This window comes from Chrysochloris asiatica, unplaced genomic scaffold (assembly GCF_000296735.1).
Source record: "Chrysochloris asiatica unplaced genomic scaffold, ChrAsi1.0 scaffold00047, whole genome shotgun sequence".
In the NCBI taxonomy this organism is placed as follows: domain Eukaryota; kingdom Metazoa; phylum Chordata; class Mammalia; order Afrosoricida; family Chrysochloridae; genus Chrysochloris; species Chrysochloris asiatica.
In genome coordinates this window covers 15,111,113-15,174,729 of record NW_006408565.1, presented here as the reverse complement: position 1 = coordinate 15,174,729, position 63,617 = coordinate 15,111,113, and the positions used below count along the sequence as shown (strand labels likewise).

Below are 63,617 nucleotides of genomic sequence, written 5' to 3'. Positions count from 1 at the left end.
AAATGTAGACCTTCTATTCTAGAATAAATGTAGACCTTCTATTCTAGAATAAACCTTTAGCTTGTCATTCCAGGTCTATGTGAGAAAATGTCTAAAAAACATTTTCTACATAAGTCTACATAAGTCTCTATACTTCAAAGGAAAGACAAAAATATGAAAGAAAAAATACAAAGTTCTCAGTTCTAGTTACTTGCCTTGTCACAAATCTACACAGCCCTGGCTAAGTCACTTGCCTTTCTGGGCCTATTTTCAAATGGAGGAGATATTACTACTTAAAGGGTTATTGTGAAGATTACAGGTAATAGGATGATGCCAAGTTTCCTGTGTCTGGCACACAATAAGCACTCAATGAATGGGAGCTGTTTCCATGAATGAGGGGGTTGGCCTATGAACTAGGTGTCAAAAGTCACAAGTCAAAATATTAATCAGTCTTTCTTTTGTACTTAATTTCCCCAAGAAGTGAGATCTAGACCATAGGTACATCCAACAGACTTTGTCTAACAAAATTTATCATCATGATGAAAGTAAAGAACTCTTTAAACAAATTAATCGGCAGTATGAATGACTAGAAGGATATAGAAAAACACTACAATAACATCATAGTCCCTTTGTTTTCAGAAAAGATACGAGTATGTGAAAATGTTTCAGTCTATCAATATTTAGAAGGACTAGTAAAATTATGTTTTTCTACAGTTTGGACTGCGAACTTCCATTAAGTGTAGTTTTAACAATGGTGAAGCAAGAGATTGCCCTCTAATAGAGCAGAGAACCTTCTGAATTTCCTTTGAAACACTAGGTTCAGCCTCAAAACCAGTCTGAATATTCTCATATCCAATGGCTAGTTTTGGTATGTCTGCATTTGCTACTTATTAATTTTGTTACCCACAGCATCTAAGTAATAAACTTTGGCCCAAATCTGTTGTCAAATATCTGTTTAAGTGATTCCAAATGTTCCATGAAGTGGCCTACTGGTCGGTGCATAGAAGTTATTTTACACAGCAATTTTGATAGTTCAATCATATATTCCTGTTATTCCATGAATGATATTACATTCCTATCTGTCTCTTAGGAAAATGGAACAACCTATTAAGTAACTGCTAATAAGTTAGATTAAAAGCAAAATGGATAAAAGGTTATCTTTACAAATGCTAACACTAAAGACCTAAATAGAATGACAGATTGGAAAATAAATGACTTGTCAGATTGGAAAATAAAAATTTTTGACTTGTGACTTGACACCTAGTTTATAGGCCAACCCCCTCATTCATGGAAACAGCTCCCATCCATTGAGTGCTTATTGTGTGCCAGACACAGGAAACTTGGCATCATCCTATTACCTGTAATCTTCACAATAACCCTTTAAGTAGTAATATCTCCTCCATTTGAAAATAGGCCCAGAAAGGCCAAGTGACTTAGCCAGGGCTGTGTAGATTTGTGACAAGGCAAGCACTTTAAAAGAGAAGATGAGATGCCAAATAAATATATCAAAGGTCTCAAAGTTCAAGAATTTAGATTTATGTCTTAAGGCAAAGAATTGCTGGGTCTGGGGACTCATGACCATAGTTCACAAAGTCAATGTTTTACATCCTTCTTGGATTAATAGCAACTGGGATCATAAAAGATCATGAACAGCCATCTAAAGTACAACTACTGGTCTCTCCATGTACAGAAAAAGGAAGAGTGATGAAAATTGAAGATGCTTGGAATTACTAGTCCAGTGGACCAAAAGGGCAGGTGAACATCAGTCTATGTGACTCTGAGACTGATGTTCACGCAGTCCATTGGTTCTTGGCTACCATTACCAAATATTAAAAGTGATCACATTAGAAGGTCCTGGATAGAATAAGAGAAAGTATAGAACAAAACTCAAAATTGAAAATCAAAAAAATGGGCCGACTACTCAGAAAGAGACCACTGAAACCCAGGAGTACGGCTGTCGACTGCTCTTCAGGTCTGAAATGGAATTCACCTTTGTGGCCCAATTACCAGCTAAGCAGGAGATAGGTATATAGAGGGGCAAACAACACTAGTAAGGTATGACCAATCACCAAGAAATGTTCAACCATTCAAGATCAAAAGAGCAACATTTACCTAAGTTCAAAATTGAGAAGGAATGGGAAGGTGGGTGGAATGGAAATAGAACCACAGGGGCTAAGTGGAATAACTGCTTTTACATGGAGGGGGTTGCAATCACAGAGATGAAACAAAGTGTATGACTTGTTGAATGCAAAACAGATGATCTTCTCTGTAAACCTTCATTCAATTTACAAAAAGTTTCAAAAGAAAAAAAAAAGAATCTAAATTTGATGCCATAATAGTAGAAATGCTGGTATATGTGGTAACTATAACAATTGTGTAGGACATAGAGGAAGAGATTATGAATAAGAAGGTGGTAATAATCTAAGAAAAAGGTTAAGAAGCACAACCTTAGAACAGTGGATTAATGACCAAAGACATTAAGGAAAAATACTTCAGAAAAATTAGCATGTCTTAGTTAACAGAAAATCAACAGAAGAAAACTATTAAGACTACAACCTGTGGGAACAAGAAATGCTCCCAAATATGTAATCCTTTCATGGCTATGTCCATAAAGTTTTGTTCTCTTTTTCACATGCTCCCTCCAACCTCTTGAATGCCCAATATCAACATACTGCCAGGAACACAGATTCAGATTAAATGTTTGCTAAAGATCTGCAAGATGGCCAAACCTTCATCTCTCATACTTTGGACATATTGTCAGAAGGGAGCAGTCGCTGGAGAATGATACCATGTTTGGTAACGTGGAGGGTCAGAGAAAAAAGAGGAAGACTCCCCAAGGAGATAGACTGGCCAAGTGGTGGCATCGATGGACCCAAGCGTGGCAACAATAGTGAGGTTGACCCAGGATCGTGCAGTTTTGTTCTGCTGTGCATAAGGTCGCTATGAGTTAGTACCTACTTGATGGCACCTAACAATAACAAAGATTTGTTGGTAATGTTGTTGCTCAAAAATGCTAGTAACTGTTTTTCAACAGTATCAACTTTCATATGATCTGTAAATACATATGGGATTAGCAACTAACCATTGGAATTAGAAATGGGATTTGGGAGGATATAAAATCTAGTAGTCCTAACTGGATGAAGTTTCTAAGAAGCCATGGAAAAGAGGTTTCTCAGGGACAAGGGAATATACAGAATTATAGATCAAACAGGAGTCAGCAAAAACTAGATCCAAATGGGGTTATTAAGGTTTACGCAATGTCAAGAGCAACATAAAAATCACTGACAATGATTAGGAGAAAAAGGAAAACAGAACTGGCTTAAAAATTGCTGCCATTAGCACACTGGCTTCAACTGAACAGCTTTTAAAATAAATCTGGAGTTATTGTTCTTTTAGGCAGAACATCTTTTGGTTAGCAGCCAAGCCATTTACACCATCCAGAAGCACTTCAGAAGAAAGGCTCAGAGATCTGCTTACGAAAAATCTGCCATAGAAAAAAAACTCTATGGAGCACAGTTGTACTCACATGAGTTGGAGTCAAGTTGACAGCAATTGGTTGGGTTGGTTAGGCAGAACTCAGCTAGATGAAACCTCAAGTAACCGGAGGGTACCTTTTTTTTTCATATATATTTGGTGTATTGAAGTTGGTCTTGGCAGTAAGCATAGAGTCAGTCTGGCTTTGAGTACTCCATAGGTCACTAAGATCTAGTTCTGGTGTGACACTGTGGGATAAAGCTCTGGACTGCAAGGTCAGTTTGAACAAAAAAGGTCAGAGATTCAAACTCATCAGTCGCTCCTTGGACACACTATACAGGGTCGCTTTGAGTTGGAACAGACTTGTCAGCATTTAACAAGTTCTAATACTATTGGTTGTTCATTCAATAACTATCAGAGAATAAATGTTCCCAAAGTTAAGAGACAGCCACGATGCCATACAACTTTGCCTATGCATACACTATTATAGACTTTCTCCAAGAATTAAGGTGAGTGGACAACTATCAAGATATAAGTTTTGGTTCTGTTTTATCATTATCACATTACCATAAACCAAGAAAACCACACACATTATGAAGTGAAATGGAAACAACATCCCACTTCTAAAATACAAACAGAAAAACTACAGGTAGGGTCAGTCAGGTAGTTTAAAAAAAAAAAGAAGAAACACTACATAAAGCCCTGGTTATATATGCAGCCAGAATACATCAGGCCCTTCCAGTAGCTACATCAAAAGCAAAAGGGCCAGTGACGATACAACCTTGCAGCTCACACCAACCTTGCAGTCCATTACCCACAGCACCACACCAGGACTCCTTTTCTTTTCGAGATGTTGTAATTTACATGGACAGAGATACTGGCTAAAGGAGCATGGGAGGGAGTTTAGAGTATACCCACAAATATGAGTTTGAATATTTGCTGCAAGCACAACTTATGAATGCGGTGGAGCATTCATCAGGCAAAATGATTAAAACTTACTATCAAACATCTTAAGAAAATGATTGGCTGGGCCTGGGGGCTCAGGATCATCGTCCAAGGTGATACCATAGTTAATTGGCATAACATAGTCTACAAAGACAATGTTCTACATCCTACTTTGGTGAGTAGGGTCTGGGATCTTAAAAGCTCCTGAGCAGCCATCTAAAGTGCAGCTATTGGTCTCTCCATGTATGGAAGAAGAGTCATGAAAAGTGAATAAGCTTGGAATCAATTAGTTCAATGGACACATGGAACATGTGACCGACCATGAGTCTACATGACTCTGAGACCAGAATTAAATGGTGCCCAACTACTAAGACGGACTTCTCTAAAAAAAATTACGTTGTTGTTAAGTACCATCAATTTGGTTCTAACCCATAGCAACCCTGTATAGGGTTTCCAAGGAGCGACTGGTAAGCTTGAACTGCCAGTCCTGCAGTTCAAACGGCTTTGTAGTCTGGTGCATTAACCCACAGCGCCACACCAGGACTCCAGCAAAAGAGTCACATTAGAATGTCCCAAATAGAATGAGAAAAAAAGTGGGAAGAAAACTCAAATTTTTCTCTTTATTTTTTAAACAGGCTTAATGGTCAGAAGTAACTGGAAGAACATGAGACTATGGCCCTTGACTACATTTCAGGTCTGGAAAGGGACTTACCCTGGTTGCCCAATTCTTAGCGACGTAGTAGATAGCTATATAGGGGGACAACACCACTAGTAGATATGCTCATCATGGAATGGTCAACCATTCAGGATCCAGAGGGCAACATTTACCTTAGGACAAAGTTGAGAAGGGAAGGGAAGGTGGGTGGAATGGAAACAGGAACGACAGGGAGGAGTGGGATAACTGTTGCTGTACAGAGGACACTGCGATCACTGAAAAGAAACAAACTGTATGATTTGTTGAATGTAAAAATGGTGATCTTGTTTGTAATCTTCACTTAATTCACAATAAAAAGTTTTTAAAAATTTTTGGGGTAACCATTTAGTGAAATCATGTATTATGTGACACAAAATTTTTCATGAAAAGGAGCTATCATCTTCCCCCCCCCTTTTTATTTTGGCAAAGTAATACAATAGTCTCTTTATAAAATATATTAATATCCTTTCATTAATATTTTTTTAATTTAAAAAAGGGTGTATACCAGATACGAATCGGGCTGCTAACCTCAAAGTCGGCAGTTTGAAACTACCAGCTGTTCTGCGGGAGAAAGATGAGGCTTTCTGCTCCTGTAAAGATCTGCAGCCTTGGAAACCCTGTGCAGGGTCGCTATGGGTCGAACCGACTCCACAGTACAACGACAACATAAGCATAATGCAAGAAGAAACAAATTGCCCTTGTAAGGACAATTTGACATCACAGAAAAGGAACACTGCAAATTACAGGAAATGGTGAAAAATTCTTTCTATTACATTCATTCATTTTAATCAGCAACATCTGTATGCCTGTTTATTCTTAGGGTGGGAAGAAATGTTTCCAAGAACTGTTCAGTAACTCAACCTAGAGCAGGTAAAGTTTGTAGTAATGGTAAAACTATTAAAAACATAAGAAAACCCTTCTTTACATGTGTTCTTTCTGATTCACACTATACTCAGTTCCCCAACTTTGTAGTTTTTAAACTTTTTTTCTCTAAATAAAAGTTGAGCTGTATACATCAGAAAATTCTTAAATCAAGCTACCTTGCTACTGTAATACCCAGTGGACACACTAAGCGTAATTAATTAGCTAAAACATTTAGACAAGTGACTCCAATCCTACTTTTCCAAAACACAGAAAAAGGGAACACTTTCTAATTCATTCTTTGAGGCAAGTACTACCAAAGTCAAAGACGTCACAAGAAAAGAAAACTAAAGGCCAATGTCCCTAATGAGTATGTTGTTGTTAAGTGCTGAGTCAGTTTTGACCCATAGTGACCCTATATAGGGTTTCCACGGAGCAGCTGGTAAGCTTGAACCACCAACTTTGCAGAGCAAACCAACTTTGCAATCTAGCACATTAACCTGCAGCAACATGTAACAAAATACTTTGTTTTTGTAAAGAGGTGATGAGTCAGTTCCAAGTCATAGTCATCCTGTATAGGGTTCTGAATGAGTGGCTGTGGCTAACCTTGAGGTTAGCAGTCCAGTGCTTATCAAATTAAATAAACAAAAGGATTATACACCATAATCATGTGGGATTTATCTTAGAAATGCAAGGATGATATAACATTAGAAAACCAATTAACAGAATATACCCCATTAAGAAAACAAAAAGAAATATTCAATCATGTAGAAAAGGCATTTTACAAAATTAATCACCTTTTCATGATAAAAAAACACATGAAAATTCTCAATATAGTAAAGAATATATTTACAGTTAACATTATACTCAAGAAAGACTGAATGCTCAGTCTCCCCAAATTTATGCAACATTAATTTGAAGGTTTTAGCTAGAGCCGTTAGGCTAAAAAAATTTGATCAAAAAAAGGAATCAAATTGTGAAGGAGAAAGTAAAACTATGCTGTGTTTTGCAGAAGTCATGATCCTATACAAAGGAGCTCTGGTAGCGTAGTGGTTACGAATCGGGCTGCGAACCTTAAGGTCAGCAGTTCGAAACTACCAGCTGCCCCGCGGGAGAAAGATGAGGCTTTCTACTCCCGTAAAGATTTACACCCTCGGAAACCCTGTACAGGGTCGCTATGGGTCGGAACCGACTTGATGGCACTTAACAACAACATATATAGAAAATACCAAGATTCCACAAGAAAATTATTATTATAAATGAGTTAAGCAAAGTGGCAGAGTACAGACAGGGTCAACACACAAAAATTAGTCGAGTGTCTATACATCAGCAATGGACAAGCTGAAAAGCAAATTAAATAAGTATTATCATTTACAATAGCATCTAAAAGAATAAAGTAGCTAAGAATAAGTTTAAGAAGAAAGAAGAAATGCTTAGATACAGAAAACTATAAACATTACTAAAAGAAACTAAAGAAAATCCAAATAAATGGAAGGGCATTCCATGTTCATAGAATGGAAGACTTAATATAGTTAAGATGTCAATACAATCCAAAGTAGCATGGAATTGTAAATTCAGTACAGTCACCCATAAAATCCAACAGCCTTCTTTGCAGAAATAGAGAAGCCAACCCTCAAGTTTTTATGGGGGCAAGGGACCCAAAATAGCTAAAATAATCATGTAAGAAGAAAAGAAGAGCTCATGCTTCCTGATCTCAAAATATACTATAAAGCTACAGGAAGGCAGTTTTAAAAAAACTGGTTTTAAAAAAAAATTCTTGCCCTAGATTCAGAATCACAGCAATATAGGACACAGTAGAACTGCCCCTCGGGGTTGGAGTTCTGGTGTGGCACTGTAGGATAAGCTTAGGACCGCTGACAACAAATTTGGCAGTTCAAACCCACAGGCTGCTCCTCAGAAACCCTATACAGGGTCATTATGAGTCAGAATGGGCTCAGCAGCATATAACAAAACTACTAATCTTTATAGTAAAGTAGACTGACACATCTTTCTATGACAGAGCTGCTGAGGAGTTCGACCTTTCAATTAGCAACCACCAGTATAACAGATATAGAGATTAATGGAATAGTCAAGAAATAAATATATGGTTAACTGATTTTGGACAAAGATGATATTTAAATGGGCAAGAAGCACAAGAAATCCATGGTCAACAGCCATTAAGGAGATAAGATATAAAAATCACAGTGAGATATCACCTCATCTCCATTAGAATGGGATTATTTTTTTAAAAAATTAAGGGTTAGCAAGATTACAGAGCAACAGGAACCTTCATTCACTGCTATTGGGAAGGTTAAATGGTAAACCCAGTTTGATGGTTTCTCAAAAAGTTGAACCATATGGCTTAACTTAATCTGATAAATCTAGTTTGTGTATCAATAAATCTAGGTATACACCCAGATGATCTGAGACAGGAATATAAACAGATACCTCTTTATCAGTGCTCACGGCAGCACTTGTTTTAATAGCCAAAAGGTAAAAACAAAAATGCCCGGCAACCAATAAAGGGTATGGGGTATACACATACAAGGGAGAACTACTCATACATACAGAGAAATCCACAAGGCACAAGACAACATGGATAATTCTTAAAAACATAATTCTGGGCAAAGAAAGTCAGCCAAAAAATGGACAAATGCTCTATGATCTTATTTAAATGAAAATAATCAAATAAAACCCTAAAATCCATTGTCATTAGGTTGATTCTGATAATGGACCTGTAGAATAGAGGAGTTACCAAGATTAATTCTTTACAACAGCCAGCCTCATCTTTCTCCCTTCTGGTTGTGGTGGTGGTGGCTGTGTGCAGAGGAGTCCATTTCAACTCACAGCGACCCTGCATAGGGTTTCCAAGGCTGTGAATCATTACAGAAAGCCTTATCTTTCTGCCACAGAACAGCTGGTAGATTCAAACTGCTGACCTTGAGGTTAGCAGCTTGACTGGTAACCACTTCTTGACCTTGTAATTGTTGTTGCTGTTGTAAAGTGCTGATGAGTCGGTTCCGACCCATAGCGACGCTGTATAGCATTTCCGAGGAGCAGCTGATGACCTTGAACCACCAACCTTGCAGTTCAAACAGCTTTGCAGTCTGACGCATTAACCCACAGCGCCACACTAGGACCTTGTGATTAGCAGCCCAATATTCCCATATTTAACCCACTATATCGCCAAGGCTCCTTAAGCAAACATATAGAACACTTTTTCAAATCAAATATAAACTTGTCTGAGTCAAATGGGGCTTTTTTAGAGTTCTAAGGATAAGCACTCTACCACAAGATTGTTTTGAGCTACAATGTTCAAACTCACCAGTCGCTTCTCAAAAACCCTGTATAGGGTCACTATGGGTTAGAACCAACTAAACAGCACTTAACGCAAAATATATTTTGGCTTAAATTTTCATGAAAAACAGAAACAAACCACATGACGAATGATCAAAAAAAATCACAAGGGAGTTGAAAAACCAAACAACTTTAGCAGCTCAACTCAATCTAGAGTAAAAATGTTTTACTCTAAATTCAAATTACATTTGGCTTTTAGACATAGTTTTAAAGTAAAAATAACACTTGCCACTGAATTCTAACATTACATTTTAGGAAATGATTTCAAATACAGTATTTTGAGTGTATAATTGGGATCAAGCAATACAGTTTGTACCCTGATTGTCAGATGACCACTAACCAAGTACTCATCTGTAATCTTGGAGTTACTCATTTACAAAACAGGCACAATACCACTTACCTTGTCCAATTACTGTCCTATATATATATATATATATATATACACACACACACACCGTAGTCACAATACATTCTAGCTCCTTTAAAAAAAAGCCCCTCTTTTAAAGAAAGCCAGACACACTGGCCATTTCTAATTATTTAACAGCATTCCCCATTTGTTGATCCTAGTCCATGTAAGTTTTTTAAAATAAATTGTAAGTTTGTTCCTCAGTTTTTCATTTTCTACCAAAAGATTAACATTTACTCTAATTCATACCAAGTTGCTGTGTGCCGTCAAGTCGATTCCGACTCATAGAGACCCTGTATATGGTTTCCAGAGCAGCTGGTGAGTTTGAGCCACCGACCTTGTAGTTCAAACTGACCTTAAGGTCAAGCGACACACCAGGACTCCTTTTATCAAGTTAAGAGATCTCAAAAAAATATAGCCACACAAGATACTTTTAGTAACCTTGTTAATCTATTACACTCCCTTATTTCCTCAGTGGCCTGATCTTCCATGTTTTCCTCTTTGCTTTTTAAATTTTTGTAGTTTTGAATTTATGCAGTGGTAATCTACGGCCCTCAGGGCACAGTGGCTAAATGCTCAGCTGCTCAACGTGTCAGTGGTTCAAACTCACCAACCATTCCTAGGGAGTAAGATGTGGTAGAGTGCTTTTGTACAGACCGTTGTTAAGTGCCATCAAGTCAATTCTGACCCAGAGCCACCCTGTATAGAGTTTCGTAAGAGTGGACTTTGCGTACTTACACTACAGTACCACACCATGATCCCATGTAGATTGTTACGTGCCATAAGTCAGTTCTGACTCATGGCAACCCTGTATAAAGTTTACGAGGAGCAGTGTGAGTTTGAACTGCCGACCTGGTAGTTTAAATCAATCTTGCAGTCCATACAGTACCTCATCAGGGCTCCTTATAAAGAATTTTGTAGTTAAGTGCCATCAAGTTGGCTCCGACCCATAGCAACCCTGTATAGGGTTTCCAAGGAGCAGCTGGTAAGCTTGAACTGCCAATCTTGCAGTTCAAATGGCTTTGCAGTCTGGCATATTAACCCACAGCACCACACCAGGACTCCTGTGTAAAGATTACAGACTAGGAAATCTTATGACGCAGTTCTATTGTCCTAGAGTCGCTATGAGGTGACTTTACTATGGGTTTGGTTGTTGTTTTCAATCTGGTCAGGAGCCAAAGTGCCCGAAATAGTTTTTAACCTAAAGCTTCCAACCCACCCAGTGGCTCTGCAGGGCTAGCAAACTGCTGTGGTAAAGATTATAGCTAAGCAATCCCTATGGAGAAGTTCTACTCTGTAACAGAGGGTTGCCATAGTCAGGGGCCAATTGAAAGGCAGCTAATTAACAATCTGTGGCCTTAATTCTCATTTGTATACAGGTACATTCCTGTTTCAAAGCTTTTTCCTTCCCACCGTTATTTTCTATTAACGCCCCCCACACACAAACTAAAAAAAAAACTTTTTTCCTAAACTAATTTTATTTTCTTGTACACTATGGACCTAATCTAAGGATCCTGAACACCATTAATATTTGTTGTTGCCTTCCCTGTAATTTTTACTCTCAAACCAGACACTCATTCCAATACTTAAAAGCAAACCATGGCAACATCTGTTGATTCCTTTCCTCTCAGCTCTATTCCCTGAATCCCCCTGTAAATGTAAGACAATTTTGTGACTTTGCTACTCCTGGTGTAGGGACTCTACTGGTGTAGCGGATTATGCGTTGGGCTGCTAACCTCAAGGTCAGCAGTGTGAAACTGCCAGCCATTCTGCAGGAGAAAGATGAGGCTCCTGTCAAGACTTGCAGACTCAGAAGTCCTATTCAAGGCCACTCCCGGTGTGGCACTGAGGATAAGCACTGGATTGTTAATTGTAAGGTTGGCACTTCAAACTCACCAGTTGTTCCTCAGAATCTATGCAGGGTCACTGTAAGTCAGAACCAACTGGACACTTAACAACAGCAACATTCAAGTGTTGTAGAACACTGGCACCATCTAGGTGCTTATTTGAAACGCAGACTCTCGTGCTCCACCCCAGATCTAATGAGTAAGAATCTGCTGTTTTAAAGATCACTGAAGATTCCTACCCACGTTGAAATTTAGGAAGGAATGCTAAACTGTATATTGTGGCCTGAACAGCTTAATTAGCAAAGTAAAATAACCATCTTAAGTTCCTTCAAAATTATTGTGGTAAATGAAACAAATGTGTTTCATATTTAAGAAAGTCAGCAAAAACTTATATTACAATTAAACAAAAGAAGATTCACTGCATGGGGATACTGAGCTTCTTTTAAGCTCCGTGTCCCCATGGAGAAATTCAAGAGTGATTAATGGTGATGGCTGAATAAAATAATTAATGTCACTGAACTATGAAAACTGCAGATACGGTAAATGTCCTGTTATCTATATACTTACCACAATTAAAACAGAGAAATTTATCTATTATTGTTGAAGATTTAAAAAGAAATTTCAACAAAATTATTAAATGTATTTATTTAGATAAAACTGTTTTCCACATATATTTAAATATGATTAAGCTGGTAATGTTCCAGAAACATAGAAAGTTTCAATGACAAGCCAATGTCAAACATGTATCATCTAACAGAAAAATTTAGATATACCATAAGCCAGAAAAATACCAAAATTCTTCAATTCAGGTATTTGAACATCATAAAGTGTGTCAAAGCACAATTACTAGGTTTGAATGAAAAAATGTCTTTATAATATTCCAATAAATGCAAAACATAAAATTTGAAAATAATGATTTAGTTAAATAAAAACAGTAATGGCCTTTCAAAATGAAGTCAAAAGGTACTGCTGTAAAACCATATAAACCTTTCAAAAATATCTAAGTTGTTTCTCAATGTATCTTCCATTTAGGTCTACACACTTCTAAATGTGGTGTGTCCATCTCTTTATCCTGTCCTTGAAGAATTCTGTGCTCTTCACTTACAGGTCAAAAAGGTAGTTTTGGTATCCTCAAGTGGCTCAAATCATGTTCCTTTTGAAATGTTTTGTTTGGGAAATACAAAAACGTATGAAGCCTTATTCTGTCAGCTAGTAAGTGGTCAGACTTACTAGATTTACTATGCTTTCTAGATTCCTCCTTTGGTCTCTTCCTCACCAATGAGCTTTTTCAATTTTCTCAAAATTTCTTCATAATGAGTTCCCATGATCATCCTGTGTCCTGCCAGAAAATCTATAAAGATCATCCCTTTGGCGTTTCCAAACCACGGTCACCTCTCTGCCTTGAATTTAACTGCTCAGCAGATCCCCTCAGAAATCAGTGTTTTGACTGGAACTTTTTCTTAAAGCACCCTAATGAAACTACTGAACTTGTCTACTGTCATCCACTGATCAGAGAAACATGTTTAAGCATGTTTTGTTTGTAATAAACCTATGCATGTATTAACCGGAACCCTAGTTAATTTTAATTTACCTCTGCTTAATCTGCTTTATGGGAGCACAGTGGCTCCATAAAATAAGCTCTGGGCTATGAACCACAAGGCCCACAGTTCGAGTCCACCAACCACTCTGCAGGAGAGGAGGCTTTCTGCTCCTGCAGATTTAAAACCTTGGAAACCCTAGACAGGGTTACACTAAGGGTAAGAACAGACTCAAAGGCACTTAACAACAACAGTAAATCTACTTTATAAACCTAATCTGTGAAGTACCATCAAGTCAATTCTAACTCATAATGACCATATAGAACAAGATAGAATTGCTCCACAGGGTTTCTAAGGCTGCAGTCTTACGGAAGCAGACTGTTACAACTTCCTTCATGGAGCAGCTGGTATGTTCAAACCATCACCTTTGGTTAATAACCACTGCACCATGAGACCTCCTTTTTATAAACCTAAAAAACAAAAATCGCAGATGTGAAGGATTACAGGTTAATGTATAAAATAATATCCCATGAATACTGTACAAAAATGTGTACAAATTCTATTAAAAAGCTTTTTATAGAGTATAGGAGATCTTCAATAACACAGTACCTTCATAATTAAAAATATTTATTTTTCGATTTACATTCTTTTGAAACTTGATAATGGTTTCCCAACGTTACTACACTTGGCAATATTCTCACACCTTCATCTCTGTAGACAAGAATTTTAAAGTGATTAAATCCCACATTATTTAAAAAGACATGACTAAATTATACAATTTGTGACTAATTAAGGAGCCCTGGTGTGATGCAGTAGAATCAGCACTCGATTGCTAACCACAAGGTCAGCTGTTCAAACCCACCTGTAGATCCTCAGAAACCCATTTATACAGGGTCGCCACCATCTAACAGAAACAATGACTAATAAAACTCTCCTGTGTGGCACTGCGAGATAATGCACTAGACTGCATGGTTGGCTTGAACCTCAAGATTGGCAGTTCAAATTCACCACCTGCTCCTCAGAAACCCTATTCAGGTTCGCTATGAATTGGAACCATCTTGATGGAACAACAATGATGGACAGCTAAGCCTAGAAATCACCATTTAGAAGTAAAACATTTAAAAGAAATGTCTACACACACTCATAATGTCAGCTACAAATTTCTAGTCTAAAGAAATGAAAATGTGATCTTGTTTCACAGCTATAGGATATTTCTCCTATGTAAATATACTCCAAAGGAAAATAGCTAAGAAGTTATTTCTAAAAACAAAGTAAATGTGGGGCTTTAAGTAGAGATTCAATGTTGTTGTTTTGTTAAGTACCGTGGAGTCGGTTCCAACTCACAGTGACCCTGGCACAGGGTTTCTGAGGCTGTAAATCTTTACAGGAACAGAAAGCCCCATCTTTCTCCCGCAGAACAGCTGGTAGCTTCGAACTGCTGACTCTGAGGTTAGCAGCCCAATTCATAACCACTATGGTACCAGAACTCCTTAAGTAGAATAGATATTAATAAAAGTATACGCTTAAAATGTCTGTCAAAAGTTGTTGTGTGCCCTCGAGCTGATGCTAGATCATAGCAACTCTACATAACAAAGGACTGTCCCGAATGGTTTCCTTTCTGGCTTTAAACTTGATGGGAACATACTGCCAGGTCTTTTCCCTTACTTAGCAGCTGAGTTTTCACCCATTGTGCCACCAGCACTCCTTTTTCAAAAGTAACTTAGTTACCTTTATTTGAAAAAGAAAAAAAAGTACCATAAATGAGTAGGTGGCCTTTCCCCACAAATTGATAAACTCTCAACACTTACAAATACAGACATCTAGGTATTTTTGTTGGCAAAACAAACATTCCTTCCTATCTCAGTAAGAGATATTTTGATTTGGGGAAAAAAGAGAGGAGAAAAAGTATATCACTTTCTGGAAAACACTGGTTAAGGGGAAGGATTTTCGGCTACTCATTCTTTATTTTAAAACACTAGAGTACCTGCTTTTCTTTCCATTGTAATTGTTGTTAAGTGCTGCCAAGTTGGTTTCAACCCATAGTGGCCCTGTGTAGGGTTTTGGAGAAGCAGTTGGTGAATTTAAACCGCTGAATTTGCACTCCAGCTTATTAAACCATACCAGGATTCCTTTCTTCCCTATAGCTCATTCAACAATCCTCATTCAATCGATCAGGGAGAACAGTTTCTTATACAATTTGTTTGTTCATCTTATTCCTTTTTTTGTTATTAAGGGTGCTATAAGATCAGTACTGAACTGTGAACTACAAGGACAGTAGTTCAAACCCATCAGCTGCTTCCTGAAAACCCTATACAGGGTCTCAGTGAGTCAGAACCAACTCCACAGCACTTACAGAGAGGACTAGAAAAATATGCAATTAGCATGTTACGTACAGTAAAATTCCATTTTGTAAAGACAAAGGTCTAGGAAAGATAGAAGAATTAAAACGAAAAAAGCAGGGAAGAAGTGAGCTGAGTGATGTTACTGTGGGGACTGCAATCAATGACAAGAAATAAAATGCACATGACTTGCTGAATGAAAAACTGATCTGGCTCTCTCAACTGTTACCCAAATCAATATAAAATAGCAAGCAAGTCATGAAAAAAAGCATTATATTATGGTTACCTATAAGAGAAATGTATCAGTATGAAAAGAGAAATATAAACTAAGAAATAAAGGCAAGTTCCTTATCTGGTAGTTCTAATGTACTGGAGACATTTCCCAACAGCGTCTTCCTTGAATTGTCCCTTACCACTTCTTTACTTCTTAGCATGTGAAGTCAAGTGATCAGGGATATTGGATGATAAAAATCCATCTGAAAACACTGTACAAGGGTTTCGTTTTGTACATCTGTGTGGGTTCTCCAGGATTATTTCTAATGTGGTTATGCTACAATTTCCTCAGAATTGGTAATCTATCATGCCCAAACCAATAGTATTTTTAGCAAACCAACTTCCTAACATTTTAATAAAACCCCCAAATTCAGTCCTTTCACTATCTTCCCCTGAACAGTACTTAGTATCTCATATTGAGTTTGAGATAGAAACTGCATTTGACTACAAAAGTCTCACTTGCAGGACTGAGTCTTGTTTTACCCAATTGCACCCACCACACCCCATCCAAAATCACCAACACAACATTTTGAACATGTTAAATTTTATTAAAAATATTTAACATTGTACAAATATTCCAAACATTGTACCAAAAGCATTTTTATTTAACTGATGATTAAATTGGAAAGATCTTGCAATGTTCCTCTTTTAGTATTTCTCAAGTACCATGTGCATATCAGCAATGTAATGCTTTAAAGGAACTGTTATCCAATGATAGAAACAGACTCACAACATAGTTTTAAATATATAGAATTCACTACAGAATTATGCCTATATTACTGAATAGGCTAGAGAAGGCCCTTTTGCCCAACCATGACATGTGAGAAATCAAGATAAGTAATGTTCATGGGATTCTGACAGCTACTACATAAAATGATTTGAGCAGTTTAAATTTTTCCCAGAAAGTTTTTCTTTTCTGGTCCCATAAAATGTATTTTTGTTGTCAGTATATAAATATAATAAATTTGCATGGTATTTTCTTTAAGTTATGTAAATTTCTCAAAAATTACTTTAGTGTTCCTAGCAAGTCTACATCAAACTTAAAGGTTTACAATAACATGCAGCATTAAGCAAGTACATTACTTTATGACAGCTATATCTTTGGGAGTTTTAAGAGTGCCCTAGGAATAAAGTTACAATGCTCACTCTGCCACAATTCTGTTATTCCCTCACCTTGGAAAACATTAAAATGCAAATTAAAACATTTGTAGTGAATGAATTTTTAAAAAATAATAAAAACTTAAGGTTTACATTCACAACACTGATCAACACTTGTTTAACCACTAAAAGATTCTTTCTACACTGACAGATACCCTCAACCAACAGAGTAGAAGAAGGTATACATATATAAAAATACCAAAAAGGTTCTTCAGCCATGAAAATCCATAATTACTTTTAATCAATGTATATGTAATTTTGCAATTTTTTTTCACATACCTAGCTATTAATTCCTCAATTTATACTATACCACTATAGTGGTGGTGGTGATATGCAAGAGTCGATTCTGACTCACAATGACCCTGTATAAGGTTTCCGAGGCTGTTAATCTTTACAAGAACAGAAAGCCTCATCTTTCTTCCTTGGAACACCCCATGGAGGTTATCAGTCCAATGTGTAACCCACTAAGCTACCAGGCACCTTTACCACTATGGAATTCCCTTATTAGTATAAGAGATTTTCATGTTTAGTAGCAATCTAAATATTTACTCTTAATTCTACCAGTATCTACTACTATCAACTGTCTGCACTTCAGACAAACCAAGTTGATAGGTTTGTGATTCTGCCATGTTCTAGTAATTGGCCCTCTAGTGAGTCCTGGTGTGACACTGTGTGTTAATGCATTGGACTGCAAGGTCAGTTTGAACCTCAAGGTCAGTGTGGTTCAAGCTCACCAGGTGCTCCTCAGAAAGCCTATACAGGGTCGATATGAGTAGGAACTGACTTCACGGCACTTAGCAAAAACAACAAATGCTTGTCAAATCGTTCATAAATTTTCTTTCACAATGTTACGATTTCTTTTGGAGGATTTTTTAATATGTAATTTGCTCTAGTGTTTAAAACTCCATTCTATAACACCTTTCAGCTTCAATAAAATTAGTGTCCAATGAAAAACTTTTCCAAACCTAAACCCAATGCTGCCGAGTCAATTCTGACTCATAGCAATCCTACAAGACAGAGTGGAACCACCCCATAAGGTTTCCAAGGCTGTAATCCTTACAAAAGCTAACTGCCACATCTTTTCCTGTAGATGGGCTGATGGGTTCGAACTGATGCAGTCCAGTGCTTAACCACTGTGCCACAAAGGCTCCTTAAACATTTCTTAAGATGCACTATATGCTAATTTATCCATAAAAAAATTGTTGTTGTTGTTACGTACCATGGAGTCGGTTCCGACTCACAGTGACCCTACAAAGGGTTTCTGAGGCTGTAAATCTTTACAGGAGCAGACCGCCTCATCTTTTTCCCGTGGATATAATAAAATTAGAGGAACTGAAATTACAGTAAAATAAAACAAATTTTACTATCTCTGAAAATTAGCTCTTTTTAAATTGTTTGGTATATCTCTTTGTTACTTAAAATACACCCTGAATATTTCAGTATTTCATACTTGAAGGTCTTTCCTGATCATCTGCTACCAATTTGAAAACAATGAGTATGAAATATTTATGGTATGTTCTGGACTCCTGACATGGCACTGTAGGATAAGCACTGGACTGCGAACCACAACGTCAGTAGCTCAAACCCACCAGCTACTCCTTGAAAACTCTATACAGAGTTGCTGAGTTGGAATCAACATGATGGCACATAACGACAACAACAACTAAGAACATTATTTAAGTCTTGTTTCTCTAAAGGTCTGACAAAATTGTCCACTTTAAGGCTATGGGCATTCTCCCACACTTAACGTCCCACGATTGATTTTTTTTTTTTTTTTTTAAATAGGAAAAAAAAAAGTTCTTACCAACAATTCCACTGGTTATCGTCCCCAGCGAACCCCACCTAGCAAGTCGACATCATGACATGTCAGGTCAGGGCAGCCTCAACCACGCTTCCCTGATAGTCAGGTGATAAAAGGAAGGAGTTAAAACAGGGAAAGTATACTTGTAGATTTTGGATAACATCTGAAAATGAATAAAATACAAAACAAAACAAAAACAAAAAGAACCTCCCACCAAAATAATAACCACAAAAACAAACCAGAGCTTCTGGTAACCTCTAAATAAAATATATATACAGATTTTTAAAAGGAAAAAAAAAAAGCTTTACTAAAAAGACTGACAATAAACTATTTGTTATCTTTACTTTAAATAAATCAGACCAATACATTAAATATGTAATATATTTGAACAGTGTTTACACTACAAATGTAAAACCTAATTACCAAAATTCTAAACATGCCTGCTTAATGGATTTGTCATTCTGGGTTCTCCAATGGCTAACTAATTCACTGGCTTTTTCAGAATTCCACCTCTAAGTTAACAGAAGCTCAGCTCCCATCTTAGAGAAACAAACATATTTATAAATCCAGTGCACTCTTTCTATAAGGCTTTCTTTAGAGGCTCACTTAAGAAAGTCCACATGCTGAAGGACAACACTAACAACATTTCTTCCAAATACTTCAGGTTGGCTTTCTTTAACAATACTGGATAACTCAGTGTAATAAAATTTTCTTTGGAAAATGAAAAGGGCAAATTTTAACATATTCAAAAATCTTTATAATTAACGAGAGCCTTATAGTAAGTATTTACTGGGTTTCATTTTACAAATAGTAACATAATTATGATTACCCAAATGGGCAGGAGGCAAATGATGTAATGAATTTCAAGACTACTACTATATGGCTTTACGCTAGGCGTGGAATTTTATGTTTTTCTCTTTTGGAATTTAAAGTATGCAATTTATTTTGCTGTATGCTGACCTTTTTAAAAAGAAAAAGAAAGAGTTCACCTTGTAAGTCAGATTTCAAATTCAAACAAGAGAGAAGCTACCTACTACTAATAGAAAGCATGGTTTTCTTATACAGTAATCCTAGTAACTAATAAAAATTTTAAAAGTTATGTTGAACTCCTTTGTTTAAAAAACTTAACTGCAAAGCCATATAACTCATCTTCCATATTTTTGATCAATAAACGTATTTATTAAAAATCTGGCAACTTATTAAAACTTTTTTGCTTTTAAAAAATTAAAACACCTTCATATTAATTACATTTATGTAAGCAACTGCTATAAATGAGTGATCAAATAAAAGTAGCATTCCATTATGGAAAGGGTTTGTTTACGTCAAACTCAAGAGGGTGAAAGGGTCAAAGAGGAGGTTTATCTTCATATAAAGTACATATTTTCCCAGCACACACTTTACTGTGGCAGGCTTATAAATAAAACTAGGCCACCTAGGTTATGGGACAAAAAGGATGGAAAGGTATGAAAGCATAAAGTCAAAATGTCTTAGAACACAATAAATTTTCATTTATTGGAGGAAAGAAACCTAATGTAAATCCAAAATTGAGGACTCCCTCAAGTGTTATTTTTTTACTACTACAAATAAAATTATTCGACTGATTTTTTTTAATTGAGCTCTTATCTATTTTATCTGAATGCATCCACAATAATAATTTATATGAAATATAAAAAAAGAGCTCTAAAGTAAGATTTAATGTTTACATATTTATGGTTTTTGTTCAATAAAATAGCCACAAAACTAAACAGCAATATTAGAGGAACACCTGTAAAGATGTATTTTCAATTGATGAGAGGGACAAAGGAGGTGGTGGCCACTTTAAAATTCAAGTGACTAAAAATATAACTTGCAATTTAAAAAATAAGACTTTAAAATAGAACTCCAATTTCATTCTCATGTTTTTGACAAGGTTTACATTTTAAGATGGGTGAAGGAAACAGTAATACTTCTTCCAAATCACTTCTAGTCTCATCCCTAATTGTCATTAGGTGTTCATGACAACTCTAGCAAAGCTACCTAACGCTTAACAAATACAAACAACTCAAATTTCATTTCTAGACCCCTAATACTCCTTCCAAGAAAAATCAGGATTTATATCTGATTTATAGTTATAGCTTCAAATTTTATTTTGAAAGTTTAAAAGCAGCATTTAGTGAACATCTGGTACATACATGAACATAAAAACTTTTAAAAACTGGATCTAAGCTTTACTAAAGATACCAATACTAACTTGTATATGAAACTACTATACAACAGACCATATAGTTCCTTTATCAGTTTCAAGAAACATAAAAGGAATACTAATGTCTGTTAAACTACTGTATTATAAAATGTATTTTGAAACAGAACTGAAAAACACTGACTTTCATCAGCAATTATTAATTTATTAAAAATCAAGAGAAGCCATAAAATTTAACTCACAAGTAAGTGGCTTATGATTTTAATATTTCATACGGCTGTCACCAGACACCAAATAGGAACAAAACACAAAATAGAGGTCTGTCCATTTAAATTATTCCCCAAAGGCTTATTATTTTTACCAATATGAAAACATTTTAAAGCCATCTAAAAGTAAAATGGAAGGGAAAATTTGAGGAATATGAAAGTGATACAAACTTTTCTGTAAAGTTTAAATTCTTTTGTTCCTCTCATTCACATCAAAAAGTCATTAGAGTACATCAGATTTCTAAAGATTTAACAGGGAAAATATTAGGACTTGGCCAACAAAGAAAAATGTATGCGCTGGTGGTGGCTGTGTGCCGTGGAGTCGGTTCCGACTCATAGCGACCCTGTACAGGGTTTCCGAGGCTGTAAATCTTTATGGGAGCAGAACACCTCATCTTCCTCCCGCGGAACAGCTGGTAGTTTCGAACTGCTGACCTTGCGGTTCGCAGCCTGATTCGTAACCACTGCGCTACCAGAGCTCCTTTGTATGCACTAGAGATAGTAAAAAAATAAAAGTAAAAGGACCAAAATCAGATTTCCAAAGATTTAACAGGAAAGACATTAGGACTTGGCCAACAAAAAAATGTATACACTAGAGATAGGAAAAAAGTTAAAATAAAAGGACTATTAACAAGGGTTAGAAGTATGACTATTAGATACTTTTCAGTTTCTCTTAAAAAAATTATGGGTGTTTTTCAAAGCAAATTTGCACAGCAAGAGATTATATTCCTATACCAGCAACTAGATTATGGAGTCATGAGCACATGTGTATTACTGAAAGTGTAGTTTAGCCTGCAGTGCAATTGATGCTACCATACTAACAGGTGTCACTTATCCAGCAAATAAGGACTTCAACCACAAATTACCCTTTATAGAAAGAATGTGGGTTAAATTGCAGTCTGCATCCCAAACCCCATTTTGTTTTAACAATTTGCAAATTATCCAATGCCTGGAAGAATGCTCAAAAGTTTTTGATTTTTTTTTTTTTTAAAGTATAAAATATCAAAATTAGAAGCAACTATGATAGAACACCAATCAAAATGAAGTGACTTTGGAATAAATATTTGAATTTAGACTAATTCTTAACCTGATGTCCACAATACATGTTAGAATAGACAAGAAATTTTGCATGAATTTGATCACTCACATAGGCAGTTATACTTTGAAAACAATATTCCTTGCAAGGATTACAAATAAAATAATGTTTTAGGACACAATTGAATTTGAAATAGGTAATGTTTTGAATAGATTTTTGTGTTTTATTGAAATCTTACATGAACAAGAAATTGGAAATACAATCACATCAAAGAACAAATTGTCACGGCTTTGACGTTTAAGCCAAACAAATTTTGAAGGGCAGATTTCAAAAAGGTGTGAAGTTATAACAATTTAAAAACACAGTTAACCTACTTCTAGGAATGCAAAACATACAGTCATAGGTTATTTTCAATACAAGAAAACTTAAAATTTGTTTGCTTTCATTTCTTAAAACTACTAAGACAAAGCACTAGCTTGTATTTTTATTTACAGCATACTTCATACTCCTATGTAATCTATCCCAAATCCAAAAAATGAAACTGTTCAAAACCAGAGGTTCTGCAAAATCATGATTTAACAGTGTGCCCAGCTTGTTTTGAAGCTAAAATGAAGCCTGAAACGATAAAAGCATTGTAACCCCAGAATAAGGGAACTCTGCAAGCCCAATAATGTCCAAGAGCATTTATGAAAGAGGAAAAATAAAAAGACTTGAGTATATACACAATAGTGATTCTTCAGCCCAATACAAATGGCAGCAAATTGCTACTTAAAGATGAAACAGTTAAGCCAATTTTTTTTTTTTTGAAGAATGTAGGTCTAGAGCCAATCATATCTTGCCAATATCATTTTCAAGCCCTCACTTGTCTATTTCCACTGTTGCCCATAAGTATCCTGATAAAATTCCTGGTTGTCATTATTGTAACCATAGTTACCAGAATAGTCACCACCTTGTTGAAGCGGCTGCTGAGCAATGGGTTGGGAACCCCAGTTCTGTTGGTTGTTGGTCTGACGGCGCTTGGAATCAGGTTGGTTGTACCCATCTGCCTTCCTCTTGCCTCCTACATTGCCCCCACGATTGCCCCGAGCTCCACGGGAACCACGGCCTCTCTGCTGTTGTGCAGGACCCCCTCTGCCACCCCTAGAGCCTCTTGGTGGTCCCAAAGGTGCCCCCCTTTGTGAATAGCCAGCTCTACCTCTTGGAGGTGGTGCTCCCCGCCCTCTTGGTGGTGGTGGAGCACCTCGCCCTCCCCTTCCTCCTCCTCTTCCTCTTACTGCATAGCCATCATCATAGCTGTAGTAAGGGTCTTCATAGCCTCCACGATAATCGTGATAATCATAACCATAGTAATCCTCATAGTAATCTTCATAGCCATAGTAATCAGGAGGGTAGCCATATCCACCTCTCCCCCCACCACGACCCCGACCTCTAATTGGAGGTGGCATACGAGGAGGAGGGTGATAGTAATAATCTTCATACCTAAGCAATGGAGGGAAGGGAGAAAAGAAAAAGATTGGTTTACTCCAGAATCTTGCTGATGTTGTTGTATTAGCCTAATCTCCATATCATTTCTTATTCAAAGATATATTGACTGAAATGCAGACTCACGCAGTGCTTCTGGAGGCCTGTCTAGCAGCTTGGCGTTCTTTCCTTTTCTTATCTGGTGGTTTGGCTAAAACTATTTCAATTTCTTCCCCTTCTATTTCTTTGCCATTCATTTCATCCATGGCCTACAGAAAATTAGAAAATTTTACAAGAAATGGTATTTTAAAACATAACTTCATAAAGGTGTCATGTATATACATTTAATAAACAATTCATTTCACAATTTAAGCTTAGCCAGAAAGTAAAACAAAAAGTACCAGTTTCTTGAAAACTTCCATTAAGATCATGACTGATAATCTATTATTATACTTTAAAAGGTAGGGCTACCAATTAATGCTTTTAAATCCAAATCACTAACTCCTTAAAGCTTTGTAGTTGTTAAATGCTGTAGAGTCAGCTCCAGCTGTATACAGTTTCCAAGGAGCTGCTTGTAGGTTTGAACCACCGACCTCGCAGTTTGCAGTCCAGTGCTTATCCTACAGTGCCATGCAAGGACCCTCCTTAAAACTTAGCTATACCCAAAAATGTATCGACACACCAGGGATTTAGATAAAATTTAAACATCAAGAAGGAAAATCCCAAAATTTCTACCTTAACAGCTGCTCCTCTATCTTCAAAATGAACAAAAGCATAATCTTTCAATTTCTTCACTCTTTCAAGTTTTCCAAATTCAGAAAATGACTTCTCCAATATTTCTTCTGTAACAGTAGTAGCCAAGTTTCTCACAAATAAGACTTTTACCTAATATTAATAAATATACAAAATTGGTATTGGCTACTTAAATTTTAGCTGAAGTTTTTTTACATTAAAGTATTTTTAATCTTCATAGCAATACAGTATTTTTCTGCTCTACAATATCAAGTGCTAAAATTACTGTCACAGACATTATGAGACGCTGTCAAGAAAATGATAGCAACCTACTTATATTAATGGTGGGTTCTTGCCTTGTCTGTCCTGTCAGTCAAGTACTTAACATTGTGAATTAAGTACTTCAAGAAGTTAGCACATAAATTAACATTTTAACATAATCTTCCAACTCCCACCAAACATAAGTTTTCATTTTTCCCCCTTGGAACTGGTAAGTCAATTCAAATTAAGTTCACATGAAAAACTAAAAATTAAAAGCAAAATGAAAAATTAGCCCTACCAAATGTAAACAAATTACAATGCATCAATAAGTGAATCAGTATAATGTTGATAAAAAAGTAACAAAACAAACCAATTATACAATAAAAAGTTCCAGAAATAACTCAAATTCATAATAAAGACATTTAGTTTCTGATTCTTGAATTAGTACTATAAAGATGAACACTTAAATAAATGATACTGGGCAATCATCAGGAAAGAGAAAAGTTGAAGTTCTAGAGGGGAAAAAAAAAGTTGGATTCTTATTTCATACTATATACATTAAACTCCAAATAGATTTTACATTTTTGAGGGAAAAAACTAAGAAAGTATTAGAAGACAGTAAGGCTAATTTCTTTAAACGTTGGTGTACAAAGGCATTGTGCCTTAAAATTCAGAAACCATAAGAATAATAATAAATTCTACTAAAAACAAATGACTTCTACATGGCAAAAAATGCCATAAACAAAGTCAAAAGACAAACAACAAATATGAAGGAAAAAAAAAAATGACTTAAAGCCTAGACTAAGAACTAATCTCTAATATCTAGAGCTCCAGAAAATAAAGTTAACTGAATAAAAAATTTGGCAGAACACATAGTTCATGAACACATAGTTCATACAAAAAAAAACATAAATGACCCTCAAACATATTAAAAGCAGAAATTCATGCATAAAAACAGCCAATAACATGGCATTGATATATCATGTTATCAGATTGCTAAAATACAGAAGTTTTACCATACACTATTTTGTCAAGACTGGGGGAAATAGGTCTCTTGTATCTTGCTTTTGAGAGTTTAAAGTGGAATACCTCAGACTAAGAGAAATAAGGCAATATTTTAAAACAATTACTGATGTATTTATCCTTAGGCCCACAATTATACTCGTGACAATCGATACTAAATACCCAGCTAAACTTGTACCAATTGACATAGTACAAGTTTATTCATTTTTGTTGTTGTTGTTAAGTGCCATCGAGTTGATCCCGACCCATAGCACTGCAATAACAATATTAGAAACAACTCAGTATCCAGATATTTGAATATACTATGGTACATATATAGAATGGAATACTATATAAACATAAAAAATGAGGACAAGCTCTGAGCTGACAGAGTGCCGGGATAGGCTGTTGGTAAGGTACAATCCCCTCCACGCCCCCACCTCCCAATTTTACATCTCCAAAACAGGAATACAACTTACAGTCAATTGGATAAGTAAGCACTGTCATAGTTTAATAGGCAGCATTTCTTTTATTTCTTAATTATACATATAATAACGATGCATTTCCTTATAGCTGATAAGATAGGATGGTGAATAAAGCAAATACAGATCAGTGAATACATTATGCTACCAGCAACCATTTTTATAAGTAGGAAAAGAAAGAATATGATTTTTTTCAACTAAGGAAACGTATTACCTATTCCATAAAATATTTAGCACACCTAATGAATACACTGATGCCTCAGGTAAGGTCTACATGAATAAGAATTAAATGGGAAAAGAAAACTGAACATTTCTACTTCTACCTTCTACTCCCTTTAATTTCCTCAATATTGGCATATAAGGTCAAGTCTCTACATTAGAAAAACTCCAGTTAGTTTATCTACATGTTCATATTCCACTTATAGATATTTTATTTTCAGCGATGAAAATAAAAACATCTACATAAAAATCACATGTTGAAATTGTGTTTAAAATGTTCAACAGGAAAAAGGTCCCTTCAAGAACACTTAAGTTCTAAGCTGACTGTTTATAAAACTGACCCAATTTGGCAAAGAATCTTCAATTAATGGAAATATTGTTAGAGTGAGTGACAAAGCTTTCCACTAATGGGCAAACTTTCTATCAAAAAACAACAAAGTAAATATTATTTAATCCCAAATTTGTTCAGGCCTCCTTTTCATTCTGAAACTTGTTTTTGGTCCAGAAGAATGGTTACTGGAAGAAAATCTGGAGGTTTCTAACCCTAAAAAAAAAAGATTTATGATACACTTTACAACTTCAATCTCACAGGTTAACAGAGATATAAGATAAGTGACTGATAAGCAAACCACAATTGTATCAGAAGAACCAAAGTGACCTAGCAAGAATTTAAACTCAGCATATGGAGATTCCAGGTCCCCTTGCTTAAACACCCATCTACTCAAAGAATACCAAAGATATAAAGAGCATCACTTCTGAGAGCCTGTTTATTCTTCCTGGATCTTCTCTGCTTACCACAAAGATGTCTTTGCCTATAAAACCTTTATCATGCTATTATAAATTAAGGCTCTTCTCCAAACTAGTTAATGTGAAGACGTGCTGCCTCAGAACCTGGAAGAAAAAACTTGAGGAAAAGACTTCATAGGCAAGAAGAATCTAACCATTTATTCATGGCCATCCACAGAGTTGTTGCCTTCCTGGAAATGGCAAAGACATACAATAAAATACTCAAAAACTCACTAAAAACAGCAGAGTTACAATTCTGGTCTGTCCCTTCAACTTCAGGAGTCACTAAAAAAGCCAAAACAGTTGCTGTCAAGTTAAGTCCAACTCATGACAGTCACTCAAGGGAAGAGGCTAAGAGCCAGGACTCAAGGCACTACCATCTATCAGGCAACTAGCCTAGCAGTGCCAGGAAACTGGAGGACTCAGGAGGAAACTGAGAGCTGTCTACACTACTTGCCTTGAATATTTTGCCACTAACAAAAAACAAACATGGCAAACTTTTCCCTTTCTTCATGGTGGCAAAACTTCCAATATTCTAAGGAACTTATGTTTTAAAAAAATTGTTTCCATTAGAGAAACATTAGCTCTAAATCTAAATAAACATTCCTTCTTCCACTCAGCAAGACCTGGTCTTTTATATCTCTGATTCTATACTAGTGCCTAGTACTAAATACTCAGTGTGTACTAAACAGATACTTAACTGAAGAGATTTCATTTCTATTCCTTTTGTATGTTTAAATCTGTAGGAAAAGGGATGGTTAATAGAAATTCCGGGATACCAGACTGTACACTTGAGTGATTTAGCAGCTCCTTGCCTAAACAGTTAGGTCAAGAACTTTAATTAGTACTCATCATAACTTGAAAAAGCTGAGCTTACTTAAGTACAGAATTAAAATAATAACCCTACCCACACCCCTAAGCAATTGCATTTACCTTAGCCATGACTTCTGGATCTGGTTCTTCCACAGGGTCAGCCCATTCAACTGTAACTACATTTCCCCACACTTTTACTTTTCCACTCATCAGTCGGCGCCTGGCTTGTGCTGCTGACTTGTGATCCTCATATTCAAGGAAGCAGAACCCCCGATTCTTCTTTTTGTCATCGGGTTGATGATAGAGAATAACGTCCACCAAACCCTCTGTTAAACCAACAGCCAGATATATAAGCCAAAAGCATCCACCACACATCTAGAGATTAGGCAGACATATATCCACTTGCCGAAGAATAAAAAACAACTGAAGCCATGGAATGATTCACTAATTACCTAATAGACAATTAAATCAGAATAATAAAATATGGGTTTAGGAGAGTATTTTATGTCTCCTTATAATTTTAGGAGTCCTGAAGATACAGCCATATACAAGAAAATGTTCAGCTGTATTCTCACATGTAACTGAAAATGTTACTGTATTCTCACATGTAACATTCTACAAGGTTTTAGAATGGTTGATAAAATTATAAATTACATGACCTTATAATTTATGCTACCAAGAACCTTAAAGACCAAACTATTAATAAGAATCCAAGAGAACACCCATCTACTTGGATTTTGGCTTTAACTTAAAAATTACTAATTTTAAGTATGTTAATGAAACTCTATATAAGGTTGCTGAGTCGGAACCAACTCAACAGCACTTAACAATAAATGTTAATAATGTTGGGAGAGTTTGGAAAAATAGTGAAATTGAATGTACAACTTGAATATAATCGATGTCACTGAATGTGCAAGTAGAAATTAATGTAATTACGTAGGTGGTGTTATGTGTAGATTACAATTAAAGGGAAAAATGAAAAACAAGCTACTGTTTTTACCAAGGGGGAAACTGCTAAATACTGGTCATCCTCTGATCTTAATTCTACACCCTCTTCTACCATGTATGTTCTTCCTAGACAGAATCACCTAGTCTCTTTTAAACATTTACTATAGTCTTATAAATGCTGATGACTGTATTTCCAGATCAGACATCTGAGCTCTAACTTCTTGCTTGATATCTTAAGACTTTTCAAATTTAACATGTCCAAAATCATACCACTACTAACTTCCCTACTAATAGTTTCCAAGAACTTAGGCATCATATTTTTGATTTCTTCCTTTACTTCATATCTCTTCTATCAAATTCCAAAACCATCTTCCCATCTCTGTTACCAACGCAGTCTAATATTTATTTGATCTACTGTAACAGCCACAATTAACACATGAGCTTCCAATTTTGACCCCTCACTCCAAGTCATTATCCAGTTGTTGCTAAGTACCATTGAGTCCGTTCTGAATCATACAGATCCTGTATGGGGTTTCCAAAAAGTTGATGGTGAGTTTGAACCACCGACCTTGCAATTCAAACCGACCTTACAGTCCAATGCTTATCCTACAGCGCCACACCAGGACTTCATATAGTAGAAGTAATATTCTGCACACATGAACCAGGTATTATTATTCCCTGCTCAAGACATTCAGGTATCTCATTGTACCTAGAAAAGGATAAGCACTTGACTGCTAACCACAAGTCAGAGGTTCAAACCCATCAGCTGCTCCATGGGAGAACTACAAGGCTGTCTGTTTCCTTAAAGAGTCACAGTATCAAAAACCCTATAAGATAGCTACAGTGGTAGTGGTTATGTGCCGTGGAGTTGGTTCCAACTCATAGTGACCATGTATAGGGTTTCCAGGGCTGTAAATCTTTATAGAACAGAAAGCCTCCCTTCTCTCATGGAACGGGCTGGTAGTTTCGAACTGCTAACCAATAGCTATAAATTGGAATTAGCTCGATGGCAGTAGGTTTGGTTTGGGTTTGGCTTGCCTATTTTTTGGAACCTAATCTCATACAATTCTACCCCTAATCCTACCTTTTAACAACACTGGCTTTCTTTTACTTACTTTACTACACTGAGTTCTTTCTTATCTCAGAGCCTTGGTGTATGCTATTCTCCGGGAGTGTACTTCTTTTGCGATTTTTGTATGGCTACATCCTCGCCATTCTTCAGGTTTTGGATTAAATATCACCTCTCAGAAAAGCCTCTCAGAACTACTGCATATAAAGTAGGGACAACAGCTATTCTCTAGATAAATATCTTATTATTTTCCCCTCATAGTGTTTACCACAATTTTATAACATTCAATGTTTTTGGCTTTTTTCAGAAAATGTAGGTACTATATAAGAGCAGAGAGCACATCTCCTTATTCACCACTGTATCCTAGTGCATATTCCAATGTCTAGTGTTTAACAGGCACTTGAATAAGTATTTTCTAAAGAAATGATATGATGCCAGAAGGAGCTGGTGAGGAACAAAAGACTTGTTAAAGACTTGTCAGCTGGGGTATGTGACCAACACAATTATGATGGGTAGTAGCAGATCTGGAGGGGGGGGAAGCTGAAGTTAAACAAAGGGATATTGGTGGTAATAGAAGTAGAAGACAAACGTACTGGAGGGTTCAAACAAGACGTTAAAGGCACTAAGAATAAGCCAATTTGAGGCAGAAAAGAAAAACCGGTGAGCCAGAAATAATCTTCAATTAATGAAGGTAAAACCAGAAAAGCAAAAGATGAGTTATAAATCAATGTATGTTGGTGTTATTGTTAAATGCCGTCGAGTCAGTTCCCACTCATAGCAACCCTATATAGGGTTTCTAAGTAGGGACTGATAGGTTTGAACTGCCAACCTTGTGATTAGCAGCACGGTGCTTATCCTACTGTGCCACACCAAGATTCCAAATCAATGTGTTTAGAGTTGTAAAATAAAATATACTTCTCAGTTAATTTCATAGGTTTGGAATGAAAAATCTGGTCTTTTGTGGCACAAGGTTAACAGAAAGGAGGCTAAGAACCCCCAGCCTCCTTGGCTCCAAAGTATACTAAAAACAGGGGAGGGAATGGGGAATGGATTCTTTACTTGAGGGCTACAGAACAAAGACTCTGGCAAAAGCCAAGGTTCAATAAAGGCAAAGAAGTGAAAGGGATAGTACAAGAAATTGAGGTTATACAGGAAACTTGTTTAGTCCAAACCGCTAAAAAGCAGAAGGGATCAAGTTAGACAATGGAGATTTGAATTAGATTAATAATAACTTCTCTTTTGGCTAAGAGTTTCCCAAAACTAATTTATAAATTTTGTTTTACCTGTGACTTTACTGAATTCTTCCAGAATGTTTTCTTTAGTTTTATTTTTCGGAATTGATCCAACAAAAAGCCTGTTGTTTGCCACAGAAATGCACACTCCAAGGTGTTTCCCAGGACGAATTTCATAACTGTCACACTGCAAGAAGAAAAAAACAAAGATACCCCAAAACCACCCCAGACTCAGGACAAATGATCTTATCTAAAAAATTCTACAATTTAAGGCCCAGCACTCCCTGGGTTCCAGAACTTGCAGAGCTCTCTCATGCTTGCCAGCCACAGTAAAAGTGCTTGCTTTTTTAACTTGTTTCGTCTTTCATTTCAGTTTGGTTTTAACTTTCACTGCTCAAAATCATTTACTTTTTAAAAGTATCTTATTTCTAACTTTAATTTAATCTATCTTAAAAACATTTTCCAGAAAATTTTAGAAATACATGGGACTGATCACTGCAGGTCCTTGGGAATGAAACTAGTAAATACTGATAAGCAAAATAGCAACACATAAACATCAACAACTATAATTAATGCAAAGAAAAATTTAAAATTCTACATTCTATGTACAAAAACAAAAGTCTAAATATAACATAGTACATTTTCAATTACATAACAGTTAATTTTTTTCTTATAAATATCTAAAATGGTAAGAATTAAAAATATTTTATTGTAATTCTGGTGACAGTTTCCCTGATAAAATTTTATTGTGCTTTAACATTACTTACCATCAGTTTACAAAGTATGTGAAATTTGTTTTTTAATCCATACATTGCCCAAAAAAGAGGAAATAAAGCTTTGAAAATATCTCAATATTAAGGAAACAAATTACATGAAAATGTCTAAATAAAAACCCAAACTGGGTCAAGCTAGAAATAGAACTAATTCACAGACCACTAATGAGGCTAGAAATCTTGACAGAAAAGGTTACTCATTATAGAAGGACTAGTACTATGCTAAATAAGACCTGAGATGTCTGCTAAAAAACAATAATATTATTTTAAGTTACTGAGTTATTCGTATCTTAGAACAGTGTAAGTGAAGATATACTTAATTTACAGAACTTTGTTACTATTACTACTCTAAAGTAAACACTAAGGGCAAAAATCACCACAGAAAGGATATTACTAGAAGATTGGCTATAAAATAGTAGAAAAGAAGAGAAAAGTTAAGACAAAAGACTCTAGGGCTTAGACAACAAAAAAAGGAAGAAGAGAATACACTGAAAAAACTTTTAAAATTTTAATTACCAGGCTATTACAAAAATTGTAAAAGCCCCCAAGCAAAAATAAATCAAATTCACAACTATTTCTTGAGTTGTATCTAACAGTTACTGTCACCCAGTGTTATGTTCCCCAGGCCCCACTTTCCAGACTTCATTAGATTTTAAGAATTGAACTGACATACATTTTTGTCCAAACACAAAACAGAACTGCAAAAAACTATTCAAATGAAACGCTTGGTACTAATCAATCTAACTGGCTAATTTCTTTGAAGTACAAAACTTTCTATATAATACATATTACTGGATAGCTTCACTTCTTTTATTTTGTTATTACCAGGACAAAAATAAAGCAAAGATCATATACTAATTGGGTCAGTATAAAAACATTAAAAGCCGAAACTAAATAAAATGAAACATCATTAGCAAAAAGCATTTTTTTTATTAAGGTTTATTTCCTCAAATGACTTGCTAGGCAGTGGATATTTATTATCACATACCAGTTTAACAGCTTCCTGTGCAGCTTCCTTTCCGCAAAAGGTGATAAAGGCATACCCTCTGTTCTGCCCAGACAGTGGATCCATCATAAGACGCAGATCCCAAATGGGACCAGCCTTCTCAAAAAGGGGCACCAACTCATCCTCATATAAATCTCTTGGTATCTTACCTACAAAAACCTGAAATAAAACCTCTTATTAGAATTCCAACACAAGCATTTGATTTTACAGTCATAAATTCTAACTGCTTCTTTATCTTTTAACATGCCCAAATCTCCCAAAACAAACCAAAAATACAAACTAAAATCCCTCTTCACTTTAGCCTATTTTATATATCATTCTTCTCACTATTAAGTTTTGTGAACATATGGTTCATCCATATCTGTTCTATTTAATCAAAAGTTTTTATTTTCAACATATGTATGGGTCAGAATCGACTTGACAGCATGCACTTGATAACAACAACTATGTACTAAGAACCCTGGTGTGGCACTGTAGGATTAGCACTACACCACAAGGTCAGTTTGAACCACAGGTCAGTGGTTCACACTTACCAACCACTCCTAGGAAACCCTATACAGGGTGCTATGAGTCAAAACCGACTCAATGGCACTTAAAAACAACTATATAACCAGAAATCTTGATGTGGCACTGTAGGATAAGCACTAGACTGCCAGCCACAAGGTCAGCAGTCAAACCCACCAGTCGCTCCTCCGAAACCCTATACAGAGATGACTCCTATGAGCCAGAAGTGACTCAATGGCACGTAACAATGACAATACTATACCTTTCTTTGGAGGAAAAACTAATCACTAGAAAAGAACATCACACACAGCAAACATGAGGGAAACATTACAAGAGATGGATCAATACACTGGCTTCAACTATGAGCTCAAACACAGGCTGAAGATGGCAAAGGACCAAGCAATGTTTCATTCTGTTATACTTAAGTTCTCTATGAGTTGGTGCCAACTCAATAGCAACCAACAACATGAAGGCTATAGAGAAGTTTAATTCAGACATCAAAGGCATCACCCCAAACTAAGAATATAGGATCCTGTGCATGCAATGAGTGATATCCCTGCAGAACCATCTATCTCATAAGAACTCATTCTGAAAAGCACTTCTCATCACGCTTTTTAACTCTCTAAAATTGGCTTCTTTCTCTAATCATTAAATTGTATATCCAGATGTCACTAATAGATTTCTAATAGCCAAATTGAGGTCTTTTTTTTCTCAGTTTTTTTCTCCTTGTTCTTCCTTGCCACTTGTACAAGCATTAACACAGGTGGTACCTTCTGGAAACTTCTCTTTAGTTTAACTCAGAACATTTCACTAAATTGGTCTTACCTTTAATTCTTTTATATGCTCTGTATGATAGTTCTTTTACCCACCTAATAATCTGGGAGCTACCCAGAGGTATGGCTCTATTTCCTAGTCTTCATTCTATTCTCACCTTTTAAGATCACCTCCATTTTAAAAGCCTATAATTATATAGCCATCTCTCAGATCTACAAGGAGCCCTGGTGACACTGTGGTGATCTATAATCTACATCCCAAGAACTAAATCTGTATTCCAGCTGCCTATTAACCATGTTTTCTTGGTTCTCCTGACTGTACCTAAAGTCATCAAAAAGTCCTGTGATGCCAATTTTTGTTTCTTAAATATGTATATATAAAAAAGGATGACTATATTATCAGAATAATGCTAAGAATAATTTTATCAACTCAAGGACAAATCACAGGTAATTCGTTTTCTTTAAGTTATGCTTCCTAAATATTCTGTGATAAAATGTTACTTTTTTTAATAACATTTACTTTTTATCAAAAAACAAAATGACTAAAGCCATTCTTGTCAACTAGTTTCTAGGATTTTGCCCATTTCTCTTTGGAAAAATAAAATTTCTGCTATATCTCCTTTTCCAAGAAGACCAAATAAATACTACGCCTATGAACACAAACAATCTAAGGCATTTGCAAGCCACCTCAATTCAAATGCAATTAACTTTTTAAGTATAAACTTGAGGTTGCTCCACTGCATAATACTAAGCCTATACAAACAAATGCCTCCCTGTCACTCATAGAATTTGTCCATATCTTTCATGAGACTATCACATATACCATAGACTCATGTGTCATGTACTTTTCTAGGTTCCAAAGATTCAATGAACACCGTTAAGGCCTAGGCCTTCATGAGTTTATAGTCTACTGACAGACTTATACACACAAGGAAAAAATTTTAAAAAACACAACACAAGTGGAGAGTGAAGCGTCCAGCTGATAAGAAGAGAGGGCATATGCACAGGAACACCCACACTTGCAGATAATACCCACTTGGCCTGGCTTCAATGACTGGATGATCAGAGCTCAACCAGAAGAAAGAAGAGGAAAAAAAAAAAAAGAGTAATCTGATGCAATTTGATGAACTTGACCTACACCTATGGATGCAGTATTCAAAAGAGGGAACAAATCCTTACAGCAAGAATCATTCCCACCCTCTCCACACACAGAGTAGACAGGGATGGCCAACTTGGACATTGAAAGGCAAGAAGTGACTGGCTTACAAGCTTTCAAGAGGGAACCTAGATCCAGAGGGCCTGGAGGAAGGTAGAATCTTCAGTGAGTAGCATCCAATCTGTCTAGTTGGGGCTGATGAAATGAAATTCTATGGGTCTCTTGTGATACAATAGTGAATAATTGTTATCAGGACTGATTGTGAGAGTTGGAAATGTAAAGGTAGATGTTTTATATTAAGGAGGGGAGTGACTAACTTTCCAGTCTAGGACCATCAATGGAGAAAAGCAGAGAGCGGGACCCTACCCAGAGAAGCAGTGATGTCCGAGATGTAGGCAGAGACAATTACATGGAGAGATGGAGCAGCTGGGGACTTGACTGTGTGCTGAAGACCGGGGGTGGGAGTGAGTGGGGGGGTAGAGGGGTGAGGGGGTGGGCACGTTTGCAGGGTATATCCTTTGGTTGGTTGATGATGCATGGAGGGGATTGTAACTATGGCAAGGAAAAGAATACAACAGAATGAATGTAAAACTAATGTTCTCCCATGTAAACTATCACATAATTCACAATAAAACAAAACAAAACAAAAACAGAAATTAGAGTATGATTTCAAGAGGTGTTAAATTCTAGAAAGAAAAACAAAAGCAGGGAAAGGGAGTTCTGATGAGGAAGGGATTACATTTTAACTACAACGGTCTCCCTGAAGAGGTTAAATTTGAGAAGAGAAAATGCAGTAAAAATCAGAAGAGCAAAGGGAACAAGTATAAAAGAGTGAGAGATGGCCTTTGATATATCTGATGGAAGAACAAACAGGCCAGTGACTGGAGTAGACGGTTCACAGGAGACACTGATATGTAGAATTTAAAGACCAGATTGTTAGATTATGGTTATGAGTTTGATTTTGTTGTGGAAAGACACTAGAGGATATTGAGCATACAAGTGACGACCAGTTGTGATTTCTGTTCTACAAGGACCATTCTGGCAGCTGAATGAAGAATAGACTGTATGAGAGAAATGAGCTGACCAGTCAACTTAACAAGGTAATCTAGACAAAATATGATGGTGGCTTGCTATAGGGTGACAGCTATAAAAGTGGGGAGAAAGTAAGAAATAATAATTAGTTTAAGGTGATGTTGGATTCAAATCTACTTTTTATTTATCTTGAGCAAGTTTCTTAATCAGTAAGACTCAATTTCCTCATCTGGAAATATTAACAGCAAGAGAGTTCAATCTCCATGTGAGTAGAGAGCTCATGTCTTATTCCTCATTCTATTGCCAGCATTGAACACAGTGCCTGGGACATAACAGTTGTTTATCTCTGAATGAATGTTATGAACAAATGGATAAGCATCTACCTCATACTGTTAATTTGTGCACTAGATCCCATTCCTTCTCTCCTATTCAAGAATACTTGTTCTAACAACAACTCTACTATATCCCCTATTTTCCCCTTTATACTAGGTCATTCCCATCAGCTGTATACATATTATAATTTCTCTCCTCAAACTTAAACTAAAACAAAAATATACCTTGCCTTACCACCTCTTCCAGCTGTTGTTCCATTTCCTCTACTCTTTGTAGCAAAACTACTATAAAGAGCAATACAGACTTGCTTGATGTTTCAAATTCCTCTCTTATCATTACTTGAATCTTCCAAATCTGGCTTTGTCAGTAACTAAAAACTTCCATGTTGTCACTCCAAGAGTCAATTCTCAGTCCTCCTCTTACTTGGAAAGTTTGACACCTCTTTCTGTGAAAATATTTTGCACTTGACTTCTAGGACACCACACTCCTGGTTTTTCTCCCACCTCACTGGCTGCTTCTTTTTAGTCTCCTTTGCTGGTTCTTCATTATCTTTCTAACCTCTAAAATGAGATTTGCAAGGCTGATTTCAGACTTTACTCTATTTTGGTGTCCACATACAAATTTATGGTTTCTAAATATCATCTAGATAGATAGTGACACCTCCCACACCTGATGAATTCTGAACTCTCCCCCTGAATTCCAGGCTCATATAGCAACTACTTACTCAACAGCTTCACTTGGATATTTAAGAGACATACACCTAACTCAAGTTATGTCCAGAACTGAATTACTGTTTTTCAACCATGCTCAGTTGCTATTCCACCCTCCCATCTGTTCAAGTAATTCTTGACCCTATCTCTCTTATCCCTGCTATTGAATCCAGCAATGAAGAATATTACATCTGCCTTTAAGACATCCAGACTCTGACAATCTCTTATCAGCTTCTACTATACAACTCTATATTATCAACCCTGTAAGTGAGTACTCAGGGGTAGCACTAAAAGAAATGTAAGATGTACCAAGACCAGAATTACACAAAAATAACCGGTGTTCATTTTAAATGTATTTTTGGGCATGGTTAAAAAGCTCTCTGGTATAGTCTGATGACAGTAAAATTAAATTTGAGTATACTTGTATTGAAAGGAGTTCTGGTAACGTAGTGGTTACGAATTGGACTGCTAACCTCAGGGTCAGCAGTTCGAAACTACCAGCTGCTCCCGTAAAGATTTACAGTCTCAGAAACCTGTACAGGGTCGCTATGAGTAGTAACGAACGCCACGGCACAAAACCATCACCACATTTGTATTAAGTATTTTAAAATGGTTCTGGGAAATAAGTTCTGTTTTATATTGCGTCTATTAACACACAATGCAACAGACGCTTTAACTATTACAATTTTCACCATCTGTATTTTTCCCTATCTATTACAGACACATATAAAGCAAAGAAAGAGAACACACAATGGCACAATGAAAAGATATATCGAACATACTACTTATATGACGTGTGTGTATATTTTCCAAACCAGATAGGATGCCTCATTATAAACAAACCTGAAATGAAAAATTTTTATTTTCAAGTAAGGTAAATTCAAAGATCACCTAATCATTTTATACAAAGAATTCATAAGTGCAAGCTCCTTGTACTTTAAAATATTATTTGAATGCTAAAAGCCCCACTTAAAGGTCTTCCATAAGAATACTGACTTTTACTCTGTAAAAAATATCCATACGCTATAAGAAACATCAACAAATCTGTGATTAATAATGATAATATGATCAATAATGATCATAATCATTGAGGCCCATGAGGAAAAGTTCATGTGTCAAAAATACTTGGCTATATAAGAAACCAGAGATGACTTCATTTTAAGAACAATTTAACTCAGGACTTAAAAGAATTTAAGAAGGCTAAAAAGAAACTGTTGTTGTTATTAAGTACCATGGAGTCAATTCTGAATCCTAGTGACCCTGGCACAGGGTTTCTGAGGCTGTAAATCTTTAAGGGAGTAGAACGCCTCATCTTTCTCCCATGGAACCGCTGGTAGTTTCGAACTGCTGACCTTGAGGTTGGCGGCCTGCCTCTAACCACTACGCTACCAGAGCTCCTTTAAAGAGAAACTATACTGTACTCAATGCAAATTAATGAGCATCATCTTTTTTACTTTTAAGTTTTTAAGCTACTTTTTACATAACTAAAATGAAATAAATATTTTCCTTTTAACTTGTTGGACTTTGAGTCATTCTAGTTCTAGGTAAACATCATTCATATGCATGTAACCATCCGCCTCCAGAATTAAATGAATCTAGGAGCCCTGGTTTAGTGCTGTAGGATAAGCACTAGACTGCTAACCTAGAGGGTGACAGTTCAAACCCACTCATCACTCTTCAGAAAACCTATACAGCAGGGTCACTCTTAGTCAGAACTGACTCGATGGCACTTAACAAACAGCAACATTGAACACCATAACAATTCATTTCTTACTCACTAAATAGGCATTAAGACTTGAAAAAAGGCTTGGTTACCTATTAACCATCCACTGAAATTTTTAAATAAAATTTGCTATTTCACAAACTATCAGTTTATGTTATAGATAATTTAATTCAAATACTACAAAGTCATAAACTTTTAAGTCTTTTAAAAACACTGGTTCTGTAATACTCTCATTAGTTTATAAACCAAATAATTACATCTCAATCTATTGTTGTTGTTGTTACATGCCGTGGAGTTGGTTACGACTCATAGAGACCCTGTACAGGATTTTTGAGCCTGTAATCTTTGCAGGTGCAGAAAGCCTCATCTTTCTCCCGTGGAACAGCTGGTAGTTTCGAACTGCTGACCTAGCGGTTCGCAGCCCGATTCATAACCACTATGCTACCAGAGCTCCTTATCTCAATCTATTATTTTCTTTTAATCTATTATTTCCTTGTAATTCCTCCATAGAACAAAAGTGTTATATAGCCATGCCTACCATGATTCCCAATTTCTTCAGTCTGAAATTGATCAAACATACAATCAAGAAGTAGTGATCATTAGTGGTGACTAGATTGCAAAAGTTGGAAACAAAGAGAAAGGACCAGGAGTTGGAAAATATGGCCTTAGTTATAGAACAATTCTGGAGACAGAATTTTGCAAGACCAATGACATCTTCACTGCAAATACTTTTAAACAACATAAAAGACGACTATACACATGGAGCTCATTACACGGAATACACAATCAAAATTGACTACATCTGTGGAAAGATATGGTATAAAAGTTCCTACCATCAGCCAAAACAAGGCCAGGGGCACACTGTGAAACAGACCATCAATTCTCATATGCAAGTTCAGGCTGAAGCTGAAGAAAATTAAAACAAGTCCATGAGAGCCAAAATATGACCTTGAATATACGCTACCTGAATTTATAAATTATCTGAAGAACAGATGTGATGCATTAGACACTTAAGACAGAAAACAAGAAGAGTTGTGGAATGATATCAAGAGCATCATACAGGAAGAAAGGAAAGTCAGTAAGACAAAAAAGAAAAAGACCAAAATGGATGTCAGAAGAAACTCTGAAACTTGCTCTCCAGTGTAGAGATACTAAAGTCAATGGAGGAAATGAGGAAGTACAAGAGCTGAACAGAAAATTTCAAAGGTCAGCTCGAGAAGACAAAGTCAAATATTGTAACGAAATGTGCAAAAACCTGGAGTTAGAAAGCTAAAAGAGATGAACATACTCAGCATTTTTCAAGCTGAGGGAACTGAAGAAAAGATTCAAGCCTCGACTTGCTGTATTGAAGGATTCTATGAGTAAAATATTAAATGATGAAGAAAGCATCAAAGGAGATGGAAGGCATATACAGAATCACTGTAATAAAAAGAAATGGGTCAGGCCCGTCCTAGACTTCCTCAGTCCCCTAAAGGAGCTACTCCTGCCTTTTCCCCGCCCCCTCCCCAGCCACCCCACCCTCCCTTAAACCTGGAGCCAAGCGCACTGGTAGGTGTGTGCCAGGGGCGTGAGAAAGGTGCAGCTGCAGTTATTGGCACTGCTGGAAGAGCGCGGGCTCCATGGGCACTATGAGACCCGAGGCGGCGGAGGGAGCCCAAGAGACGCACGGACACCGATGCCACTGCCTGGTGGATGGTCCCGGAAGGCCACTGCCACGTGTGGGCTCAAGAACTCCACACCTTGGCGACCTTAGAGCCTCACATCTGGAGATGCTGGACAGATGAGAACTGGAAGACAGCTTGAGCCTGGGGGTGACCAATAAACTTTTGGATCGAAGGGGGCCTTTGGGTTTTAGCATCCTGTAAGACTTTATTTACCCATTTCAAAGTGCCAAGAATATCTGCAGAGTTCCGGGGAAAAAGTGCTGGCCAGTTTCCCAGTGCAAGCCACCATTCACTTCTACTATGATGGGTCTGATTCAGACGATGAAGGAGGGGAAGAGATGGAGTCCTCTGTACTTCATTGCCTTGAGGCAGAAGACCCTGTGGGAAGTGGTCCGGGGGGGGAAGTGCAGGGAGCTTTTGATGCACCAAGAAGAGAGATGCCAAGGGAGCTGAGTCCTCCATGGGAAAGATCTGCTCTTCCTTGGTGACACTTCAGGGAAAGACGCATCCTCCTGACCAAAATAAATCATTAATGGTGTCTTTCTCCCAAGCCTGTTCTGCTCTGGGACCCAGCTCCACATGTCCTCTTGGGAACAGCCCAGCCAAGACCCTTTGAACGTTCTGCTGGGTTGATGGGGTGGTCAGTGTCCCACTTTTAAGTAAAAGAACCCAGCATTTACTTTTCTTTCTCCTTTTGACTGTTCTTTAGAACAAAGAGGTTTGTGTCAACATGGATTATAATTAGGGTCAGCTTTCACAGCACATTCAGAACTGATGCTCAGACGATAAAATTATAAATAATTTCTACATATATTAACTACGTGAGTAAGCGATTGGCTGCTGGCCAAAGGGTCAGTGGTTTGAACTCACCAACCATTCCTTGGAGGTCTACTCTCATCAAGATTTCAGCCTAGGAAAAACCCAATGAGGCAGTTCTACTCTGTAACATATGGGGTCACCTTGAGTAGGAATTGACCCAACAGCAACAGGTGTAGAACTGTACCTCTCATTTAATCTAAGCTGAACTCATTCTTCAGTTATTCTTACTTTTGTACAAATGATTTAGATATTACCCAAGGGTTGATGGGGCCCATGAATGGCATTCTGAGGAAAAGAAATTATGGGGGGTGGGGATGGCATGGTGGGAGTTTCTGAACCGTTTTCTGAACCGTTTCTACTGTAAGAGTAATAAAAATAAAAATATATGGATTTCTAGGGTGCAGTTCCCAATAAAAATGTGTATGCTCATTGTATAAGGGCCTCATGTGTGTAGATATAGAGCAAGGAGAAAATGAACACTGCATAGTTGGTGACTGCTTGGGGCTTGCTACTTGAGTAGAATAAAACTTGTTTTCCATTAAAGTGCCTAATGTAAAAATATTTTTAGTTTTTATACTTTAAAAACTAAATGTGTATATTTCTCAAAGTTTTCTGAATTAACTCTCTTACATATGACAGCCTTTTGTACATAGTTTCTACTTGAAATAAATATTTTTAAAGAAAAAAAGAAATGGTAAGGCTTGATGGCAGCTAGGGTAGAGGTGCAGTGAAGTTTGCCGTCAGCAATAACACAGAATACCAGACAAAGCATATCCAGGGCAAAGTTCCAAAACTCGGAGCTATAGAGATAGGAATATTTTAAAGGTTTGAAGGTTTATAGCTTGTGGAGTATGGAGCTGAAGTAAAAAATCGTGTACTTTTGAATCTGCTGGGCCAGGCTCGGAGGTCCGAGCCGACATCCTGGGCGAGACCAAGCGGCAAGACTTAACAGGGGGAGCAGAAACACCACAGAAAAATGCCGCGGGAACCTTGGGACAAAGGTAGACAATATACCTTGTCAGTTTTGCTTTTATTTTTTTCTTTGGTATCTGGTAATTGGCGCACCCACTGTTTGCCCACCTCCATTCTGGTGGGTTCTTCTGCCACGCATGCGCAAAGATACTCAGCCCAAGCGGAGGCTCTGAACTTTTATTATGTTTCTTTTTTGTTCTGTTTTTTATCACGGGAAAGAGGAGAGGGCTGAAGGGAGGCAAAGAGAGTTTAAAGACAAAACAGGCCAAAGGCTGAATTGGAGCCTGAAGTATAGCATAACAACCAACATTGGCAACTTGGAATCTCTCGGGCAGCTTTGAAGGCAGAAACTTGAAAAGAGGACATTAAACTCATACTCATATTAAGCTACAGATTTTTGTTTTTTTCTCCTTCTGTTTCTTCTCTCCCTCCTCTCCCTTTTCTGTGATTAGAGACTGCAGTATTCAGTCTGGTTTATGTTGGTGCTGCTTTTTAGTTTAATTTTTTTTTTCTTTCTCTCATTTTTACCCCCACTGGTGTTGTTTTGTGCCCCCCCCCGCACCTTTGGAGGACTCTTTGTCTCTCTATATTACACAAGAAAAGTCAACAACTGCTGCCATATAGCCAAGTTACAATCACACTCTATAAAACACCAAAAGCCAGGCAAGAACTAATACCAACTGCCACATACCAGGGAAACAGCCACCATCTGTGAGTTACTCTGAGTTAAGCAATAAGAAGAGTGAAAAAGGGAAGCCCACATCCTGATCACATCTTCCTGGAAGCAATCAGAAAGCATAAAAAATTACCAATAAGAAATGGTCAATGTTCATTCATTTCAAGTGGTAGCATATGATCAAGGGCCAATGATCCTGAAGTAAAAAGTCTAAGGCGCACTGAAGGCATTGGCAAAGAACAAGGCACCAAGAATAGATGGACTACAAACTAAAATCTTTCAACAGACTGATGCAGCACTAGAGGTACTCACTCATCTATGCCAAGAGAGTTGGAAGACAATTACCTGGCCAACTGACCGGAGGAGATCTGTATTTGTGCCCATTCCAAACAGAGGAGACCCAATAGAAAGCAGAAATCATCAGACAATATCATTGATATCCCATGCGAGTCAAGTTTTACTGAAGATAATACAAAAACAGCTGCAACAGTACACTGACAGAGACCTGCCAGAGGTTCAAGCTGGAGTCATACAAGGACATGGAACAAGGAATATTACTGCTGTTGTCAGATGAATCTTGGCTGAAAGCAGAGAATATCAGAAAGGTTTTTATCTGTGCTTTATTGACTATACAAAGCCTTTCCATTGTGTGGATCATGACAAGCTATGAAGAAAAACATGGCATCAGAGTTGGAGGAAGACTCATTAAAAACCTGTGATATGTAGATGATACAACCTCACTTGCTGAAAATAAAAAATAAAATACTTACTGATGAAGATTAAAGACCACAGCATTCGGTATGTATTGCATCTCAACATAAAGAAAACAAAAATCCTCACCACTGGACCAATAAACATCCATGTAAACGGAGAAAAGATTGAAGCTGTCAAGGATCTCATTTTGCTTGGATCAACCATCAACATTCATAGAAGTAGCAGTCAAGAAATCCAATGACGTATTTATTGCATTAGGCAAACCTGTTGCACAAGACCTCTTTAAAGTGCTGGAGAGCAAAGATGTTAGTTTGACGACTAAAGTGCGCCTGCCCAAGCCATAGTCTTTTCAACCTCATATGCATGCGAAAGTTGGACAGTGAACAAGGAAGACTATAGAAGAACTGATGCATTTGAGTTACGGCGTTGGCGGAGAATATTGAAAGTACCATGAACTGCTAAAAGATCAAACAGATCTGTCTTGGAAGAAGTGCTCTTTAGAAGCCAAGATGGTCAGCCTTCATCTCTCATACTCTGGCCATATCATCAGGAGGGACCAGTCCCTAGAGAAGGATATCATGTTTGGTAAAGTGGAGGGTGGGAGAAAAAGAGGAAGACCCTCACTGAGATGCACTGGCACAGTGGCAGCAGCAACGTGCTTGGGCGTATCAACGATTGTTAGGTTGGCACAGGACAGAGCAGTGTTTTGTTCTGTTGTGCATACGGTCACTACGAGTCGGTACTGACTCAATGGTGCTTAACAACAGCAACCACGGACATTACACTTACATTAACAGAAACAACTACAGCAAAACAGAACTTGCACTTTAAACCAAAATTATCCCCTAAATCTTCTTAAAACCAAATAATCATCTGGTTGAACTGGTGGTGGTAGTGTGCTGACTCAGGATTGCTATGAGTCGGTAGTATTCCGACTCATAGCAAGCCTGATACAGGGTTTCTGAGGCTGTACATTTTCACAGGAGTAGGGAGCCTCACCTTTCTCCTGCAAAAAAAAATCTCGTGGTAGATTCTGTTGACCTTTCTTTCGGTTAGCAGCCCAACACGCAACTACTACTCTACCAGGCTCCTTTAGTAAAGAATATGTTAAGAACTAGCTCTATGCGATCAAATTGGTAACAACAACTCAAGGGTTACAGAGGAAGAGTATGCGGCAGTGAATTTATGTTAAGAGGTAGAACAATTAGGAAAAGGTAGGTAAGAGTGGTTCCACAATGGAATCAATGTCGCTAAGTTATATATACATAAACTGTTGAATTGGTGTTTACTATGCTGTGTATAGTAGTGACATAGTAGTTAAGTGCTCAGTTGCTAACCAAAAAAAGGGTCAGTGGGTTGAACCTTCCAGCTGCTCTGCAAAAGGAAGATGTGTGCCAGTAGGCTTAATTAAAGATAGCTATTGTTAAGTGCCATGAGTCAGTTCTGACTCAAGCTGTTGTTGTTAAATGCCGTCGAGTCAGTTCAGACTTATAGTGACCCTGTATAACACTGTATAGGGTTTCCAAGGACTGGCTTTGAGGCTGAACCACCAGCCTTGTGATTCAAATGACCTTGCTATCCAGTGCTTATCCTACAGCATTACACCAGGACTCCATTCTGACTCACAGCCATCCTGTAATAAGGTTTCCCAGGTGCCTTGGAAGCCCTATGAAGCATTTCTACTCAGTCCTATAAGTTTACTATGCATCAGAATCAACTCAATGACAATGGGGATTTTATTCTTATAAATTTATCACTTCAGGACATTTAGCAGTAATATTTGTTAATGGGTGTTTGTTTATTAATAAAAGAGTTAATTTATAGAAAATTTTACCCAAAGAAACCTCAAAGTCTTCAGAACTTAATTTTAATACTGCCACAGTCACAGGCACTGACCCTGAGTTCAAAACAGCCTTTAATGACTGTAAAAAAAAAGAAAAAAACCACAGGAGAACAAAAACCAAAAAGCTAATATTAAAAAATGACAATTAAAATCAATTTATTTATTATCTAGTACAATGAAAACCTAAGTTTTCAAAACTTTAAATTTCAGCAAGTGTAGGCCAGATACCATAAAATATAGCTTTATAGGAAGAATCAAAAAACTTTATGCTGGGATTTGTTATAACAAATTGCTTGGTAAGAGTGACTTAGGATGATTATCATTATAGAAATTGTGCTGTATCCCTCTGCTTTATGTAATAATATCTAATACATAATTTAGGAAAATGTATCTTTCTCTTTAAGAGGCAATGCAATGAGAGAACATACAAACTTTACAATTAGCATATATGTTTTTAAGTTTATCCAATTGCTTAAATATCTCTAGTGAAATCTTTATAGTACTAGAAAAATCATAAATTCTTTATATGAAAATAAAACAAGTCCCCACTAATGATTTCATTAATGAAACTACTTTAACAGACTAAGGGAAGTTGACTTTTACTATATATGTAATAGATATTGTCAGTTGCCAAGGAGACTCCTAATTGATAGCAACCCCAGTCGTGCCACATAAAAACTCTACATAGAGTTTTCAAGGCTGTAATCCTTCAGAAGCAGACTTCCAAGTTGCCTCCAGTGAGTTGAAACCTCCAACCTTCTGGCTAGATATTGAGCACTTAACCATTTGTACTACTCAGGGGCTCCTAAGAGATGAGATAGATACAACCAACTAATTTCACACCAGACTCTGTATTGTCTATTTAAAGAATTCAAAAATACAGGCTTAATTCTCATCCCCAAGTTTTGCAATAAATGGGGAAACAAGACTAAGATTAATGCAAAATTAACAAGGGCATCACATGTTAAAGGTAAGCAACTTATCACTGATTTTCAAATTATTCTGTCTTGGAGGTGTGTTTCAGGAACTGCCTCGAAAATCAAAAGTGCAATTCCATTTTTATCTGTTCATTTTATATGTGGGGGTTATTATTATTTTTTTTAATCCTGAGGCTAAAAATAAAAATTTGAAACCATTAGAAAAAAAATCACATATTATAAAAATTACGGAAGCTGAACAATTTTTTGTATTGTTTAAGAACTAAATGAACTGTTGATTAGAAAGGCTTCACAACAGATATAGGACATCGGAGTTGAAGGATGTAGGGAGAGGTTAAAAAGGAGACAAGTGAAACAAGATAGAAATATTACTCACTTATAAATCAAGTTTCATTAATTATATTTGTTAATGCAAAGATTCTAGATGGCTTACCGTCCCAATTACAATTCTATCAATAATTGTTGCTGCTGTTAGATGCTATCGAGTCAGTTCTGACCCACAGCAACCCTGAATAGGGTTTCCGAGGAGCATCTGGTAAGCGTGAACCTCTGACTTTGCAGTTCAATCCGACTTTGCAGTCCTGGAGTGGTGCTGTGGGGTTATGCACTGGACTACAAAGTCGTTTGAACCGCAAGATAGGCATTCAAGCTCATCAGCTACAGGGTCACTATGAGTCAGAACCAACTTATCAGCACTTATTTAGAATCCTGCTGTGACAATGCAGGATAACGCACTGGATCATAAGGTCAGTTTGACCTGCAATGTCAGCGGTTCAAACCCACCAGTCGCTCCTTGGCAACTCTATACAGAGTCGCTATGAGTCAGAATCAATTTGACAGGATGATCCATAATTAGACAGTATTAAAAATTTTATTTTAAGTTTTAAAACTCAAAATAATAGACACTTAGCTAGTTCATGTACCATGAAAAATAAAATGCTTAAGAGTCCCTTTTAATAACAATATTTTTAAAAAAGAATGTTGAGTGCAATAATGTTAAAAAGAAATTAAGCAAAAAAAACTAATATAAATTCTACCTACAGAGAGAACATAAAACTAGGATTAGTTATGATATAGATCTAAAGTTATGCTAATGGTGACAACTTAGTTTATTCATTCACAAACTAAAAATAATACTCTATGGTTTTGGTTACCGTTAGCAGTCAATCTCATAATCCACTACACATCACCAGAGCTCCTAAAAGCTACATGGTGGTGGTGGTTGTTTGCCAGGGTATCAGTTCTAACGCATAGCAACCCTGTATAAGGTTTCCAAGGAGTGGCTGATGGGTTTGAACTGCAAACCTTGTAGTTCTACAGCACCACACTAGGACCCCTTGGTTGATGTTTTAAAGTGCTGTCAAATCAGTTCTGACTCATAGCAACCTTGTATAAGGTTTCCAAGGGGCAGTGGGTGGGTTTGAACCACCAACATTGTGGTTAAACAGTACAGTGCATATCCTACAGTGCCACATCAGGACTTTCTAATACCACATAAATATTTAACTGGCAACATCATCTAGGGATGCTACCCTATATTAGTTTGTTTAGAAGGAAGTTCTATAAAATTACCATTCAGTGCAGTTTGTTGTTGTTGTTAAGTGCCTTCGAGTCGATTCTGACCCATAGCGACCCTATATAGGGTTTTCCAAGGAGTAGCTAGTGAGTTTGAACCACCAACCTTGCAGTTCAAGCAACTGCAGTCTGACGCATTAGCTCACAGTGCCACACCAGGACTCCTCAGTGTGTTTTAGATATCCATATAATAAGCACTGGATTGCGAACCACAAAGTCCATGGTTTGGAGCCTGCGAGCTGCTTCATGATAGAAAGATGAGGCTTTCTACTCCTGTGAAGATTTAAAGCCTCAGAAACCCTATGCAGGGTTTCTATGAGTCAAAACTGACTTGTCAGCACTTAACTATTTCAGCATTTAAAGAAAAAGATTACAGTTAACTGTTCATCAAATACTGGTGCCTAGCATTTGCTAGGAACTGAAGACGGGACAGTGGAGACACTAAACAAGGAAAGGTTCCTGCTGTTAACAACTTGTATTTTGGTCCATGTTGTTGTTAGGTGCCATTAAGTTCACTTTCAATGTACTGCAACTCCATGTGACAGAGCAGAATTGAACTATATGGTTTCCTAACCTTTATCTGTACAGTAGATGGCCAGACCGTTCTGCCAAAGAGCAGGTGGGTGGGTTTGAACCACCAACCTTTTGGTTAGCAGCCATTAGTAGCTTAGTCTTATTCTGGCATACAGTTTTCTAGGTAAACGATGTGAAGAGGCTAGCATAAAGGTATATAGAGAAATCTTTATATAGGAAGAGATGAAGGAGGAGTTGCATCTTTGCTGAAGTACAGACCAATATACTCAACCAGTTATGTGATTCCACATCCATCTCTGTGCAACCCACTCCCACCGATGGGTATCCAAAATAATAACAATAGCTACAGTTTGAAAGGAATCTAGTATTTTTCCTATCCTGCGAAAGGAGAGTTCACAAACTAAAAGAATATTGGCAAAAAGCTGAAGAACACTTACCTCTGTTCCAATTCCAGGTTGCACCCCAGAGTATACACTATCTGGAGGAGGACCACCATACTTTCGCTGTCCTGTGGTTACATCCAGAGTATAGCCAGTTCTCTCAAGCAAGGCCTAGAGATAATTACATCTGATTATAATGGAATATTAAATCACACACACACATATTATCAGTATAGTATTACTCTTTTCCTAACGGTACCTTAATATTTTAGTATTTTAGAGTTAGGTGAAAAGATTCAGATTAACACTAGTTCCTCTACTTTATTTTGACTGCTCCTTTCCATATATTTAATTTATAGTTAATAGAAAACAAAATCTTTCAGCACCCACCACTTTTTGGTTATAGCAAGAACTGAAAAACAGGCAAAGATTATTCCAAGTTCTACATAAACTAACCCTACAACTACCTATTCCTAATTATACACCAAAGTATTTCTCATTTTGCATCCCTTCTACGTCAATTCTGTGGGACAGTTCTAGTGTCCACTAAGGTCAACTATAAGTTAGAATCGATCTGAAAGCAACAAGTTTGATTTGGGTTCTACTTCAATTAGGAGCTCCAGAGGCACAATGATTAAGCACTCAGCAGCTCACCTAAAGTCAGTGGTTCAAACCCATCAGCAGCTGCACAAGAGACAAGACCTGGCATTCTGCTCCTGTGAAATGCATAGCTTAAGAAGCCCCAGGTCTACAGGGTCATAAGGTCACCATGAATTGGAATTAACTGGTCAGCACACAATACCTACTTCAATTAGATCTCTCTCCTTACTTATCCTCTTTGTTGTTGTTAAGTGCCATGGAGTCGGTTCCAACTCATAGTGACCCTGTATAGGGTTTCCGAAGAGTAGCTGTTGAGTTTGAACTACCAACTTTGCATATTAAACTGACCTTGAGGTCCAGTGCTTATCACAGCGCCACACCAGGACTCCACTTATCCTCTTTACATACCACTATTTCCATCAGTGATTCTTTTCAGATAAAATGTTCCTTCAAAATCAAAACTCTTTCAAGCATTTTTCACCATTTACTGTTACACACCCATGTCTTCCTACTCTTTATATTTCTACTATAGTTGAGGTTTCATAATTTAACCTGGTTGAGCCTGTTTCATCCTCCTACTATACCGTAAGTTCTTTAAGAATCGAACAATTTTTCACATAGTACAAATTTGATGTATTTGGTAATTAGCAAATAAGCACACATGGATTTCAAAAAATAAATAAAATCTTTTGTTTTCTAATTATCAACTTCCCTCACAACATTAACATTGGGCATTATTTAAAAAAAAAAAAAAAAAATCACAAAATAAAAGACATAATGTCCTTGCACTCAGGGAGTCTGTACTATAATTGAAGCAACATTTCTATTCCTGAAAGGCCTACAGAACAAAAAACAAAATCTAGTAATAGAAAATAAAGACATGCAGTTTACCTAGGAAAGGAAGTACTTTGTAGCTGAGATGTTTTTAAACTGTACAATGTCAGGGGCAACAAGAAATTTTAGGAACCATCAAGTTCAGCAGTTTTCAAAAATGCATTTGGAGGAACCCTGGAATTCCACAGGGATACCTTAAGTTCCTCGTTCTATTACCTTTGACACAAACAGAGCTACTCCTACTTTTAAACAGAAATATGTGTGTGTGTGTGTGTATGTGTATATATATATATATGTATATGTATATGTATGTATATGCACATATATGGAGTCCTGGTATAGCTCTGTGGTTTAATGTGCCAGACTGCAAAGCCCTTTGAACTGTAAAGTCGGCAGTTCAAGTTTACCAGCTGCTCCTCGGAAACCCTATACAGGGTCACTATGGGTCAGGACCGACTTAACGGCACATCACAACAACATGTGTATATATATATATATATATATACACACACACATACATATTGCTGTTGTTAAGTGCCATCGAGTTAATTCCAACTCATAGCAATCCTGTATAGGGTTTCCACAGAGTAGCTGATGAGTTTGAATCGTAAACCTTGCAGTTCAAACTGCATGTGTGTGTGTATACACACATACACATTACAGAGGAGCTCTGGTAGAGTAGTGGTTATGAGTCTGGCTGCTAACCTCAAGGTCAGCAATTCAAAATTACCAGTTGTTCAGCGGGAGAAAAATGAGGCTTTCTGCTCCCGTAAAAATTTACAGCTTCAGAAACCCTATTCAGGGTCACGACTGAAACCGACTCCACAGCACACCACCACCACCACACGATACAAAGTTTACATATTACACTTAACTACAACAAAAGTGGTTGTATCTTTTTTTTTTTTAAACTTTAGGAATGGAACCCTTCCTTCAAATGAATTCTTACATGGAGACCCATTATATAGCTTTATTTAATATTTGTATATGTCATAAATACACAGACTACAGTAATTTAAGACTTTAATTTGAAACTTTTATTTAATGTCTCCAGTAGAACCGTCGACCTTGTGATTCCCAGTCCAGTGCTTATCCTAGAGTCATAGCACTCCAGAGACATTTGGGTGGTAGTGATTGTGTGTTGTTGAGTCGGCTCCTATTCACAGCAACCCTGAATAGGTTTTCCAAGGCTATAAATCTTTATGGAAGCAGAAAGCCTCATCTTTCTCCTGTAAAGTGGCTGGTGGATTCAAACTGCTGACCTTGCAGTTAGCACCCTAACCATAACCCACTACATCGTAGTTTATATTTTAGGTAGGAATTATAACTTTCAGTTTCTGACTTACAAATAGGCTATATTGAGTTTCTTTGTACCTCTATCTCTCATCTGAAAAACAGCAAAACTCCTTTCTTATAAAACTTGAAAATAATTAAATATGTGAAAATTCAGTCCATACATGGACTAGTTAGTTAACAATATCTACTTCACAAAGGAATTACGTTCACTCATGCTTCACTAAAAGCCTACATCCAGTTTTCAAACAGTATTATCTAGAAAATAGTAGTAACAGTAACAATGGGCTCATATTATATTGTTCTTACTACATTCCAGGCACTATTCTAAGTTTTATTTATGCTAATTTAGTCCTCTAAATAATTCATGAGTTCACACTAGCCTTACTTTACAAATAAAGAAAATTAGAACAGGGTGAATGAAAACTTTAAAGAACAGTTATAACTAATGACAGTTCTTGACCAAAAGAAAGCAAGAATAGAAAGAAAGTAAACCAATAGATGTTTCCATTACATTATCCAACTTAAGGTTTACCTTGATCTTTGCTTCATCAGGGCCCTTTGTGGACTCTTGAACCTTGCTCCCCTGTTTCTCCCTTTGCCTATAGGTCTTCATAACTCCACATAAAAATGCACTTTTGTTCTAGAACAGGCAAGTAATTCAAAGAAGAAGAATCACCAAAAATCGCGGAATAGTTAAATACATAATTAAGTTTAGATTTCAGAAGAAAATTTACTTGTTTTAAATTTTAAATACTTTGTCTATTGAACAAATAATTGCTAAGCAGTTACTATATGCCAGATACTGGAGGAGACTGTAGTGAACAACAGTTAAGCCTCAGGAAGCTTACCTTCTCTACATTGGGAAAACAGTCTTCCACTTATTGAGATGTAACTGGATCTGGGCTATCTTCGTCAGATACTCTAAAGCTATTCTTTCTACCTATATTAATTATTTCTCTCCACAATAACACAGAACCAAATCAACAACCCTAAAATGTTAAGACTTTGAGCAATTTAAACACATAAAAAACTACCAGTTAACAATCATTTTAAGTAGCTTACTACAAAGAAGTCAAACCTTTTACTTTATACTTGTGCTTCAGCAGCAACTCTGCTAAAAGAATATTTAAAAAGAAAACAGGTAGTCACAAAGAAAAAATCTCCTCTCCACAGGAAAAAACTCACAGCAAAATAATTTCATATCATTATAGTTCAAAGACATTTCTGAGCAATTATCTTACCTGAACATGTGATAAGTCACTCTCCTTGAACTGTTGTAGTACAGATAGAGCTCCTTCTTCATTAAATTCCCTGAGAGCATCAATTGCTCTTTCATCAAGATCGACATAAGCTACCAATCCTAAAAATTAAATTAAAAAGTAGTAATATTATTGCAACAAAAGGGGCAATTTAAAATCACCCTGTCAATGTTTATTACATTCAGTACTATCACTAACAAACTACAATTTATTTAACCATGTGCACAAAAGCAGCCATACCAGTATTAAAGACTGAATAAAAACATGAAAAATTTAAATGTCATTATCTAGTCAATTTCCATATCCCACAGAAAAATTAAAATCCTAACCCCATTTCCCACTCCCCAAAAGTTATATCTTGGAAATTAAATGTCAAGTACACAATGTACTACAGGTTGAGCATTAACCTAACAAATTTTGGGTTAAGTTATAGTATTTAGAATACACTAGTTTCCAAGGAGTCCTGGTGTGGCGCTGTGGGTTAATGCGCCAGACTGTAAAGCCATTTGAACTGCAAAGCAGCAGTTCAAGCTCACCAGCTGCTCCTTGGAAACCCTATGCAGGGTCGCTATAGGTTGGAACTGACTTGATGGCACTTCACAGCAACAACAGCTTCACATTATAGACTGCTGTAGTTATTATGAACTTCATTTCAAGTGTAACTAGTTACACAAACGAGGAGGGGAGGAACAACTTTTACTAAATAATTCTTTGCACTGTCCGCTAAAATGTCATTGGTTTTCCCTCCTTAGTACCAAACACAAACTGAAATGGATGTGTCTATCTGAGCATCTACTTTGCTGCAGTCAGAATGTGGAAAGGCAGAAAATTAAAGTCTTACAAATACAAATGCAGCTTGATTAATCAACTCTGGAAATCCTATTTTAGGATATTCTTTGTTCATCTGAGGTAACAAGCCAAGATTAAAAAATGATGTGCAATCAGAGCACTGACTGTCAAATGGCAATCTTTCAAAAGGCATTAGGACTTGACTATGAACTTACAAGCAAACTATATAGAAAATACATGCACTGCTTCTAGGTTTGTAGTAAACTTAACTGCACACAGAACTACTTAAGATCAAAACAATTTCTAATTTGTGTTATATGTATACACATAAATAGGAATAGGAATATATTCTTATTATATGTATATATAGAATAGGAATATATTTCAGAATTAATAGAATATGAAATGAAAACACTTAGTATATTACATTCCCCAAATCCATATTATATAAAAAGTGACTATTTTGGTAAAGCCACAAAATCTTTATTCCATACAGTAAACAAGTTTTATATCAAGGTAATGCCACTTGCAAAGTTACCTATATATGAAAAAATGTTGCCATGATTTGTTTTAAAAGCTCAAAATGAGCATGCCTATGTAATTGGAATTTCCTTAATTCAATATTCCACATCACCACCCAAAGCCACAACTCAGGAAACCCACCAATTGTCAATTCACACCTACACCCAAACCATCAACCTCTTATCAATAACAAAACCCTTTACAAAAGAGCATCTCTAAGCAGATCCCCTATGCCAATTTTCAGTGGCAGAATAGTATCACAGCAAAGTTCCTGAGAACGGATTTTCAAATGGGACCATCACCCAGGAATCATTTTCAGAAGTCATTTTAGTGTCTAAAATTATCCTGAGTTTCTTAGATTTAAAAAACAAAAAACTTTTTTTTAAGGACTAAAAAAACACATAAAAATCCCCTAATATTTTGGTACTACTGTACTTAAGACACATTTGTGAGACAATTAGATTCTCTCTCCCAGAATATGGATAAGCACACCAAGCACAGAGGAAGAAAAGTTTCATCTATGACCCCAAAAGGGGAGGACCCATTTATTTATGAACAACGCTCCCTAACAGCATTTCTCTCCCTCTTTAAAACTGCAAACCACTTACAACCAACCATATTAAAACATTCAAAATTACTTCAGCACTTAACCATGGAACTTCTGGATTAAAAAAAAAAAAAAGAAAAGAAAAAACAGCTGTTACACAACTAACACTTCCAAATTACTGAGATGCGGACTACTGTCTATTAGAAACTAGACAGGCCACAAACTCTTAAAGAGCCTAACATTTATTATCATTACAGGCAATACAGTCTAACTATTCCTATTGTGCCACCTAATAAGACCTAAACTAATTTAACCATCACTTTAAGAAGCTAAAAGTAGAAAAGCAAAAGCAAAATGATGACTGAATTAGATTAAGAAAAAAATGCAAAATTTGATATGCTGAAACATACATTTTAATTGGTGATAAATCTAAGATAAATTGATGTACTATTCTGAAACAACTAAGACTGCATATTCAACACTAAGGCGGTTTCAAAATAATGAAATAAGAACATCAAAGTCAAACCCAATATGCCCTCAATGAAGGGAAAGTAACAAAACATTCAGCTCTACATATCAGAAACAATAAGTATTATTTAACCTTAAAAATCTATAAAATTCAAAGTGGTTTGCCCTCACTTTCATAACCAGTCAGAAACAAGAAATGCATATTATACCTGTCTGAAATATTTCATCAAGTCTTTCTGCCACCTTCTGTGGGAGGCCTGCCTCTATCAGTGTCTTGTAGTGTTCTGTGTGAGTTACACTGGAAGTATCCATTGGTTCTTCCTCTTCTTTTAACTGTACCGCATTACCATTCACCTGATTAGCCATTTTATTATGCTGCTGGAAAAAATTCAGGAGCTATATTACATTAAGCCAGAAATAACTAGTTTGTAGGACAATGCACGATTTATCTAAACTAATTTGTATACATGCTACTAATAACCTCTATCAAAACAATGCTTTATGCCTTTTGTGATGCATCTAGCCTAAATTTGCAATATTAATCATGTGAAAACACAAAAAATGTACATGGAAGCATTATATCTTTAAGAAACTTCATGTACACTTGGTTAAATAAAGACTTGAATTTACTGATAGGATCAAGCAGCTGTTGTGTCCTGGTGAGCATTCAACAAGTCACCACAAAATCCTACATTCCTCAAACTCTCAGTTTTAAAACAGCTTTTAAAAGTTTGGTTTAAAAAAAAAAAAGAACACCCACAGACTACTTAATCAAAGTTTCAGGACTTTCAAATTTTCCTAGCTCTGCTTCAAATCCAATAAATGCCCTGCTGTCTCTAGTTCAATATGGTGGTGGTTTGGGTTTTCTCCGCCTCACTTCAAACAAAACAAGCACAACACAACTTGTCATTAATTTTTGTTCTACAATTAATCTGCTATTCCCATTCACAGATTTAAAAGAAAAAATGACCAAGATTAAAAGCTAAACAATTGTTTAAGTCCACATAAAATAAAGTGAGCTATAGTTGAGGTTACGTCTCTTAAAAAAAGAGTACATGTTGACTTTTTCATTTCAGCAAAATAAAACTGCAAAATACATTGAAGAATGGCCAGCTAACTTCTTTAGAATAGTTTCAAAAATTTAGATCATATTTCTCTCAGGTAACCCCATCAAAAATGTTGTATGTTCAGTCATTAAAGTAGCACTAAAATGAACCAACTCCCTGGAGAGAGAGAGAAAAATAATAAAACCACACAAGGTCAGTCTCTTCACTGCCTCAGAAGACAGGGAATGAGTTAAAGGGCATTTGTCTGTGGGGAAATTATAGTTTGATGAAGCTAATAGGTAGTAGAATAAAGACATGGCAACACAAAATGGACTTGGAGGTGGATCTCAGGAAAAAAGCCTACTTTTCTTAATGAAACTCAAGATTAAGCTAGTCAGCTAGAAGAAAACACAAATAACTAAGACACACAAGATAACCACACTTCCAAATTATAAACACTATGCAAATGCGCCCGCCAGTGCAGCTTTCTGACTTAAAACAACTTCTTTTCAAAGTCCGCTGATACTTAAAGTTAACGAAAGAAGCCCAAGAGGGAATGGAAATAATAAAGAAGACAAAGGAAACTGCTGAAAAGGTTACTCTAGAAATAAGATAATATCATGACTTCATGATTATAAAAAGTAAGACTTGTTAGTCCTTAATGTCTATACAGACTTTGTGGTTAAATTTTGAATGAATATTTCTCAAGGCAAGTCTAAGAAACTTCCTATTGCTTATCATGTAAGATGAATACATTTACTGATTAATACTCAAAGATGCATCCTAAAGTCCAGAATCTCTTTGTGAAAATATACTTGTTTTCCCATGCTCCCCCACTCCCAAATAACAACCACATAAGATCATCAGAACTCAAAAGTTCTCATTATTACAAGACCCTTCACTGCAGTGCACTTTGGCATACTATTAGTCACAGAAAGGAAGCAAATTTTTAACCAAGTTCAATGAACATCTGTTAAGGTAGTACTGTTTTTAAAGTATGTATAAAGCAAAAAAGACAAGTTGTGGATTAAGCACAAGACAAATATTTATGACTACTATTATATTGCAAAGGCTCTACAAGTCGATATAGAAATTGGTTGAAATCATTTTCAAAGTTTGTAAACTTTAACGAAAAATACTAGGATTCTATTCCAGAAAATCAAACCTGTTCAGATCAAGGGGGGGAGGGGGGTCGACTCTCTTCAAGGCAAATATTAGGGGCTTTTATAGTATATGAGACCATTTAAACTCTTGTGGCAAGTCAACACCATGCCACACAGCCAAACCGTATTTCTGGATGCAGCAAATATACTAATGTGCCTGGAGTTGTGGGATCTAAATATTGGTGCAAAAAGTCGGTATTAAAGTAAGATTTTAAAGGGCTGCTGGGAGATTTGAGGATTCGCACTTGCCCCTGCCTGCCTTTTTCTGAACATCTCTGGACAGATTGATTCTTCAGGTTAAGAGACGAGCCTTCAAGGAGCCAGCGCAATGGAAACTAACGGTTATCTCACAGTTTAGGAGTGTCAAGTCCTAGCGCTACCACTGAGTCACACAAGCACAGCCATTCAGTCTCTGGAGGACGGCAAAAGTCTCCAAACGGGAAGCGCGAGGGGGCTGGACCCTTCAAAAACCCCTTGGCTTCCAGTTTTCTATTTTGCCAACACGGTCACTACCGCTTAAGAAAAAGAATCGCCTTTCCAATTGAGTGCGCCTCTGACATGCTTGGCATTACAGCTCTTAGGCGCCGCTGGGAGCCTAAGTTTCAGGGCCTCTAACAGTCATTTTTTCCTTCAAATCTCGGCTCACCGCATGCAGGAGGGGGGAGGGGGCAGACGCCTCCCAGACAGATTGGCCTTTCAGCTGGGGCTCACACAAAAGTTTTTTCCCGGCTCCGGTAACCCCGGGATATGCATCCCGCCCGCTGCCCACCTCACCCCTCATGCCCGACCCGAGTATCCACGCGGCCCACTCGAGGCGAGCCCGGCCAAGACGGGAGCAAAGCGGCTCTAACGAGGAGAGGCCAAGTGGCCGCCGGCACCCTCTGGTCCTCCGCGGGAACCGGCCGCATGGAGCAGCGGACGGAGGCGGGAAAAGCGCGGCGGACCCGGCAGGCCGCACGGACGGCGCCCAGAGGGCCGGACCGTGGGACGAGGAGATGGAGAAGGATGAGCAAAGTCAAGGAGGAACCTCAGCGGGGCTAGGCCCACAGCAGGGCGGCCGGACGAAGCCGAAACCGCCCCCAGCCCATCCCCACCCCCACCCTGGGGCCTCAGAGCGAGAACGAAACTGGGAACAGGGCGCCGAGTCCCGGCCGGGCCCTGTCGGATCGGATCGGGGCTCCCGGCCCCTCCCCCCACGGGCCAGCGCGAGACTCACCAGGGTAGCTCAGGGGCCGGCAGCCAGGCCCGTGAGAAACAGCGCGAGGCGCTTTGAAAACGACTAGAAATGGCGCGCGCGCCACCCCCACCCCCCCTCATGGACAGAGACGCGATCCCGACAGCACGCGGGGTTTCCCGGAACTGCTTCCAGGGACTCCGAGCTGCCGGGCAATCATATTGCTTGGCTGTCTGAGAAGCAGTTCAGACGACCAATCACAATGAGAAAAAGCAGACCTAGCCGGGAGACTCGAGAACCAATCAAAGAATCCATCAGCTGAACCAATGAGGGTACTCAGCGCCGCTGGCTGAGGCGCCTCCGGGGCGGGGGCAGGCACACAAAGGGGTCTATGGTGGAAGTCCTCTTAGCGGCGAGACTGCGGGGCACCTGGCCTTGGGTGGTGGAGGCTCCTCCTTCCTCGTCAGCCGCCGGAGAGAGGCAGAAAAACCTAGGTCTGCGCCGCGTGGCCGCCTCCGGAACCCCGCCCCCTGCCGTCCGCGCTGGTCTAGCTCTGCGGTGGGCCGCCCGCCCTATCGCCAGTGTCGCATCGCTCCCTAACCTTTCCTCGCGCAGATGCCGGCGTTCCTCCCTAGGCACGCCCATCGCCACGCTTTCGGGCCTCTCTCTTGGTCATCTTTTTGGCTGTAGGAAGAACGTGATTTAAGGGTGCTTTGGCTCATTTTGATAGAGAATTTTTGTATAGAGAATCATTCCCTGGAATGATTATAAAGCTGCTTGTTTGCCTCGTTGGCTCCCTTTCCGACATCATTCGTGGCAGCTCAGAATTTGAGGAGGATCGCTAAAGATACGACTCAATGGCAAGCGTAAATGAGAAAGGCCATTTTTCCCCACAGGATCTGGGGCTAATTAATACCCATGACATAGATTGTTGTTGTTGTTAAGTACCGTGGAGTCTGTTCCGACTCATAGTGACCCTGCACAGGGTTTCCGAGGCTGTAAATCTACGGGAGCAGAACGCCTCATCTTTCTCCCGCGGACCCGCTGGTAGTTTCGAACTGCTGACCTTGAGGTTGGCAACCCCATTCGTAACCAAAACAGTCGTTTCAAAGGAGACTTACTCCCGTTATTCTTAAATCTAGTTCTCATCTTTCAACTCTACCATTTGGTTCTAAACCTCTTTCCACGGAAATCTTCCAAGCTCACCTCTGTAGAATCAACTCTTCTTTGCCTATTTCGACTTCTAATGGTCCACTCCTTTTAGGGAGCAGAGGACAAGTTGGAGTCTACAGAATTGCCTAGTGTACTTGATCATATACATTTCCCGGAACCTGGTGGTGGTTATGTGCCGTGGAGTTGGTTCCTACTCAAAGCTGTAAATTACGGGAGCAGAAAGTCTCATCTTTCGCCCGCGGAATGGCCGGTATAACTATTGAAATCTAATAAGATGATCAGTACCAAGCTAGATCAGGAGCCCTGGTAACGTAGTGGGTTACACTGGGGCTGCTAAACCGCAAGGTCAGTAGTTAGAATGAGGCTTTCTTCTGCAAAGATTAACAGCCTCAGGAAGCACACGCAGGCTAATGAGAACCGACTTAATGACACACCAACAAGTTAAATGCTGCAACTTTTGTATTATGAGGCATAAAATGTATACAAATGTTGGGATCTTAAAGAAAAATAATGTGAAGTGACAAATTTTGGAGGAGTCTTGAAAGTACATGTTTGTCGAACTGAGGGACTTTATAGAGGTTAAATTTTATTACCCATTGAGCTCGAGCTGATCCCAACTCATAGTGACATAGAACAAGAGGTTTCCAAGATTGTACTGGAATGTAGTACATTTCCAAACAGACTGCCACATCTTCCTCCCAGGGAGCAGCTGGTAGGTTCCACAGACCTTTTGGTTAGCACCCCAGTGATTAACCAGTGCACCACCATGTGCACTCCTTTAAACTTTATTAACTTCACATAAACCTGTGTGGCTCAAGGGTTCTAAAGTTTTGCACTATATCATTGTGTTAAGTAAGAGCTGTTAGTGACCTGATGTGTTACATAGAGTAGAACTGTGGGAATCAACTGGAAGGCAACTAATGACAATCATCTTAACATGCAAATTGCCAGACCTTTTCATCCACAGTACTGCTGGGTGGATTCAAACCACCAACGTGTAGATCAGCAATCTAGCACAAACCATGTGAGTCACCCAAGGACTTTTGTGTTGAATTGTTGTTTTTAAGTGCTGCAAGTCAGTTCCGACTCATAGCAACCCTGTATTGGGTCTCCAATCAGCATCTGGTGGGTTTGAATCACCAACTTTGTGGTTAGCAGTTCAGTGCTTATCTGACAGCGCCACACTGTGTCAAATAGGGAACATAAATAAAACACAACCCCTGTCCTCTAAGCTTATATTCTAGGTGATAAGGTAGAACCGATATACAAATAAACATAAAAAAAGAACAAACAAATCTGTGTTGGAAGAAGTACAGTCTGAATGCCCCTTAGAAGCCAGGATGGTGAATTTTCCTCTCTCATACTAAGGACATATTATTAGGAGGGACCAGTCCCTGGAGAAGGGCATTATGCTTAATAAAGTGGAGGGTCAGCGAAAAAGAGGAAGACCCCCAACGAGATGGATTGGCACAGTAGCAAGAGCAATGGGCTCAAGTATAACAATTGTAAGAATGGCGCAGGACCAGGCAGTGTTTCATTCTGTTGTGCGTAAGGTTGCTTTGTGTAGGAACTAACTCAATAGCACCTAACAACAACAAGGGAAGCTTCAGGGAGCACAGAGGCATTTTAGGATAAACACTAGACTAGAAACCACAAGGTCGACAGTTCAAGCGCACCAGCCGCTCCACGGAAGAATGATGAGACTTTCTGCTCCACAAAGATTTACAGCCTCGGAAACCCTATATAGAGTGGTTGTATATCAGAACTGACTCTGACACATTTAACAATGAAAACAACAACAACCAGATCTTTTAATTTTTGCCTTTCTTTCTCGGGCTCCAAATAAGATTAAAGCTATTCAGCTTCTTCAAAGCGCCTTCATATGCCACAAGTTGTCGGCCACATTTCAAAGGCACAGGCAAGAGAAAAGGAAACAATGTAGAAAAGAAGAAAGAAGAGAAACAAGGAAATGGACTAGGAAGAAATGCCATTGTGCAGGATGTGAGTGGGAAGGACAGCGACAACCCTTGGTGATAATTATAGAACAATATGCTAAAGCTGCATGTTAGTTATTCACAGATGGTCCTGATCTCTAGATAATCAGGAGACCATTAAAAAAGGAAACTAGTAACTAATGTGGTTTGGTCCATAAAATTACATTCTTCCAGTCAGAGCCTGAACACGTATTAGCACATGGAAAGTAGTTTTTATTTCATACAAAAGGAAGCAGGAAGCAAGCAACAGGTGAGTTAGTCCCTCTGGCTCAAAAGAAGTCTAGACTAAGGTGGAAAACTTCACATCCACCTCATTCTTTGTTGTGGGAGAGGAACTTAAATGGAACAGTTGTATGACACATGCATTCCTTTAGACTTTTAGAAATTGTCACAGTGAATATAAGGAATGCATTCACATAAGCCCTCCACCTGGCATCAAGGATGAAGGACAAAATGGGAACCTACCTTCTGCTGGCCTCCCCATGAGCAGGTAGGTCCATATAGGTGGGCTGTAAGTTTAATGCACCACATGTCCTGCTAGTACCATAGCTGAGGAGACCACAAAGTTCCTTAGCTGGTAATTTGTATCTCTCAAAATCCATGTGATACGCTACATGGGCAAGCATCAGTCAGACCTTAGTGAGAGGTTGGAGGCCTCACTGTATGTCTCCTCTCCTGAGTCTTGTTGCCTAGGAGATGAATTAGGTGTTTACTACTCATTTACATATGTTGAATATGACCTAAAAGAGCCTTGGTGGCACAGTGGTTTAACTTTAGGCTGCTAACTGAAAGGTGAGCTTTTCAGACCCACCAGCCACTCTATAGGAGAAAGATGCCACAATCTGCTTCCATAAAGTTGACAGCCTTGAAAACCCAATGAGGCACTTCTCCTCTGCCCTATGGCGTTGTTCTGCGTCAAAATCAACAGGTTTTTGTTTTGTGTAAGTATGACCAAAGGCACCTTAATTACTCAGGCTGTTTTCTTAAAGCAGATACAAAAATCAAAACCTAGTTCTTTGTCCCACAGACATTTACATGCCAAATCCTCTGCCCACTTTACTTGAAAATTTCAGTTCTACCTCAATGTTTCTCTTCTGTTGTCAAATGGAACTACTTATTTGCTTCATCAAACATTAAACGTTTTATTATGCCAAAGAACTTTTCAAAATGGTGATGCTCCATTCCAGCCCTGTGTTAATGACTGACCAGAGCTGAAGGCAGTGTTCTACCTCCTAGAATTAATTATACTTCTTTGAAGACGTAAAATGCTGTATGACTTGGATTAGCTTGGTATAAACTGACCCCAAATCCTATTGCATGCCTTATTTATCCTAATTTTTGTAGCATTTTTTTTTTTTGAAGATTATTCTCAAATTGGCTTGTTCGAGTTCTCCGATTTATCAAAGTCAACAACATCTGTCCATCTTACTGGCACATCATTTAAAACAGTAATTGCTACCCTTACTGCT

General features: G+C 37.6%; 1 protein-coding gene across 7 annotated transcripts; it reads right to left on the bottom strand.

Moving 5' to 3' along the window:
- Nucleotides 1–22,350: 22,350 nt before the first annotated feature.
- On the bottom strand, nt 22,351–59,172 carry HNRNPR (heterogeneous nuclear ribonucleoprotein R). 7 transcript variants are annotated; one of them, XM_006862319.1, is made up of 11 exons: nt 59,024–59,172; nt 55,808–55,973; nt 53,255–53,373; nt 52,546–52,653; nt 49,341–49,454; nt 32,920–33,096; nt 31,210–31,345; nt 28,030–28,235; nt 24,350–24,499; nt 23,762–23,883; nt 22,351–23,632 (listed from the first exon to the last, which is right to left on the bottom strand). In XM_006862319.1, exons 2-11 carry the CDS (start codon nt 55,962–55,964, stop codon nt 23,020–23,022), a joined length of 1,902 nt encoding a protein of 633 aa, XP_006862381.1. In that variant the 5' UTR covers nt 55,965–55,973; nt 59,024–59,172; the 3' UTR covers nt 22,351–23,019. The 7 variants fall into 7 exon arrangements, with proteins under 7 accessions (XP_006862381.1, XP_006862384.1, XP_006862383.1 ...); XM_006862322.1 differs by lacking the exon at nt 55,808–55,973; XM_006862321.1 differs by lacking the exon at nt 49,341–49,454 and having other exon boundaries at nt 22,782–23,632; nt 59,024–59,094.
- Nucleotides 59,173–63,617: the final 4,445 nt, after the last annotated feature.

Excerpts from the sequence above, each read along its gene's own strand:
- HNRNPR (XM_006862320.1), bottom strand. The coding sequence starts at position 55,964 with ATGGCTAATCAGGTGAATGGTAATGCGGTACAGTTAAAAGAAGAGGAA. Across the intron at positions 53,374-55,807 it reads TGATGAAATATTTCAGACAG|GATTGGTAGCTTATGTCGAT; the intron begins GTATAATATGCA and ends TTTAATTTTTAG. Across the intron at positions 49,455-52,545 it reads CTGATGAAGCAAAGATCAAG|GCCTTGCTTGAGAGAACTGG; the intron begins GTAAACCTTAAG and ends AATTATCTCTAG.